This window comes from Papio anubis, chromosome 19, assembly GCF_008728515.1.
Source record: "Papio anubis isolate 15944 chromosome 19, Panubis1.0, whole genome shotgun sequence".
Classification (NCBI taxonomy): domain Eukaryota; kingdom Metazoa; phylum Chordata; class Mammalia; order Primates; family Cercopithecidae; genus Papio; species Papio anubis.
The window spans coordinates 62,471,293-62,543,381 of record NC_044994.1 but is presented as its reverse complement, the minus strand read 5'-3'; positions in this window follow the sequence as shown (position 1 = coordinate 62,543,381).

Below are 72,089 nucleotides of genomic sequence, written 5' to 3'. Positions count from 1 at the left end.
CCTAGGCTAGGCTGCTAAATGAACTCTTGCAGTATCCTTCTCCTCAACACCATAGTTGTACTCTATGTCAACTGGGCTTTATAACATAAAAATCATCTGACCAGAGAAATACGCTAGACTTACATCACACTGTCTTTATGACATAGGACATCCTCTATATATCAGCTTTCACTACCAAGGAACTGCTTTCTCGGTCACTGCAGTTAATATGACCTCCCTGAGGACAAGGGCTTCGTTTGCATGTCTGTCTGTGTTTCCTCACCACATTTTTTAATGTTCAGTTAATAGTATTGAGTAAATTGATGGATAAAGTCTCTGTATACAAATGCAGTGTTGCCAGTCAAATTCAGAAAATCCTCATGTTAAACAACTCAACTTTTTATCTGTTAATAGAACCAACAAGGATTAGTGTTGGAGCCTTTCTCTTCAGACCAATGCTATGTGTCCAGGTCACCAGAAGAAGAGCATTCTGGGAAAGATGCCCCCACGCAAGGCCGCAAGCTTTGAGTCAGAGCCTGGATTTCCTGTGACTTGAACACACAGTATTTCCACTATCATTGTACACACTACCCATAATTTTGATACATGTATTTAATATGTCAATTAGCATTCTCATGTTTTACTGCAAAGACTAGGTTTACATCATCAGAAAGCACAAAAAGGCAGGATCATGTTAGTGGTGTCTAAAAGATTTTATGAAACTTCCTTCTGAAGCACAAATGGTATTTCACTTTAAGAAGCTAATAAATATTTTAGAATGGCATTTCATTTGTTTTACAATGACATTTGGTATTACAATGAAGGAGCTGGAAAAAGAATATAAAAAGGTTCCCTCCACTACTCACTAGATTCCTTATATTTAGAGACCAAACTGATTTATAGCATTCATGAGTCACTGTAAATCATTAGCAATGGCACTAGGAGCTCAACCAGTGGGAGAGGTGAAGTCCATTGAATCCTAAATACACAAATCTACAGTTGACACTAAATGGCTTTCAAATTTATTTCTTTAGCATATTGTATTGAATCATATCTCAACACTATTCATTATCATTCCAGTGGGAGAAATGCCACTTTACATACACATAAGAAATTTATGATATAGAAAAATTATTTTTAGTGAAATCATATTTTTAAGAGTCACTTGCCCTAAGTCCTTGAATGCACAGGATATGCAACCTGAGGTCATTCCCAGAACAACACAAGCCTCACAGAGCACAAGCAAGGAAAAAGGGAGATCAGCAGAATTCCAAGGCAGAAGCTGTACAGGATCTCTAAGGCAGTGGTTCTTGGCTCTGCCTGTCCATTAGAATCACCTGGGTGGATGTCCTGCCTTACATCTGTCATTTAAGGCATTAATATGTATCAGGAGTTAAGTCAGAGCAGTACAAGGGTCAAGGGTGAGTGCAGGGCTAAGGAAAGCAGGTGAGATTAACTAGTCATTTCTCTCTCCTCCTCTTGTCCCACTAAACCTTCAGGGCTAGAGAATCACAATCTAAGGACTGACTGGCTTTGTTTATTTTGCTTGGGGTCCCCATCCTGAATTTCATTAACCCTCTGACCCCCAAAGCTCTTTGGTGCTGACATAAACAGGGGCTTGGTCACAAACCAAAGTAACATGACAAGAGCACAATCACCACAAAAGAAAAGCATCATACTGAAGATGCACATTGCAACAGGCAACAATATTATAATAGGTAAACTGTGAACTTTAAATTAACATAATATGCAAATTAGATGGATGTGAAAGGACATTATCAATATGAAAGGATAAAAATGACAAAGTGAACCAAGCAGAAATATTACGTGTGAGAAATGTAATGATTGAAGTAAGAGACACAAAAGATCAATGTCTTGGGGCTCCACACAAGACTTGTTTTGGCACAGAACACAGGGCTCAAAATATGCTTGTATGGTAGAGCTTATGCTCTTGCTCTTTTGCTATCAACATGAGAAGAATATGTCCCTGGGTAGGCCACTAGCCCCAGGAAGAAAATGAGAGGCACCAGGAACACTGCCATCCAGCTCACCCAGAAACTCATGACTGAAAAATAAATGCTTATTGTTGTATGACACTGAGAGTGATTTTATACACATACCATTATCAAGGCAATATGTGATTATATAAGTAGCAAAATGATACAGCTGAAGAATGAGTTAATAAACTGGAAAACCAGATTTAGGAAATCTCCCAAAAGGAAGAAGTATAAAAAGTTTAAAGAAAATAAAAAGGACATGAAAGTTCAAAGAAAATTAAAAAGACATGAAAAGTAAAAATAATATCTAAATGATAGGAATTCAAGAAAGACACACAAATATACATGAAGGTCAGAAGAAACTTGAAGAAATAATGAAGATAAATTCCCCAATTGGGGGAAGGGGAACAACAAAAGACCTCAGATTGAAAGGGCACCAAGAATGCTAAAGAGATTTTTTTTTAAGTTGAAACTATACACATTATAAAAGAAAAACAAATTCTAAAATCCACAGAAAAGAACAGCTCACATACAAAAGAATGAGACTGATTTCAAATTTTTCCACAGCAATACTACATGCAGTAGGTAACAAAAAAGCATATGAAGTAAATTCATTAACCTGACAAAGATTACCTATTAAAAAATTTTGGACCAAAAAAGAAAATGTTTAAAGCATTTATTTTAAAATCAGGTACAAATCAAGGATACCAACTGTCCTCATTTCTATTCAACTTTGTATTGGTGATCACACCCAGAACAAAGGGACCAGAAAATAAGAGACTAGAGCATTGGGAGGGCAAAATAAAACTCGTTATTTGTTGACAATGTGATCTTCATATGAAAAACCCAAAGGAAAGGCAAGAGAGATTATTAGAAAAAAAAATACTATTAGAAACAATTTAAGAATTTAGCAATATGGTTAGGTATAAGATGAACATGCAGACATCAGATGCATTTGCAGGCACCAGCAGAAAACAACTGGTATACATGGAATACTGTGCAGTTATAAAAAAGAATGAAATCATGTCCTTTGCAGGGACACAGATGGAGATGGAGACCATTATTCTTAGCAAACTAACAGAGGAACAGAAACCCAAATACTGCATATTCTCATGTCTAAGTGGGAGCTAAATGATGAGAACACATGGACACATGGAGGGGAACAACATACACTGGGGCCTTTCAGAGGGTGGAAGGTGGGAGGAGGGAGAGGATCAGGAGAAACAACTAATGGGCACTAGGCTTAATACCTGAGGGATGAAATAATCTGTACAACAAACCCCCATGACACAAGTTAACCTATGTAACAAACCTGCACATGTACTCCTGAACTTAAAATAGAAGTTTAAATAAAGGAAACAACTGATATAATGCAATTAAATAGAGTATTCCATATACAGTATTATCAGAGAATATAAGAATGAATCTAACAAAAAATATGCAAGTAGCCTATGTGGCAAAATAATATAATTTTATGAAGGGGATATTTTTAAAATCCTTAATAGAGAGATATCATAAATCACTAGAATTATAGCATAAAATGATGATTCTCATCAAATTATGTATTATAGTCAAAGCAATTCTAATCAAAATTCTAGATATTGATTTTATCCTAATATATAAACAAACACATGCACATACACAGTCATGTACCTAATAATGATGTTTAGGTCAGTTTTGTACTGCATTTACAATAGGGTCCCATGAGATAATAATAGATCTGAAAAATTCCTATCACCTAGTGATTGTGTAGCCATTATAACATTGTAGAACTATTCTTTTTAAATAAATTTAATGTAGTCTAACTGTACAGTGTTTATAAAGCCTATAAAAGTGTGCAGTAATGTTCTAGGCCTTTAGATTCTCTCACTACACACTCACTGACACCCAGAGCAATTTCTAGTCCTGCATTTATCATAAATGCCCTATACAGGTGTACCATATTTTAATCTTTTATACCATATTTTTAATTGTGCCTTTTCTGTTTAGATGCACAAATACTGTATTAGTCCATTCTCACACTGCTATAAAGAACTACCTGAGACTGGATGATTTATAAAGAAAAAAGATTTAATTTACTCACAGTTCCACATGGCTGGAAAGCCATCAGGAAACTTACCATCATGGTGGAAGGCGAAGGGGAAGTAAGGTGTGTCTGACACAGCAATAGGAGAGAAAGAGAGGAAGTGGGGAGGTGCTATACTTTTAAACCATCAGATCCCATGAGAACTCATTCGCTGTCACGAGAATAGCATGGGAAAGTCCTCCCCCATGATCCAATGACCTCCCACCAGGTCTCTCCCTTGACACCTGCAGAATACAATTCCAGATGAGATTTGTGTGGAGACACAGAGCCAAACCATGTCAAATACATACCATTGTATTACAATTGCCTACCAGTATTCAGTACAGTCACATGCTGTACAGGTGTAGAGCCTAGAAGCAATAAGCTAAGCCATATCGCCTAGGTTTGTAGCAAGCTATGCCACCTAGGTTTGCGTTAAGTGCACTCTAGGATGTTCACCCAACAATGAAATCACCTAAGGACACACTGCTCAGAACATATCTCTCTGTCATTAAGCAGCATATGACTGTGTATGTACGTGTATGTGTATATATATGTGTGTATATACACACACATACCATACACACTCATGTAGAAACTGTCAAGGGCCAACAACAAAAAGCACACTTTCGGGCCAGGCACGGTGGCTCATGCCTGTAATCCCAGCACTTTGGGAGGCCGAGGCGGGCAGATCACAAGGTCAAGAGATCGAGACCATCCTGGCTAACACAGTGAAACCCCGTCTCTACTAAATATACAAAAAATTAGCCGGGCATGGTGACGGGCGCCTGTAGTCCCAGCTACTCAGGAGGCTGAGGCAGGAGGATGGCATGAACCCGGGAGGCGGAGCTTGCAGTGAGCAGAGATTGAGCCACTGCACTCCAGCCTGGGTGACAGAGTGGGACTCCATCTCAAAAAAAAAAAAGTATACTTTTGAAAAACAAATGCAGGGAGTAGTATATGTCCTACAAGTTATCAAGACTTCCTATGAAACTAACAAATAAGGCCATGTAATAGTAATGCAGAAATGCACAAATGTATCAATGAAAAAGGGGAAAACTCATAAACAGTTCCATGGAAATGGGATTTAGAAACATGACACAAGTGACATGTCTGAATGAAAGGATGCCCTACTCAATCAATGCAGCTGGATGAAAGGGGGATTCATAAGAAAAGATCAAATACAATTGTTACTTTAAATCATATTAAAAACTAGAAAATATAATTTCATAGGAAAATATTTCTTAAGACATATAACCAATGAAAAATTTTAATAAATTTGCTTATATTAAAATTGGTCATTTCGTTTAACCAAAGACACTTTTAAAGGTAAAAGTGGGCCGGGCACGGTGGCTCAAGCCTGTAATCCCAGCACTTTGGGAGGCCGAGACGGGCGGATCACGAGGTCAGGAGATCGAGACCATCCTGGCTAACACGGTGAAACCCCAACTCTACTAAAAAAATACAAAAAACTAGCCGGGCGTGGTGGCGGCGCCTGTAGTCCCAGCTACTTGGGAGGCTGAGGCAGGATACTGGCGTGAATCCGGGAGGCAGAGCTTGCAGTGAGCTGAGATCCGGCCACTGCACTCCAGCCTGGGCGACACAGCAAGACTCCGTCTCAAAAAAAAAAAAAGGTAAAAGTGTGGCAAACTGGGATATTATAGTCACAAAATGAACAATAAAAAATTACATATGAATAAATAATTCATATCATAAATAACCCTTATGAATAAATCAGAAGATTTCAAATAACCCAAAAGAAACAAATAAACAAAAGACTTCAACTAAGATTTCACAGAAAAGGAAACACTTACGGCCACTAAGCATAGGAAGGGATGTTTATCACTGGAAATCCAAGAAAAACAAATGAAGACCACAATTAAAATAGTGTGCAATTGGGGAAAATTTAAGAAAACTTACAATTTCAAATATGTGAGGGGATATAATCCCATAGAATTTTTTTTTTTTTTTTTTTTTTTTTTTTTTTGTTGAGACGGAGTCTTGCTCTGTAGCCAGGCAGAAGTGCAGTGGCACGATCTCGGCTCACTGCAACCTCTGCCTCCTTGGTTTAAGCGATTCTCCTGCCTCAGCCTCCTCAGTAGCTGGGAATACAGGCGTGCGCCACCACATCCAGTGAATTTTTGTAGTTTTAGTTGAGACAGGGTTTCACCATGTTGGTCAGGATGGTCTCAATCTCTTGATCTCATGATCTGCTCACCTTGGCCTCCCAAAGTGCTGGGATTACAGGGATGAGCCACCATGCCTGTCCAGGATTTCTTACATATTGCTCCTGGCAACACAAACTGGCAATCACTTTAGAAAACACTTTGATATAACCTACTATTCAGTGACCCAGCCATTCACTCCTACCTTTATACCTGAGAAATTCTTTCACATGGAAAACGGGAGACAGGTACAAGGTTGGTCACAGCAGGATGATGCCAAACAGCAAAACCCAAAAGCAACCTAAATATTCTTCAACTGGGAAAGCAGATGAATAAGTTGTGGAATATTACAGAGTAGCACCAATGATCAGGCCAAAACATGAAACAATATGGTTGAAACTTAGCAATAAACTGTAACATTAAAAAAGTTTCCAAAAATTACATACAACATTCAAACCCTTTTAAATAGACTAAAAATAACTAAAATTTATAAACATAATTTTTAAGAAAATATTTAGCTGTAATAAAAAGGTCAAAAAGAAGACAAAATGATAAATGTAGGATTCAGAATGATGGTTTCTTCGGGCAGGCAAAGGTAGGAAGAAGGGATGAAAGACTATATCGTCATGTATAAAGATCTAACATTTTGAGACATAAGAAGGAAATTTTGTTTTACCATTTTTAAAATAACAAGGCTGGGCACAGTGGCTCATGCCTGTAATCTTAGCACTTTGGGAGGCCAAGGTAGGCGGATCACCTGACGTTGGGAGTTCGAGACCACCCCGACCAACATGGAGAAAACCCGTCTCTACTAAAAATACAAAATTAGCCAGGTATGGTGGTGCATGCCTGTAATCTCAGCTATTCGGGAGGCTGAGGCAGGAGAATCGCTTGAACCCGGAAGATGGAGGTTGCAGCGAGCCGAGATTACACCATTGCACTCCAGCCTGGGCAACAAGAGCGAAACTCCATCTCATAAAATAAATAAAATAAAATAAAATAAAATAAAATACCAAGTATACAAATAAAAGCAAGCCATGTATTGATCAATGATGAAAGGGTGTCCTAAGTCAAGGATTGTGGTTAATTCATTTATTTGTTTCTAATGTCAAATTAGTAGGGCGACAAACTATTTTTAAAAGTCCACTTTGGGAGGATGAGGCGGGCAGATCACGAGGTCAGGAGATTGAGACCATCCTGGCTAAGACGGTGAAACCCCGTCTCTACTAAAAATACAAAAAATTAGCCAGGCGTGGTGGCGGGCGCCTGTAGTCCCAGCTATTCGGGAGGCTGAGGCAGGAGAATGGCATGAACCTAGGAGGCAGAATTTGCAGTGAGCCAGGATCACACCACTGCACTCCAGCCTGGCCGACAGGGCGAGACTCTGTCTCAAACAAACAAACAAACAAAGTCAGAAAGTATGAAGAGAAAGAGAAAAGAGAGATCAATATGGACCACAGTTGTGAGGAGGGGTTTGTCAGAGAAGGTGGAACTTCGGGAGAGGAATGAAGAGGATCTCCCAGCCCAGGTGATCACAGGAGCAAAGACCAGCAACAGTAGAAGGACATGAGGTTTTGGAGAGCCATCATAGACAGACAGATACTAAAGTAAAGATACCACAGTAGTGCAAGTGAGAATGTGAAGACAATTTACAGGGGGATCTTAAAGTCTAAGCAGAAATGAAGCTTATTTAATGGGAGTTTCTGAAGGCTCTTGGGGAAAGGGCAATCGTGATGAAAACACCATTTGGATGATTACAATGGCATCGAGATGGGTGGAAAAAATGATGTGTGCACTTGCAGGAAGGACTGGAATTTAAGAAGTCTTTGGAGTCATCCAGGTAGGAGATGGCACAGACTGGATTAGGTTCTCCATAGTAAAAAGAGGAAAGACAATGTTGGATTTGGAATACACTTTTAAGAATGAATGTGTGAGATTGCTACAGATTGCTACTGATTGTAAGGCTGAAACATTGTGAGCCTAGAAGAATAGTAATAGCATTAACAGCAGTGGGCAAACTGAGAACAGGAATCCACATCATAGGGAATGAGTGAAATAATTAGTTCACTTGCAAAGAAACTGATCTTGAGAAAACTAGGATATTTAATTCCACTAAATCCATACACACAGGATTATTAGGTTAGATAAGTATTACATTTCAACCAGTTGCCAATGTCCCTGATTCTGCCTGAAACCAATCAAAAAAATCTGTTGAGACATGGATGGGATGACCAGTATCAGTTTAGCCTACTGGAGGGTCAATTGTAGAGCATTCTTAACCCAAGCCCACATCTTAGGTGGGAGTTTTTAGATCAGCTAAAAACATGAAATCAAATGTACCAGTTTGATGAATGCACACACATCAAACTGTACAACACATAAGATGAAATAAACATAAGTCTTTATTTCCCATTCATGTACAGCAACTATTAGAGTGTATTATTCATGTCAGACACGCAAGGTCACTGTTAATTCTGTTTCACAACAAGGTGCTTCTCTTAGGAAGTTGTCTATCCATGACAATTCTTATGGGAAAAAAAATGCCCCTTAAAAATTTCAAAGGGGCCGGGCGCGGTGGCTCAAGCCTGTAATCCCAGCACTTTGGGAGGCCGAGATGGGCGGATCACGAGGTCAGGAGATCGAGACCATCCTGGCGAACACAGTGAAACCCCGTCTCTACTAAGAAATACAAAAAATAGCCGGGCGAGATGGCGGGCGCCTGTAGTCCCAGCTACTCGGGAGGCTGAGGCCGGAGAATGGCGTGAACCCGGGAGGCGGAGCTTGCAGTGAGCTGAGATCCGGCCACTGCACTCCAGCCTGGGCTACAGAGCCAGACTCCGTCTCAAAAAAAAAAAAAAATTTCAAAGGAACATCCAAATGCTCCATGATTTTTATGTTGTTCTTATTTGTATTGTTAAGAATTTTTGAGTGATATTTGAAGACAGTTTTCCTAACTTCTCCATTTAGTAAACTGGTTACTATAAACACCATGTCCTTTTAACCTAAACAGATTCAAAGTTTCTCAGAACACAAGGCTATTAACAGAGAATCACCAAGAAAAATAGACATAATGTTCATATTATGCTGCAATGTTTCTAAAATTTAATGTAGTTATACACAACTGTATGATCTAGTATACCTTCTCATTCCCACTTCAAGAACACCCTGAAATCATACCTAATAATAAACTTTAAATAGAACAATGAGCTCATTTGAAAAGCATAGATGCTCTTTGTGTTTGAGGAAATAGCCCAATAAGATCTCTGACAGTCCTTCATTACCACTCAGGTGATTTTACATAAATGTCAATCAAAGCTCTTTCCTTTTCCATCAAATATTGTCACGTCGGCCTAAGCAAGAAAAGGAAGGTCGAGATTTTCAGTGACCTTCTCAGCAGCTGGGCTAGCTTTCATCAGACAGCTCATTAGTGCAAACAGGCTGATTGACAAGGTTACCCCAAACGGAGAAGCAGGAGCCAAACAGATCATTTGCATATTATATTAATGACATTCAGAGTACCATTTGGTGTTCCTAGGGGAATTGAAAGAGAACAAGCTGTAATTTTCACAATCATTAATTGTTTAAAGGAAATTGCAGATTCTTAAAACACTTAGGATGGTTACGGGATTTCAATGTAATGTAGACCAGGAGGAAAGCTCTATAACTGTGGAACAGAAAGCCTGCTATGTAATTATTTTACTTGAGGTTAACTCTGCACAGCACCAAGCACATTCTACTCGACGGAAGACACTGTTTATTAAGGCGTATTGGAGAGCCTCTTGTCCTAATGACGGATAGGAGTTGACAGCAGAGATGTGGATGCATGCCAATAATGACAATTGTTTGTACATTTTATCCCTCAGTGGATCAATGTGAGTGCAAGCTAGAGTGTTAGAATTGAACCTGCCGCATTCCTTGCCTCCAAATTCCTGCAGCTCCCACAGTTAGATCTGCTTAACCTCAGCCTTCAGCCTTGCTCCTACTGTGGATTCTGGGACTAACTTGGGCCCTAGCAGGGGAAATACATGAGTCATCATAGTGTCTTGTCACTTACTATTTAGTCATATTATTAGTCCTGCCTCCATTTCCCCACTAAATCCAGGAACCAGGTTGTATTACTTTCCTAGCACCATCATAATACTAGAAACTGGGTGGCTTAAAACAACAGAAATTTATTCTCTGTGTCATCACATGGCCTTCTCATAAGGACTTCAGTCACTGGATTTAGGACCCATCTAACTCAAATATAATATGACAGCATCTTAGCCAATGTATTATAGGAATAATTTGTGCCACAGGGGCCAGAAGTGCAATTCTTCCATGTATGTAAATGCTGGAGAGCCTAAAAATATTTGCTGACCTGAATGAATAGCCGGGCACACCCAGAATTATGGACATTAACAGATCAGTAAAGCCCAATCAGTGAGATCAGTGGAAAATAGATATTAAAACCAAGGCATTAGCAGGGCTGCTTTCATTTCTGAAGGCTCTGTGGGAAGAATCCACTTCCAATAGGTTGTCTTGTTTCTTTGCATCTTCCTTTCTCGTCTGGTTTCCTTTGATGAATTCGTCCTTGCTTCCCAAATTTCCCAGAAACTAAGGAATAGTATTTGAACCTTAGTACCTGGGACCAAGACCTAGGTGCTGATAACTATCTCTGGTATCCATCACCCTTTTGACGTCTGATGTCAGCGTCTCCGGGCACATGCTACCTCTAGTGCAGTAGAAGCCCCTGGGGGTTTCTGACACTGCTGAGTGTCTGCTGCCTGCACAGGTTTTTTCACGTTCGTTTATGCTGAGCTCATCTGTACCATGATAACTGCCACCCCAACACTATCTAATGGGGAGTCTGGCCAGGTAAGGCAAAATCTCAAAAAAGACTTCATAAAACCTTTTCTACATAAAATTTGTTTTCTAAGGTTTGTCAGACTGTTATGCTTCTCTCATAATCTTTTAAAAAATTTATTTAATTATGAAATATTTCAAGTACACAGTAAAGTTTATTAAACAATCTCCAAATCTCAGTTTTATTTCTTGCACAAACTATATACTTTTCCTGGTTTAGCTGCATGCTCTCTCAGCATTGCCTTTATTCTGGGACCCAGATTGCTAGAGTAGCCAGTCTGGAACATCACTGGCCCTGGATGGTCTTTAACTGACAGTTAAGTGATTGCTTTTGCTCATAATAATTCATGAAACCAAATTAATCCCACAGCCCCCTCAACCACAAGGACCAGAAGTGTAATTCTTCCACATATATAAACGCTGGAGAGCCTAAAAATATTTAGTGACCTGAATGAATAGCCGGGCAAACGCGGAATTATGGACATTAATAAATCAGTGAAGCCCAATCAGTGAGATCAGTGGAAAAATAGATATCACAAACACGTGTTAGCAGGGCTGCTTTCATTTCTGAAGGCTCTTGGGGAAGAATCCAGTTCCAAGCTCATTGGGTTGTTGATAGAATTCAGTTTCTTGTAGTTGTAGGACTGAGGTCCCCCTTTTCTTGCTGTCAGGTAGTGGGGTGGTCTCTGCTCCCAGAGTGAGCGGGTCTACTTCTTCTCATGCTTCAGTCTCCGTCTTCTCCCAGTACCCCACCTTTCTGACTCCAGCCAGAGAAAATCTACAACTTTTAAGGGCTCACGTGCTTAGATTGTGTTCACCAAGATAATTTAGGATAATCACCCTGTTCTGCAAAGTCCCTAGGGCAGGGAGGTAACATATTCACAGGTTTCAGGAATTAGGGCGTGGACATCTTTGGGGGCTATGCTATCTAACACTCTCGTTAGCATTGTATCTCTGCTTTCTGTTAATGTCTTTTCTTAGGTTTCTTATTTTTTCCACCTTTTTTCCCGTTACAGAGACAAATTTTAAATGTTTCAGTATGTACTTGGAAACAATATGCATACTTATATACTCTAATGAATGTCTCCTCACATTTTTACTTCATGGTATATAGAGAAAAAACAAAATTTTGGGGAGTACACTGCAGTAAACTAACGGCATTCAGGGGCATCTAAATGGAGCTTGGCAGAAAAAAAAGTTTGACTATCTTATTATATAGATATTATAGAAAAAGTATTAGGGAAGATATTATAGACTATGTATAGAATTTCCAAATATTTTCAAATATATAAATGAGAATCTTGAGGCCATTTGGTATATTTTGCTTTAATATCAGGTTTAATGTTTGAAATATGTATATGCAATTCCTAAACAAGACCTTTTAGTAATGATCTCTTCCAATTTTTGATAGTCACCTTTGGACAAGAAACTTTGTTCACCACAAGTGGGTGGTAAAAATTATTTTTCTAAAACTTGAAAAACATACAATAGTTAAAATTACATTTAAAGAATTTAATAGCACTTCCATTTCTTTCATTGACAAATATATTGAAATTTCTTGAAATATGAAAGCATTCTGAATCTAACTGAACTTTTTCATGTCAAGCATTTCAAAATAATGATGAAGCTCTCATTTTCAAAATCCACATGCATTATTGGAGGAGTTGGTGGCTAACTCAGATACCACTAATAAAGTCACAAATAGGGGAGAATCTAACATATGTAAAAAGGAGATTTAGAGCTGCTCCAGAAAATGTAACCACTAAAAATCCCCTCCCATTTCACCCTGCACATCTTTACTATACCCAACCATGGAACTAGCTGCACCAAGGGCTGCATGCCATGCTATTCAGGACCCTAAACACCAACTCCTGCAGCAACTCCGGGGTGCCTTGTCAATGATGGAAGGCAGTGCGATCTACTGTTGATGCAAGTCAATGTGTGGTTGTTTGGGTTCTTCCAAGATGTATTCAACCTGATGAGACTCCCCAGGGTCATCATCTATGGAGACCACAGAGACCCCAGGTATAACCCACTCACTACATCACACTCTTCTAAGGAGCCCAGTAAGAGGTTTCTTGTGACTAGACACCATTCTTTCCTTATGGACTTCAGAATTTTCTTCACTGAGAGTACTTGATTAGTAACCACTCTGAAATTTTTCTGGAAAATGTCTCTATTTGCCCTCATTTTGAATCACAGTTGCTCTGGAAATATATTCTAGGTTGACTGCTATTTCCTCTGCGGTCTAATCATTTTCCTTTGTAGGTCATTTGTCTCTTCTCTCTGGCTTAAGATTTTTCTCTTTGTCTTTAATATCCTGCCATATTACTTTGATTCACCTAGCATGAATTAACTTTTAATATATGCTGCTCTGACTCAGGATGCAACTGGTTAATTTTTTTATTGAGGTATACTTTTCATACAGTGAAATGTACAGATCCAAAGGATAGTTTGATGAGTTGTAGCATGTGGAAAATCCACCCTCTAATCCTTATCGAACAATTTATTATCAGAGAATGTTCCTCTGTGCTCCCCTGAAGTCAAACTGACACATTAGAGTCAGTCACCATTGTGAAGTCATTGTTATAGATTAGTGATGCCTGTCCTATAATTTTTTATAAATTGAATCATATAATTTGTTCATTTCTGTGCCTCACTTAATTTGTCCAAAACACTTTGAGAGATTGATCCATGTTTTATGTTTATCAGTAATTCATTTTTTTGTATTGCTGAATGTTCACTCATGAATACATGCCAGAATATTTTGTCCATGTTGATGGACATTTTGGTTGCTTTCATTTTTTGGCTATTATGAATACAACTACTCTGAGCATTTTACTCAGTATTTTTTGTAGATAATAAGTTTTAATTTTCCTTGTATGTATACATAGAAGTAGAATTGCTAGATTGTAGGGTAGAGAAATGTGCAATGTTATAAGAAACTGTCAAACATCAAAAAAGTACCATTTTACACAATTATCTGCAAATTATGAGAGATCATTGTTTTGCATTCTTGTCAATATTTTGTCTTGACAGTCTTAAAAATTTTAGCCATTTCTGGTGAGATTTTGAAGCTATCTCCTCATTCATATTTGCATTTCAATGATGACTAATGATATTCATCATCTTTTAATGTATTTACTATCCTTTCATACAACTTTCTCTGTAAACTATTCAAATTTTTTGATAAGTTTTAATTAGGCTCCTATTTTTAATCTACACAGGTTCTTTGTACATTCTTGACATGATTCCTAGATCGGATACACACTTTATAAATATTTTATCCTAGTCTGTAACTTGCATGTCCATTTTTTAATAATAATTTTTAATAAGACAATTTTGATGAAGTCCAATATACCAACTGTTAAATATATTTTCTTTCCCTTTTTTTGCACCCCAAAGATATAAATATATGATCTATGTCTTCCCCTACAAGATTTGAGATTCACATTTTAAATTTAAATGAGATTCACATTTGAGATTAAAATTAATCTCAAATAATTTTAGTGTATATTATAAAAGTCATCTCTTTTCCATACAGCTTTCTAGTTATTTTAGGAATATTATTGAAAATATTCTTATCTCCACTGGATTCTTTTGGTAACTTTGCAAAAAGTAATTGGTCATACTAGTGTAAGTCTGTTTTTGGACTCTACTCTGTTCTACTGATCTATTTGACTAGCCTCACTGTCTTGAAATTAAGTACTATAATTCTTCTAACTTTGTTCTTTTTCAAGATCATTTTATCTCTGCTAGCTCTTTTGCATTTTCATATATTTTAGAATCAGCTTAACAATTTCTCCTTCAAAAACAAAAGCCTGCTGAGATTTTGACTGGAATTACATTGTATCTGTAGAGTAATTTAAGCAGAACTTACATCCTAGCATTATACGAAGGATTCTGACTCATAAACATGTAACATGTTGAATATCTGTATTTATATTTTAATTTTTTACTGTAATATGTTATGGTTTTTATTGCAAAAGTCAAATACATCCATGAAAAAATTATTCCAGGCCAGGCACTGCAGCTCACACCGTAATCCCAGCACTTTGGGGGACCAAAGTGACAGGGTTGTTTGAGGCCAAGAATTTGAGAGCAGCCTAGGCAAGACAGCTAAACCTCATCTCTACAAAAAAGAAAAAAAAAAAGCTGGGCACGGTGCCACGCACCTATAGTTCTAGCTACTCAGGGTACTGACATGGTAGGATTGCTTGAGCCCGGGAATTCAAGGATGCAGAGAGCTACGATTAAGCCACTACACTCCAGCCTGGACGACAGAGAGAGATGTAATCTCATAAAAAGAAGAATATGATTCCATATGTGCCACAATTTCAATTCAAAAGTTCAGTAATGAGTAAAATGTTCTAGTGTCTTTCTGAATGTAATGGGTGTTAACTACTGATATGGTTTGGCTGTGTCCCCACCCAAATCTCATCTTGAATTATAGCTCCCATGATTCCCATGTGCTGTGAGAGGAACCCAGTAGGTGAATCATGGGGGCAGGTCTTTCCCATGCTGTTCTCATGACAGTGAATAAGTCTCACATGATCTGATGATTTTATAAAGGGAGTTCCCCCTACACATGCTCTCTTTGCCTGCCACTATGTAAGATGTGATTTTGCTCCTCCTTCACTTTCCACCATGATTATGAGGCCTCCCTAGCCATGTGGAACTGTAAGTCCTTTAAACCTCTTTCTTCTATAAATTACCCCGTCTTGGGTATATCTTTATTAGCAGCATGAGAATGGACTAGCACAACTACATCAGGATTAGAAGATAAGAAAACTCTATTTTATGTCCTTTCCCCAGAGGTCAAAATTATTTAAAAGTCATATTCCACTAATGCAGAGGGTATTTTTCCATTTTACATTGATTAAATTTCATTACTGTAGGAGTCAGCTGAACAGTAAGATTCACTAAGCACTCAGTGCAAAGGGACCTGAGGTCCTGAAGGGCTATAACTCACGCCCCTCAGTACCTTGTATCATAAACAGGAAGACAGGGTTGACACACAGAACACACAAATAGCATGAACTAGCACAAAAGGAACATTGTAAATTCGATTTGAAATAATGAGGGACTATGATGTTTCTCTTCTCTCAGAACAGAAGAAAGAATATTGAGAAACATGTGCCCTTTTCACATTAAAATAATTAAGGTAGGTATATTTTAAAACTTACCGAGATGCCTTTTAGAGCTAACAGTTTATGATTATGAAAAATTATCCAAAACAAATTCAAGATTAAATGTTTAGAGATAGGGAAAAAAAGGAAATGGAGAGAAGAGATCTACATCAGTGAGGTCGGATCTTAGGCTCCTATAACTCTGGTTCATGACTCCCCCACAATCCCTCTCTCCTCAATCTTTACAGTGGATATTTGAGAAAACTTTTAGGAGTCTCTATCAATGATTTCCTGTAAATCCATTGCTTAGTGTATTGAAACAAAAACCGTATTTATTTAACTCCACAGCTAAAGAAGACACAATGAAACAATATTAAAAGAAAAGTAAATGAATCTCATGTCTCTCAGGTTATTTTCCCCGACACTGTAGGGCTGCTGGCTATACACACATTCATTTGTTCCCCACATTTAGCCAGAATGTGGAGGATGCATGGAAATAAACAAGTGCAAAGAGCAATCAGAAGGCTTCCAAGTTCTCTGACCACTCATTATTCTGTCTCCCCAGACCCAGGATAGAACTATTTTAGATGCACAGTTGGAGACAAAAACATGAATTAAAATTTTTTTTTTTTTTTTTGTCTCTGGATGGGGAAAATTGTAGATATTAACATGTTTTGTTGAGATTGGAAGCATCTCATGATCTATCATTAAAGAATATAAAAGTCAAAATGTTTAACTTCTTTCTGCCAAGTCATCCCATATGTAAATACTCATTTAAAAAGAGAATTTCACTCAAAATCCAAATGACTTTTTTACAGAAATAGAAAAATCTACCTTTAATATGGACTCTCAAGGGGTGTGGAGTAGTCAAACCAACATCGAAACAGATCAGCCAGGCATGGCCTGTAATCCCAGTACTTTGGGAGGCTGAGGTGAGAGAACTGCTTGAACCCAGGAGTTCAAGACCAGCCTGGGCAACATAAGGAGACCCCATCTGTACAAAAAATTAAAAAATAGCTGAGCATGATAGCACACACTTGTAGTCCTAGCTACTTGGGAGGCTGAGGCAAGAGGATCGCTTGAGCCCATAAGGTCAAGGCTGCAGTTAGCTGTGATTGCACCACTGCACTCCAGCCTGAGCAACAGAATAATACCCTGTCTCAATTAAAAAAAAAAAAAAGAAGAAGAAGAAATGAAAAAAAAATAGCAAGGTTTGAAGTTCCATATGTCATGATTTCAAAACTTATTACAAAAATACTGTAATCACAACAGTGCACTACTGGCATAAGGAGGACAAACAGACCAGTGGAACAGAATAGAGTGCACAGAAATAAACCCTCATATCTACAGTCAAAGGATTTTTAACAAGGCTGCCAAGACCATTCAATGGAAAGAGGACGTTCTTTTCAATAAATAGTGTTGAAAAAACTGTATATCCACATGCAAAAGAATGAAACTGTACTCAATGTATACCATATACTAAAATTAACTCAAAAATTGATCAAAGACCTGAATGCAAGAGCTAAAACTATAAAACTCTTAAAAGAAAACATAGAGGAAAAGCTTCATTACATTGGGTTTGGCAACTTTTTCTTGGATATAACACCAAAAGCAAAGACAACAAAAGAAAACGCAGGTAAATTGAAGTTTATCAAAATTAAAATCTTTCTATGCTCCAAAAGACATTATCAAAAGAATGAACAGAAGACTCAAGGAACAGGATAAAATATTTGCAAATTATATATGTAATATAAGATTAATATCCAGAACATATATAAAGAACTCCTAGTAGCCCAGTACAGTGGCTTGAGGCTGTTAATTCCAACTACTCTTGAGGTTGAGACTGGAAGGTCACTTGAGCCTTGGAGTCTGAGGCTGCAGTGAGCTATGATAGCACCACTGTACTCCAGCCTGGTTGACAAACTGATACCTCGTGTCTAAAATAGAAAAAAGAAAGAACTCTGACAGCTCAACAACAATAACAACAACAAAAAAACTGCTTTAAAAAAATAGTCAAAGAACATGAATAGACATTTCTCCGAAGAAGACATACAAATGGCTGATAAGCATATGAAAAGACAACATCGCTAATCATTAGAGAAGTACAAATAAAACCACAATGAAATACCATATCACACCCATTAAGATGGCTGTTATCAAAAAAAATAAAATAAAATAACAAGTATTAGTAAAGATGTGGAGAAATTTAAACCCTTGTGTATTGCTAGTCGGGTAGAATGGTGCAACCACTGTGGAAAATAGCATGGCAGTACTATATGGAATTAACATACGATATGGCAATTATACTTCTGGGTAAATATCCAAAAGAATTGAAAGCAAGGACTCAGATATTTATACAGCTAGTTCATAGCAGCATTCACAAAAGTCAAAAGATAGAAGCAAATCAGGTGTCTGCTGGGACACAGGGAGGGGAATATCACACACTGGGGCCTGTCAGGGGTTGGGAGCAAGTCGAGGGAGAGCATTAGGACAAATACCTAATGCATGCCGGGCCTAAAACCTAGATGATGGGTTGACAGGTGCAGCAAACCACCATGGCACATGTATACCTATGTAATAAACCTGCACGTACTGCACATATATCCCAGAACTTAAAGTAAAATTTTTTAAAAAGAGAAAAAAATGTAGCATATCCATACAGTGAAATATTACTCCGTTTTTGAAAGAAAGGAAATTCTGATATATGCCATAACATGGAAGAACTTAGAAGACATTATACTAAGTGAAATAAGCCAATCACAAAAGGGTAAATATTCTAGGATTCTTCTTAAATGCGTTACCTAAAGTAGTTAAATTCATGGGGATAGAAAGTAGACTGGTAGTTATTTACCAGGGGCTGGGGTAGAAGAGAATGGGGAGTTATCATTTAATGGATACAGGGTTTCTGTTTGGAAAGACAGGTTCTGGAGATGGATAGTGATAATGGCTGCACAACAATGTGAATGTATTTATTGCTACTAGACTATACATTTAAAAATGGTTAAAATGGTAAGTTTTATGTACATGTTAGCATAATAAATATATATCACAAAAATAAAAGATTTTTGCTGCGATATACTAACCTCCTAAAGGCCAAGTATAAAATGTTCAGATTTATAAGTATGTGAAACTTGGGTATTCAAACACTCAATTATCATAAGTTGAGATATTTATTTTCAAGTTTGACAGAATAGAGCTACCTGACATCGTACACTGACTCTCACATTTGCATTTTCCTGAATACCATTAAATTATTTTATTGAAGAAAGAAATTTTTTCTTATCTCTAAATTGCATTCTACTAATTTTGTTTTCCATATGATTGCCCATCATTTTTCAGATAAAAAACTGTATGGATAAGGTGACAAACATTTTTGAAAAGTTATAATTAAGTTACTTTTGTCACCTATATCATAACAGTTATAGCATTATTGTCAATATTCTGATGTAAACACATATTTTCAAAAAGATGTTAGAAAACTACCTGTCATTTTTTCACTGTGCCTATATACAGTGTAGACTATAACCTATTCAGCCAAAAACACTTTCTAAGCAGAAAATCTGATCATATTTTGTGACAAAAGAACTGGGTGTATGAAAAACTTATGACATTTTTCACAATTGCAGGATCTTCAGCTGCAGATATTTTCTCAAAATGTCAGTAATAATAAAAATCTACATTTGTCAAGCAGTTACTACTTCTCAAGGGGCGATGCATGCTTATGAAATTTCAAAAGTTCTATTAAATTAGCATCTCCAAAAATCTTGAAATTCCCATTTCTGTGCTCATATCTTTGAAACTAATATGCCTAAATTCTTCTTGTTACAGTGTGTATTAGTCCATTTTCATGCTGCTGATAAAGACATATCCAAGACTGCGAAGAAAAAGAGGTTTAATTGGACTTAAAGTTCCACATGAATGGGGAGGCCTCAGAATCATGGCGGAAGGCAAAAGGTGCTTCTTACATGGCACTGGCAAGAGAAAATGAGGATGATGCAGAAGTGGAAACCCCTGATAAAACCATCAGCTCTCACGAGACTTACTCACTACCATGAGAACAGTAAGGAGGAAACTGCCCCCATAATTCAAATAATCTCCCACCGGGTCCCTCCCACAACACGGGGCAACTATGGGAGTACAATTCAAGATGAGATTTGGGTGGGGACACAAAGCTAAGCCGTATCATTCCACTCTTGGCCCCTCCAAATCTCATGTCCTCATATTTCAAAATCAATCAAGCCTTCCTCACAGTCCTCCAAAGTCTTAACTCATTTCAGTATTAAACCAAAAGTTCACAGTCCAGAGTCTCATCTGAGACAAGGCACGTTCCTTCTGCCTATGAGCCTGTAAAATTAAAAGCAGGCTAATTACTTCCTAGGTACAACGGGGGTACAGGTATTGGGTAAATACAGTCACTCCAAATGTGAGAAATTGGGCAAAACAAAGAAGTTACAGGGCCCATGCAAGTCCAAAATCTAGCAGGACAGTCAAATTTTAAAGCCCCAAAATATTCTCCTTTGAATCCATGTCTCACATCCAGGTCACACTGATGCACGAGGTAGGTTCCCATAGTCTTGGGCAGCTCTGCCCCTGTGGCTTCTGCAGGGTATAGCAGCCCTCCTGACTGCTTTCATGGGCTGGTGTTGAGTGTCTGTGGCTTTTCCAGGCACATGGTGCAAGCTGTCAGTGGATCTACCATTCTGGCATCAGGAGGATGGTGGCCTCTTCTCACAGCTCCTCTAGGCAGCGCTCCACTAGGCAGCACCCCACTAGGGACTCCATGTGGGGGCTCTGACCACACATTTCCCCTTCCACACTGCCCAGAGGTTCTCCATGAGGGCCCTGCCTCTGCAGCAAACTTTTGCCTGGGCATCCAAACATTTCCATTCATCTTCTGAAATCTAGGCGGAGCTTCCCAAATCTTAATTCTTGACTTCTGCACACCCGCAGGCTCAACATCATGTGGAAGCTGCCAAAGTTTGGGGCTTGCACCCTCTAAAACCATGGGCTGACCTGTACCTTAGCCCCTTTTAGCAACAGCTGGAGCAGCTGGGACTAAGGGCACCAAGTCCCTAGGCTAAACACAACATGGGGACCTTAGGCCCAGCCCATGAAACCATTTTTTTTCTCCCAGGCTTCTGGGTCTGTGATGGGAGAGGCTGCCATGAAGACCTATAACATGCCCTGGAGACATTTTTCCCATTGTCTTAGGAATTAATATTCAGCTCCTTGTTACTTATGCAAATTTCTGCAGCCAGCTTGAATTTCTCCTCAAAAAAAATGGGTTTTTCTCTTCTACAGCATCGTCAGGGTGCAAATTTTCAAAACTTTTATGTTCTGTTTCCCTTTTAAATCAGAATGCTTTAACAGCACCCAAGTCACCTCTTGAATGCTTTGCTGCTTAGAAATTTCTTCCACCTGACTGGGCGGTGGCTTATGCCTGTAATCCCACCACTTTGGGAGGCTGAGTTGGGTGGATCACCTGAGGTCAGGAGTTCAAGACCAGCCTGACCAACATGGTGAAACCCCATCTCTACTAAAAATACAAAAATTAGCCAGGCATGGTGGCAGGTTCCTGTAGTACCAGCTATTCAGGAGGCTGAGGAAGGAGAATTGCTTAAACCCAGGAGGTGGAGGTTGCAGTGAGCCTAGATCGCGCCACTGCACTCCAGCCTGGCAACCGAGCAAGACATCGTCTCAAAAAATAAAAATAAGAAGAAATTTCTTCCACTAGATTCCCTAAATCATCTCTCTCAAGTTCGAAGTTCCACAAATCTCTAGGACAGGGACAAAATGCCACCAGTCTCTGTGCTGAAACATAATAGGAGTCACCTTTGCTCCAGTTCCCAAGTTTCTCATCCCCATCTGAGACCATCTCAGCCTGGACCTTATTGTTCATATCATTATCAGCATTTTTGTCAAAGCCATTCAACAAATCTCTAGGAGGTTCCAAACTTTCCCGCATTTTTCCTGTCTTCTTCTGAGCCCTTTAAACTGTTCCAACCTCTGCCTACTACACAGTTCCAAAGTTGCTTCCACATTTTGGGGTATTTTTTCAGCAACGTCCCACTCTACCGGTACCAATTTACTGTGTTAGTCCATTTTCACACTGCTGATAAAGACATACCCAAGATGGGGAAGAAAAAGAGGTTTAATCAGACTTATAGTTTCACATGGCTGGGGAGGCCTCAGAATCATGCCAGAAGGCAAAAGGCTTTTTTTTTTTTGAGGTGGAGTCTTGCTCTTTCTCCCAGGCTGGAGTGCTATGACGTGATCTTAGCAAACTGCAAACTCCAAAAAGGCACTTCTTACATGGTGGTGGCAAGAGAGAATGAGGACAATGCAGAAGCAGATCTCATGAGATCTCATGAGACTTATTCACGACAACGATAACAATATGGGGGAAACTGTCCCCATGATTCAAATTAACGCCCACCGGATTCCTCCCACAACATGTGGGAATTATGGGAGTACATTTCAAGATGAGATTTGGGTGGAGAAACAGAGCCAAACCATATCACAGTGTTAACAACTTCACTGGATGAACATTTAAACTTTATGCATATTTGATATGTTGATTCTCCTTTGGTAATTCTAAAATATTTTAAAATTGATGATTTTAATAATTTTATTCAGCAAATATGAGTAAATGTTTATTATAACCAAGATGCTATGTTAAATGCAAATTGTACAAAGAATAATCACATAATCAATTGTGTATTCATTAGAGGTGCTTTTCTTTTACAAATCCATAAAATTAAAGGGAAACTAATATAATTAAACAATTCTTGCTGTATGGAAAGTGAAATATAATAGTAATTGAGAGATCTTGTCGTCAGTTTCAGCACTATACACCATTAAAACTGTTTTAGCAAAAAAGGTAAATTAATTGTTTTTTGTTTTGCCCTCTTTTATTTTCACTGACCACTCGCTGATGAGTATGCTGAAGAACTGAAAAATAACCCAAAGATTAGCAGCCAGGAGCTTAAAAAACAAAACAAAATAACAAATCTCAACAAGGAATTTTAAGGTAGAATGAAGAATATCTCTAAACCTGTTCATTGAGACACTTTTATAAGCATCAAGGCACACTATAACATGTTTTTATTAATACCATAGAAGCTTTAGAAGAGCAAATGTTTCTGACAGAGCAATACTTTAACTTGAAAAGACAAGCTCGCCTTTATGAACAGAAATGTTTCTTTCACACTGCTACAAATGCACAAAATTTAGTTAGTGGTTTCTGGAAAACATCGTTAACTCTTTAGCACATATTCCTTTTCCACAAGTTTAACTCCTCCCATAAAGGATCTAAACAGCAATAGTCATCTTTGAAGCACACAACCCTTTTGACTTCAAAGGCCACATGAGGCAATGTGGTTGCCATTAGTGTACATATCAAACAGTGCTGGAATATGAGCTTTAAGTAAAACAAGACATTCTAGCCCTGAAGTTCTACTTTTCACTCACCTTAAACATCCTTAATGTTTACAAATCTGATAGAGTCAAACACAGTCAATGAAGTTTTCCTTTGCTTACAAATACTATGCTTCACTCATAAATGAGTTTAGTGCATGTTCATTGATTTATAATATCCTCTTTGTCGCCACACCAGAATCATCTCACATATTTGAATCTGCTAATGCTTTATAAATCCCTATATAGTACGTAGAAACTAAATAATTGTTTAAACAACAGTAATCAGAATTTATAGCTATTTTGGCAAGGGGCAAAGGGTTTGAGAATACAATAAAACGTGTTCCCGAGGAAAAAATTAGTAAATTTCTTTTCTGTCAGATATTACCTCTTAGATGTAAGTTCAGGTTCAGTCAAATAAGATATCTCATAAAGATAACAAAAAGATTATCTTTGTAGGTATTTTCTGTATTAACATCATTTTCTGCTGTTATGAGTTCTTTGTATCTTCATATTAAATGATTTTTAGAGAGCCAATTTTGCCTATCGCTAACAAATTATTTTCTGGCTTAAACCCATCCATTCATTTTATTTTATCTCACCTTGTGGGTGAGGAACCAGAGCCAGGCTAGGTTCTCAGGCTCCACAGGGCACTGACAGCTGAGGTCCCTTTGTGGTACTCAGTTGGCAGGGAGGCTAGTCCCGAGGATCCCAGGCACCTTCACTCACACGTATGGACCTTGGACAGGATAGTTAGGAGTCTGAGAATAGCTGGGATGGTCAATCAAAGGACCTACAGGTGGTCTCTCCAGCATGGCAGTGTCAGAATATTTGTCCTTATATGGTGGCTCAGGATTCCAAAAAACTGTCCCAAAAAATAGCAGGTAGAAGAATTATCTTGGTTTTATTAGTACTGTAGGAGCTTAATACTCCAGTGTTTATACTATGTTCACTACTGTGAGTTTCTTCTAATCAAAAAAAAGCAGAGAACATAAAAAATTAAAAATTTTAGTATGCATTTGCTAACTTACAGAATGTGCATTTTTAATAATAAAATAGGCATATTTGTTGGCATGCCTTGATACTCTCATGATTAGTGTATCAATAATATCAAACATAGAAATCATTTTACTAATAAAGAAATAGGAATGTGTTTTCAGGTTCAATAAATTATCATCAATTTGTCAGGCAGCATTGTCCCATTTAATGAACTGAAACCTGAGGCCTATTAAAATTAAGTAACTTTCTCCAGGTCACCCAGCTGTTAGATGTCACAGCTACGACAAGCCTCCCTTGTGGCTGAGTACATACATTGCATCTGTGCAATTGAATTACATCAATATTTTAATACAGAATCCTACAGTGACGTTCAGTGCCATTTATCCTCATTCTCTGTGAAACTTCAACATTCAATATTTAGAAGTTCTTGTGATCGTGTATGCACAGTGCCTCTTAAAAGTCTAAAGCATTTATATTCAAAACGTCACCCCTGAGCCCTAAGGATATAATAATTTGTATTTATGCCCTATACAACTTGGAGATAATTACATAGCAGTTGGGCTGTTTTTTCTAACTACCATGCTAATGTTCGGTAACTGCACTTTTGACAATCCACTGGTATCTAATTAGGAAAAAACATCTTAGTAGATGCAAACATCATGCCCATTTGACAGACTGGAGTTAGGCTATTTAAGAAGAGGGAAGAATAAATGAACACTCAGGTAACTGTGTTGGTGTTGGTTTTAATATGCCACCTAAGCACAATAATCTAATTTTTAAATCTACAAAATGTTTTATTATTTAATGAGAATCACATATTTGTTAAATGTTAAAATAATGGCCTTTAAAAGGCATATTTCCAATATCACCAGTATGCACAATTTTTTAACACTGTTGGTGCATGAGGTTACTGTAAGACTCAGAGGATTTAAATTATAAATTATACATATCCCTGGACTATATCTAATAAAGAAAAGCAAATAGATGTAAAATGTATAAATTGCATAAAAGTTACAGTAATACCTGTATTTAAATAAATAGAAATAAACAATCTATTGGAATAAGCTTTTCACTGGCATGAATCAAAGAATTTCTAAAGTTGGTCCTTGAATTGACCAATAAGAAATAGGCAATAAATTTGCTTGCTACTTCTTTAATTAATAAATAAAATCTCCCAAAGTTCATAAGCTATTTTGAAAACTAACAAGACCATATTTCTCTTTTAAGAAGGTTTTTGGTGACAAAATTTCAGCAAAAATTTTTGTTTCTAAACTATTTACTATAGAAAAATGTAAAACAAATACAAATATAAAGAAAATGGTATTATATACCCCTTTTTACTCATCACCCGCACTCAGTATTTTATCAAAATTTTTATCACCCAGCTTCAACATTTTTCATAGCCAATATTCTATCCATACTCTCACCAACTCCTACACTTTACTGTTTTAACACAAATCTCAGATATCATATTTCACCTGTAAATGGGAGAAGAATTTACAATTTTAAATTGTGATAGGTTAGAATACTTCATAAATTTAATAAAGACTGAATTGACATTTCAATCATTTTGAGAAATTGGTATTTTGAGCAAATTTGAAATAAAAATAATTATCATACTAGGGCAATTGCTATTTTCAAGAAGTTAGGGGGTATCACTTGTAATAAACAAATAATGCTTAAGACAAAACCATTGCTATTAATTCACTTGTGACTCAATATTGATGTAGCTTAAGCTACTAGGTATATTTTTTATTGTTTACACCACACCTGATTTCAAAATACTGAAAGTCTTGTATATATTTAAAATAACGTGATTTAATTTTTTAAATGTGTACACTAATTCAAACTAGTCCCTCTCCGGTAGTCAAAAACACTTATTTTATACTAATTACAAGTTAAATCTTTAACTGACAAAATATAGAAATGTATCATAAGTCTCTTTTATAAGTAAATTCATTCTTCCAACAACTATTTATCTGGCACTTATATGGCAAGCTGTTCCATATATTAAAGATAAAATAGCAAACAATAGTTCTCATCCTCATAAAGATTATGGTCTAATAGGAAAACAGAAAATTGAGAAATAGAATTATAAATGTATCATAGAACACGATGCAGCCATAAATGCTATGAAGAAAAAGCCAGGTAAGGTGATACTTGGTGACTTGGGGGAGAAGCAATTTCATTCCTAAAGAAAATCCCTATGTGTAGTCACTTGAATGAAGTAAGGACTAAGTCTTACAATGATGTGTTAGCCCATTATCACACAGCCATAAAGAACTACCTGAGACTGGGTAATCTATGAAGAAAAGACGTTTAATTGACTCACAGTTCCAGAGGCTGTACAAGAGGAAACATGGCTGGGAGGCCAGGAAACGTACAATCATGGTGGAAGGGTAAATGGGAAGCAAGCACATCTTCATATGGCAGCAGGAGAAAGAGAAAAAGAGTAAAGAGGAAAGTGCTACACACTTTTAAACAACCAGATCTTGTGAGAACTCACTATCACAAGAACAGCAAGGGGGGGAATCTGTCCCCATGATCCAATTACCTCCCACCAGACCCTTCTCCCCAAAGTTGGGAATTACAATTCAACAAGAGATTTGGTTGGGGACACAGAGCCAAACCATATTAAATGGTAAGGAAGAATAGCAAGGGAAACAGCTCTGATGGGGAAATAGGAGTAATGTCTTAAAGGAACTGAAAAAAGCAGCTCACAAGGAAAAAGGAAGGTATAAAGCTGCAGGAAATGAGGTCTACCAGATAGGACCTGTAATCATATAAGATCTGACAAGCTGAGAAAAGAACTATGGGTTTTATAACACACTGTTGAAAAAAATTTGAGCAAGGAAGGGAAATAATCTAATTTTTAGGTTTTAAAGAGTACTCTGGCTTTTGCAGGACAATTAACTGTAGAGCTACCAATATTGAAGAAGGAAGATAAGTTAAAACGTAATTGAGGGGGTAGGACTTCCAGCACTATAGTACAATATAGGCTCAAAACTCTTCCTCCACCCACAGACACACATAGCTACACATGGATCAGTTCCCTCTGAAAACTCCAGATACTACTTGAGAGCCTCCTGTACACCGGGTGACTGAGAAAATTCCCACTTTGAAATGAGTAGGAAAGGCTGAGACATATAAAGCACATCCCTGCCACACCACACAACTAGTGGGGAATTCTCATCTCCCAATTTCTTCCCTAGAAGCAAACAATTTGAACCACACATCTAGTGCCCCACCTTTTACAGTTGATACCCAAGGGACTAACTCCCAATCTGCCCATCTCTGGAAGCTGATGGGACCTGGCATTCACTAGACCTCCAGGACCACAGAGAACAAAAAGGCAGTTTTAAACAGCCATGTGAGCACTTCCTATGCCTCTTCCCCTTGACTGAGTGCAGTGCTGGAAGCTAATGGGGCATGCAATCACTAGTTCTCTTAGAGGTTGTACAGTCACATGGGAAAATCCCATGACTTCTCCACTGAGCCCACTCCAGTGAAAAAATCAGTCCTCCAACTTCTCCCTAGAGGGGGCTGGATTTCTCATCTAGCCCCCTCACAACTTTTCTGGTTGCTACCTGAGGGACTGGCCTCTAAACCCATGTGTATTTGAGAGCTAAGAGAGCCCAGCATTCACAAGCTCTCTGGGGATGACAGACAGCAAAGCAACAGTTTGAAAGTGCATGCCATCTGAAAAAGTGTACAGGCACTTGTCACTGTCCCCCACCTCGCCAGCTCAGTACAGAGTGAGCAGACAATAAATTCCACCTCCTAGTTTACCTTGAGAAGAAAAAGAATTGGACCACATATCTACCACCTTAATTTTCCTGGCTGTTATTCAAAGAACTGGATCCTATCTCACCTGTCTCAAAGCACTGAGGGTACTTGGGAATACTATCATGGCTGCCACTAAAAACAAAGACAGAATTTTTAAATAAGCACAAACACTTGAGAGACACCCAGAATCTCTGGAAAGGCAGATAGGCGAAGATCATCTTTGATATGAGGTCAGTCTGTGAGAGAAGTGGCTATTTTATCTAACAAAAACCAACACAGAGGGTCATGAAAAGTGAAAAAATTTGGTAAATGTATGTTCATTAAAATAACTACATAAATCTACAGAAACCAACCCAAATGAACTGGAAATATGTGTTCCAACTGATTATAAATAATCATTATATAGATGCTAACGAAGGTCAAGAGAGCAATATCTGAATGAAGCAATCATTTTAACAAAGGGATAGACAATAAAAAAAGTACCAAACAGAAAACTGAAAGATACAATATTTGGATTAACTGAATATAACTGAAGGATACAATAATTGGATTAAAAAATTCAATTAGAGAGGTTCAACAGATGACTAGATAGGCAGAACAAAGAATCAGTAAATTTAAAGATAGATCATTGGAAGCTGTCCAGTCAGAGGGGCAAAAAAAAAAAAAAAAAGTTTAAAAGAATAAAAACACCATAAAGAAATTATGGGGCACCAGCAAACAAATGAATATATACATTATGAGAGCTCTAGGAAAAGGAGAGACAAATTAGTAAAAAAAATTCAAACAAATAATGGCTGAAAACTTCCCAAACATGGGAATAGAGATTAACATCTTGATCCTAAAAGTCCAAAGAATACTAAATAAGATGAATACAAAGTTACCCAGACCATGATACATTATAATAAGTTAAAAGTTAAGGACAAGGAGAGAATTTTTAAAGCAGCAAGAAAGAAACAACTTGCTACCAACAAGGGAACCTCCATGAGATTACATCAGATTTCTCATCAGAAACTCTGCAGGTCAGAAGGGAATGGGATAATGTACTCAAAGTGCTAAAATAAAAAGACTGCCAACCAAGAATACTGTACCTCATAAACCTTTCCATTACAAATTGAGAGATTTTCTCAGACTTTCTCAGACAAACAACGCATTGGGATGTCAATCATCTCCACTATCTCTCCTGCACAAAGAATACTAAAGGAAATTCATCAACTTGAAATGAAAGGATGCTAAAAAGCAACACAAGAGCATAAAAATATAAAACTCATTGGAAGGGTAAACATACAGAAAAAAACAGAATACTGTATTACTACAATGTTAGCACAATAAATCATGTTTAATTCAAGTACAAAAGTTAAAACACAAAAGTGTTAAAAGTAACTATGACTAATTCTTGTTAATGAACATACAGAAGTAAATTTAAACATCAATACCATAAAACATGGGAAAAGGAGAGGTAAACAGAGTTTTGTATGCAACTAAAATTGTTACCAGCTTAAAACAGACTATTATAACTAATAGCTATGAAGTGTTTTATGTAAGCTCAGTGGTAACCACAAAGAAAATATCACCAAAAAAATAGGGAGAGTCTGAGAAAGGGAGAAAGGAAACAAACCCTATCAGTGCAAAAATATAACAAAATGCAAAGGAAGACAAAACAAGGGAGAAAAAGAGAAAAAAAACATGAGAAAGAAAACAGTTAACAAAAATGGCAATAGTAACTTCTTCCCTATTAATAATTACTTTAAATGTAAATAAGTCAAGTTCACCAATCAAAATATACAGAGTGACTTAAGAGATTTCAAAATCACAATCCAACTACGTACTGATTACAGGAAACCCAAGGACGTACATAGGCTGAATGTGAAGAAACTGAAAAAGATATTTTGGCCGGATGCGGTGGCTCACGCCTGTAATCCCAGCACTTTGGGAGGCCAAGATGGGCGGATCACGAGGTCAGGAGATCGAGACCATACTGGCTAACAATGTGAAACCCCGTCTCTACTAAAAATACAAAAAATTAGCTGGGCGTGGCAGCAGGCGCCTGTAGTCCCAGCTACTCGGGAGGCTGAGGTAGGAGAATGGTATGAACCCAGGAGGTGGAGCTTGCAGTGAGCCGAAATCACACTACTGCACTCCAGCCTCGGCGACAGAGTGAGACTCTGTCTCAAAAAAAAAAAAGAAATAGAAAAAAGAAAAAAAAAAAAGATACATCATGCAAATGGCAGCTAAAAGAATGTGGAAATAGCTATATTTGTATCATAAAAAGTAGAATTTAAGTCAAAAACTCTCTCTAGAGACAAAAAGTTTAAGTATCTAATGTGAAAGGGGTTAAATCAAGCAGAAAATATAACAATTGCAAAAGTATGTATTCAGTAAACATCAGAGCACCAACAATATAAAGCAAATACTAAATGCTCAAAAAAGAAAAAATGACAGAAATACAATAGTAGGAGATTTCAATATCCTGCTTTCAATACTGAATAGAATATCCAGAGAGAAAATCAATAAAGAAACAGTGGACTTGAACAATATTACATACCAAATAGACCTAACAGACATATGCAAAATTTCCTGCCCAAAAGCAGATAAACACAGATTCTTCTCAAGCACACACATAATATTCTCCAGGACACATCACATATTAAGTCACAATTCAAGTCTTACTAAGGAAGTTGACAGGAAGATTGATATTTTGTGAAGTATCTTTTTCTATCGAAATGTGAATGAAATTATTAGTCAATAGCAGCAAGAAAATTAGAAAATTTACAAATTCCTAGAAACTAAAAACTCATGAACAATCAGGTCAAAGAGAGGATTAAAGATAATTTTTTAAATATTTTAGGATAAACAAACATGAAAACACAGCATATTCAAACTTAGACAATGCAGACAACAAAAAAAAAGGCTTCCAAATCAGAAAGGAAGAAGTAAAATTGTCCCTGTTTGCAGATGACATGATATACAAAATTTTACAGCACCAAAAAAACTGTTATAACTGATAAAAAAAATTCAGTAAAGTTTCAGGACACAAAATCAACATATAAAAATCGGTTATATTTCTATACACTAATATTGAACTATCAAAGAAAGAAGAAGAAAACAATCTCATTTACAATATCACTAAAAAGAAGACGGGAATAAACTAAAGTAAGGTGGTAAAAGATCTGTACACTAAAACCTACAAAATATTTAAAAAATTTAAGACAAAAATGAAGGGAAAAATATCTCATGTTCATGAATTGTAAGAATATTGTTAAAATCTCCATACTACCCAATACTATCTACAGATTCAATGCAAATCCCTATCACATTTTTTTTTTTTTTTTTTTTTGAGACAGAGTTTTGCTCTTGTCCCCGGGGCTGGACTTGGCTCACTACAACCTCCACCTCCTGGGTTCAAGAAATTCTCCTGCCTTAACCTCCTGAGTAGCTGGGATTACAGGCGCCCACCACCTCGTCCAGCTAATTTTTGTATTTTTAGTAGAGATGGGTTTTTACCATGTTGGCCAGGCTGGTCTCAAACTCCTGATCTCAGGCAATCTGCCCACCTTGGCCTCTCAAAGTGCTGGGATTACAGATGTGAGCCACCACACCTGGACCCTATTATAATTTTTATAGAAATAGAAGAAAAATCCTGAAAATTATATGGAACCACAAAAGACTACAAATATCTAAAGCAATCTCAAACAAGAAGAAGAAAGCTGAGACCATCACACTTCCTAATTTTAAATTATGTTACAACACTACAGGAATCAAAACAATATGGCACTGGCCCCAAAACAGACAAACAGACCAAAAGAGCAGAATGGACAGTCCATAAGTAAATCCAAGAGTATTTAATAAACCAATCTTTGATAAAGGCACTATAAATAATGAGAAAAGGATAGTCTATTCAATAAATAGTGCTGGGGAAGCTGGATATCCACAGGTGAGAAAGAGGGAGAAGGAAAGGAAAGGAAGAGAGAAAGAGAAAAAGAAAAGAAAATTATTGGTCCTTAATTCATACCATATATAAAAATATAAAATGAATTAAATACTTTAATGTAAGACCTGAAACTATAAAACTCCTAGAAGAAAGTATAGGTAAAAAGCTCCATGACAATGATTTTGGCAATAATCTTTTTGAAATGACACCAAAAGCATGGGCAACAACATCAAAAAAAAAGAAGTGGTATAAATTTCATGTGATCATAGCATATGATCCTTTTCATGTACTATTGAATTCAGTTTGCTTATGTTCTGTTGAGTGCTTTTGCATCTGTATTCATCAGGAATATTGGCCTGTAGTTTTCGTTTCTGTTTTTCCTGTAGTGTCCTTGTCTGGCTTTGGTACCGAAATAATGCTGACCTCAAAAAACAAGTTTGAAAGTGTTCTCTCCTCTTTAATTTTTTAGAAGAGTTTGGAAATGACTGGTATTAATTCATCTTTAAATGTTTGGTAGACTTCACCAGCAAAGGCATCAGGTCTGGGATTTTTCTCCATTCCTTTAATTTCAGCCTACATGTGCCTTGGAGTTGATGTGAGTCTCTCGATTCTTTAATTCATTTCGCCACTCCACACCTTTTGAATACAGTATTTATTCTATTTGTATCTAAAGTGATTATTGATAGGTAAGGACTTACTATTGCCATTTTTTTCATTGTTTCCTGACTGCTTTGTAAATTCTGTTCTTTTTTATTCTTTTTGCTGCCTTCTTTTGTGATTTAATGATTTTTTAGTGGCATGTTATGATATCTTTATCTTTCCTATACATACTAGAGGTTTTTGCTTTGTGGTTTCTATGAGGTTATATAAAACATCTTATAGGTATAAAGGTCTATTTCAAGGTTATAACAACCTAACTTCAATTGCACACAAAACCTTTATACTTTTAGTCCCTCCTCCACATTTTATGTTTTTGATATCAGAGTTTACATCTTTCTAAATAGTGTATCAATTCATAAATTTTAACTGATTTACATATCACCATTACAGCATTAGAGTATTCTAAAGTTGTGTGCTTATCTTTACCTCTGAGTTTTATACTTTCATGTTTTCATGTCATAAGTTAGTGTCCTTTAATTTCAATGTGAAGAACCTCCTTTAGCATTTCTTCCAAGGCAGTTCTAGTGGTGAACTCTCTCAGCCTTTTTTTTTTTTTTTTTTTTTTTTTTTGAGAAAGTCCTGATTACTCCTTCCTTTCTGAAGGATAGCTTTGCCAAGTATTCCTGGATGGCAGTTTTTTGCTTTCAGCACTTTGAATATATCATCTTTTCTTCTGGTCTGCAAAGTTTCCACTGAGGAATTCACTGAGAGCCTCATGAAAGTTCCCTTGTATGTGTCAAGCCTCTTTTCTCTTGCTGCTTTCAAAATTCTTTGTCACTGATTTTTGACAGTTTGATATAATGTGTGTCAGTAATATCTTCTTTGGGAATAATTTGTTTGGGAAATTTTGAGCTTCATGTATCTGATAGCCATATATATTCTCAGATTTGGGAAGTTTTCAGCCATTTATTTTTTTAAATAAGCTTTCTGCCCCTTTCACTCTCTTCTTTGGCATGTCCACAATGTGATTGTTAGTTTTTTTGATGGAGTTCCATAAATTCCATAAGCTTTCTCCATTCTTTTTCATTTTCTTTTTTCTACATTGACTGGATAATTTTTTAAGTTCCGGGGTACAGGTGCAGATGTGCAGGTTTGTTACATAGGTAAACGTGTGGCATGGTGGTTTGCTGCACCTATCATCAACCCATCACCTAGGTTTTAAGCCCAGCATGCATTAGCTCTTTTCCCTAATGCTCTCCCCCGTCACCCTCCTCTGGCAGGCTCTAGTGTGTGTTGTTCCTCCATTCCCTGTGTCCACATGTTCTCATTGTTCAGTTCCCACTTATGAGTGAGAACATGCGGTGTTTGGTTTTCTGTTCCTGCATTAGCTTGCTGAGGATAATGGCTTTCAACTTCATCCATGTTCCCTGACAGGATAATTTCAAATGACCTGTCTTCAAGTTCACAGACTTTTTCTTCTGTGCAATCAAGTCTGCTGTTGATTCTATCACATTTTTCATTTTTTTTCATTGTATCCTTCAGGTACAAAATTTCTATATGATTCTTTATGATTTCTGTCTCATATAGAACTTCTCATTTTGTTCATGTACTGTTTCTTCTGATTTTATTCACTTGTCTGTTTTCTCTTGTAGCTTGCTGAGCTTCCTTAAAATGATTATTTTGAATTCTTAGGCAATTCATAAATCTGCATATCCTTGGATTTGTATACTAGATCATTATTGTATTCTTTGGTGGTGTCATGTTTCTTTGATTTTTCATGTTCTTTAAAGTCTTGTGCTGCTCTCTTTGCATCTCAAGAGGCAGTCACCTTCTCTCGTGTTTACTGACTGGTTTTGGAAAGTGAATACTTTCACCAGTCAGCTCAGTTAGGAATTCTTAAACTCTCTTAAACCTTTTCTATGAATGTACACAATCCACACCTCTTGCTCCCTCTTCGAGAGAAATCTTGTCTTCTCCAAACCCCACAAAACCAGGTCAGATGATGTGAGTCTCCCGTTTTCCCTAAGGTTGTATTCTCTAATGCTCAAGTTTGTGTGCCTTCTCCCAATCCTACAGGGTTGAAGCAGCTATCTTTGTGAGACACTTGAACTCTCAGTCCTCAAAGGTACACTCAGGGACTGGTGGGGACAGAGTGAGGTGGCCAAAGAATTTGGGTTGCCCATGGTCCAGTTGGGGTTTTCTGCAGGCAAGGGTGTCCCAAGTAGCTCATCAACTGACCTCTGATGGAGTCCATAGACGAGTTAGCAGGGTTCACATCCTATCTTTTCTGTACCCATTCTCTCTCAACTACTCAGCCATGTCAATCATGTCAGTAATCTGAACAAGGTAAGAAAGAAGTGGGCAAGTAGGCCTGTTGGACAGAATCTCACATAGCTCAGGGAGCTATGTGCTCACTCACTGCAGTCTCACTGTTCTCCATGGGAAAAACTGTGGGCCTTACTTGTCACTGAGCTGTGCCACCTTAAGGGAGAGGTGACGTGGGTAAAGTGAAATTGTTCTTTCTACCCTTTTGGTCCAACAGTGTGCTGAAACTTTTCCACTAGTCTCCTGAACTCCCACAAAGTACTCTCATCTATGGGTAGTTATCAAAATCAATGCTTCTGCAGGGAATGTTGGTAGAAATCTCCTATTCTGCCCTGTTGTTGTCATCCATGAATATATGAGCATACACACAGAAGCAGTTACACTCATTCCGTTAGTCTTTTTTTTTTTTGCCTTGTTTTAAAGAAATACCCAAGACTGGGTAATTTATAAAGAAAAGAGGTTTAATTGGCTCATATTTCTGGAGGCTTTACAGGAAGCATAGTGCTAGGCATCTGTTCAGCTTCTGGTGAGGCTTCAGGAAGCTTACAATCATAGCAGAAGGCAAAGGGGAAACCAACACCTCACATGGCAAGAGTGGGAACGAGAGAGAGGGGAAAGATGCTACACACTCTTAAACAGCCAGATCGCATGAAAACTCACTATCAAAAGGACGGCACCAAGAGGATGGTACCAAACCATTCATGAGAAATACGTTCCCATGATTAAATCACCTCCCACTAGGCCCCACCTCCAACATGGGGGATTATCATTCTACATGAGATTTAGAGGGGACAACATGCAAACTATATTACTCATGAACTTAAAGAAATAGGCTATATGCATGTCTGGCTGGTCTGTCTACTGCCATGATTCTCAGTTAACAAATCATAAGCACTAAAAATAATTCTCTTCTCCTGAGCAGCCACTTCTCTTCCTGGTCTGAGTACCATGCTTCAGGTTTGGGGCATATGACTTACCCAGTGATACTTAAAAAATAAAAAAAATAAAAAAAAAAAGTGGTTCTCAAAGCCGAGTCCCCAGACAAAATGCAGCAGTAGCATCACATGGGTACTTCTTAGAAAAAATGATTTCTCGGACTGTACCCTAGACTAACTGGATCAGAAACTCTGGGGTTGGGGTCCAGTAATCTGTATATTAACCGACCCTCCAGGTATTCTACTGCATGCTGAAGTTTTAAATTCACTAAAGTATGAGGGAAAAGTTTTACCAGAACCTTCTAAAACTATCTCTAACCCCATGGCTTCTAAGAAACCACACCCCCCAAATTCACAGGCTTGCTATCAGCAGCAGCCCCTGTGTAAGTACTTGTCAGCACCAATCCACCTCCCCTTGTGACAGGCTTCAAAGGCAATAGTAAAACTTCAATTAAAAATTACCCTTTCTAGTCTATACCCTTTGCAGTGACCATATTCATGCTGGTAAACACTGTTTTTATATTAAAAGGCAAACTTTCTCATTTTTATGAAAACTCAGTTATACTTCAGCAAAGAGCTATTTGACAATGGTTTATTTTTTAAAATTTGTTAGCAAGCCAATTCCTATTAATATACTTCATGTGCCATAAACATAAAATATGTATGTGTTTCTGAAGATGAATATTATAATTATCTAGGTATAAACTATCACTAATAAGAGCAGGTCATTTTTTTTTCTGGCCACTGCTATTGGAAAAGGAAACATCGATACTGGCTCTTTGGGGAAGACACGGGAAAGTAATGAGACTCTTTCTATGACTTGGGGCAGGAAGTTTGCATCTTGTTTTTCTAGGACTTCAGAAAATAAATTCTTCTGGAGACTTCAAAGTCTGTATGAATAGGTGAGTGTAGTATATATCTGAAAGATAAGCTTATCCTATCAAGATGGTATTTAATTTTTATTCTGGCTATCATCTGGATTGATCAAATTTTGAATGTAAAGAATTGCCTTTTTCTCATTTTAAATGTTAAAACTCATCGCAGTGGGAAGTATTATAAACTCTGTTTAATGTGCTTCCTTTACAACTTAAGCATCATTTTTGTCATATTAAAATCCATTTCTTTTTAGTAAGATAAAATTAAAAAGAACTCCAGCCGAATATAATTAAAAACTTGGACTATATATCTTCCAGGAACCACGTGATTTCTGCCCTATGGGGAGTCCTATATTCTTCCCTACTGTGGATAAGTTCATAAGTGCAGTTGAAAGGATCCATGCTGATTATAATTACATTCTAAATTAGCCAATATTAGCACTGTGCCAAATAATTCACATAGCATGGTTTCCATGTGGGACAATCAATTACACTTCCGATGAATCCATGCAAAAATCTATAGGTTTTACTTAGTATCACAGTTTTTGTAATTTAACATATTATTACAACAGAGCCTTCAAAAGGTCAGGTAGAACAACGGAGAGTAATTTCCAGTTCGTAAATGTTCCTTTACTGTCACAAGAGGGTGACTATATCCATGTGCTTGATAGAATCAAAATTCTAACTTATTTTGACATTCACCTTACAGCACACTTAAAGTAGAGAGCAGTTTTATCCAAAAACCCATTGAAAATTAATACAATTTTAGCATGAAGATCTGTGCCTCTTTTTGAATTTTTCTGTGTTAACTACCTCATTGGGAGATTGCAGAGCTATAGAAAAAACACCACAGAGAGACTATACCAGGTAATTGAGTACCTGCCTAGCGGCCTAGTAGAGAGAGTTTTGTATTTTTTCAAACTTGAGAACTTAGTAGTTTTTGCTGCCCCCAGGAGTTCTACCTATTGCAATGGCAAAATTAGCTCATTCCAGAAAATTCTGTAGTTTTTCTTCTCCATACCAATGCATTAAAGACCTGAAGAAATACCATTATTTTTCTTTTTTTTTATTTTTCTTTTTTTTTATTTATTTATTTTTGAGACAGAGTCTCACTATGTCACCAGGCTGGAGTGCAGTGGTGCAATCTCGGCTCACTGCAACCTCTGTCTCCTGGGTTCAAGCCATTCTCCTGTCTCAGGCTCCCAAGTAGCTAGGATTACAGGCACGTGCCACCATCCAAGCTAATTTTTTTTTTTTTAAGTAGAGAGGGAGTTTCACCATGTTGGCCAGGGTGATCTAGATCTCTTGACCTTGTGATCTGCCCACCCCGGTCTCCCAAAGTGCTAGGATTACAGGCATGAGCCACTGCACCCAGCCAATTTATCTTTTAATATGTACAGCATATTTTAAGGTATCAAACTAATAGGTTAAATTTAGTTCCTAAATTTCTCAATTCAGCAAAACAGAAAAGCAAAAATTTTTTCAAGCATATTGAATCTTGTGATACATTAACATGTAATAGTAACATTGACAAGTTTTCTCCAAGATTTCAAAATTCACAATCACCAGAATCATCATATTATTGAGTGATCTGAAAAGATACCCCCACTGAAACTATATATCCACAACAAAGATGACACAAAACAATAAAAATGATTAAGAAAATTAATTGGACTGTGCAAGCTGATTCTTGTTTAGGGCAGGGTGTCCTAAATATCACTTTAAATGTTAAATGTAAATGTACATTGAAATTGCATACACACAGATATCTTATTCTCATGCTTTAATATTTAATCATCAAAGGCCCCTCCTTGGAATTAAGGCATCATCTGGGAAAGCTTCTGTTAAACACTTACTTCCGTGGGGTTAAGAGAATAAGTATTATCTCCTAACACATTAAGCTGGTGTTTTCTTTTGTAATGGCTGAGAACCAGATTCACAAATAAAAAGATACGTGTAAAAGATGTAGACATGGGGGAAGAAGAAAGAATGATCAAGACCATCAGGCCCAATTTGAGAGAGATAAGCTCAAAGGGATACTTCATCAGAAGGTGTGAATAGCACAAAGGCAGAGGGCACTGTCAGAGAAAAGAGAAGAAGGCAATTTCCCTTCAAAGGCAATGTACTGTAGAGGATGAGAGCATGGGTGCCAGGGCCAGAATGCCCCAGATCAAATCTCACCTCCTCCACTTAATAGACAAAGGAACAAGAGCAAAGCTCTTAACCCCTCTGTGCCCGTTTCCTTCTTCTGTAAAATGGGAATCATAGCAGCCCTCCGCAAACACACACTGGGTTGTTGGAGGGGATCAAATTTTTAAAGCCTTAGGTCAATACTTGACGTGTGATAGCAACCACAGAAGTGTTTGCTCTTATTATTACCTGAAGTTGTTCCTGTCTTAAAATCAAAGATACATTTTCTAAACCTACTATACAGGCGAGAAGGAAAGAGCCCATTGCTGTATTTGGTTTTATCGCTGCTGCCATTTTTTTGAGTGTTTGGGTAGCAGCAGCACCTTGGTTACGTTAACTCCAGCACGCTGGTGAAAGAAGTGAGCCACACGGAAAGCTGGTTGGGTGGAGTTTACCTGAGTAGCTTAGGTAAATAGTTCCACTCTCTGCTATTCTCTAGAAGCATTCCTACTGTACCGTAGGAAAAAAGTAGCCAAAGGCAGCTTGAGAAAGTTGATGTGCCTCCCTCAGCACCAAGATGCTAGCAGGGAGTAATTTGGGTACAAAGTGGCATTAATCCAGCTCATTAATTGCTCAGAATTACTAACTAAGCTCTCTTCAACTGCTGCTTTGTCTCCTTTGTGCTGCGTTTTTATGGTGGTTGCCTTTTCAGGAATTTATATTTTGAATTTAAAAAGTCTAAAATGCTTAAGAAATATTTCAGTAAGTTCTAGAGACCTGGGCAACATTGTGCCTTGTAGTTAACAATAGAGCATTGTGCACTCAAAAACCAGCTGAGAGAGCAGATCTCATATTAAGCCTTCTTACCACAATAAAATAAAAATTCAAAAATTAAAATATTTCAAGAAAATGCAATGTTTGTAAGTTGTAAATATATACTAATAAATATATAAAACAAATATATAATAAATATGAAGGTCTTTCCCCTTTGTTCTACCTAAAGAGTTTAGAATTCTGTCTTTTAAGGACAAATGAGGATATCCTTATCAAACTAACACAGGAACAGAAAGCCTAATACTGCATGTTCTCACTTCTAAGTGGGAGTTAAACGATGAGAACATATGGACCACAGAGAGGAACAACACACGCTGGGGCCTAGCGGAGGGTGGAAGGTGGGAGGAGGGAGAAGATAAGAAAAATAACTAATGGATACTCGGCTTAACACCCGGGTGATGAAATAATCTGTACGACAAATCCCCATGACACCCATTTACCTGTGTAACAAACCTGTACATCCTGCACATGTACCCCTGACCTTAAAATTTAAAAGAAGAACAAATGCAGAAGAAATGAGTTATCCATAGCTGTGAAACACAAATGGAAAACGTGTACCATATACAAAATATACAATTGGGGAAAGTAGATCGTTTTTTATAATGTGTAATTCACTGAATCCATTTATTGATATTTACTCAATGTTTATTGAGTGTCTTTCGTGTGTTGGATGCTGTCACAGGCGCTGGTGATACAGCCATGAACAGAACAGACAGACCCCTGCCGGCACAGGCTCATATTCTACGGAGTGTATCTACCTGGGTGTCGGGGATAAAGGGCTGGAGGTTGGAACCCAAGAAACAAAATAAGGGAAATGCCTAATGTAATAGATGATAATGATATCTACATAGTTAATATTGAACATGCATGGGGAAAGGGGAGAACCAAGAGTTTTATGTAGTAGGAGGAAGTGGCAATTTTCAATAGGAGAAAATGAAGTAGGCCACGGCAAGAGAAAGTGACATTTGAGCAGCCTGGAGAAGATGGCAGAGAAAGCCATGGAGCTATCCAGGAGGCGATCAGTCCAGGCTGAGGGCGCTGCAAATGCACGCATCCTGAAACGGTGCAGGCCTGGGGTCAGGGAGGTGATGTCCCTAAAGCAGAGCAAAGAAGGGGTTGAGTATCAAGGGATGAGGTCACAGAATATTGGGGAGGCTTGTGATGTAGGGCCAAAAATGCCACTGTATAGATATCACCTTCACTCTGAAGGAGGTGAGAAGCCAGCAAAGAGAAGAGAGAAAGAGAGTTGCTGGACTATTGTTCCAGGGTGAAGGGAATGAGACCAGGGTGCAGCGGCAGAGATAGAAGCAGAGAGAGTACAGACACAGGTAAAGAATGGAAGGCAAAGTGCATGGTACCACTGCTGGCGGGTGGATAAATGTGATGATGGGAAATGGAGGAAATTCTCTTCTGACTGCATTTACTTTCTTAATAAAATATAAGCACAGTCACCAATAAAAACATATATGCATAAAAATACCCAATAATTTACACATTTACACAGATTTTCTAGTAACTTCTGTATTTCTTGAAGAAAACTTGAAAGCTAAAGTTCAACATCAGAAATACAGTCTAATAAAGTTAACCCATCCAAAAATCCAATTATGATACTGAAAAAGCTAATAGTAAGGCAGCCTCCGCTGTAGAGGACGGACAGATGAAGAGCATTCTGGGAAATTTGCAAACAGTGACAAGCATATGTGATGAGGATGGCATACACTTACATCTCATCTAGTACAATGGTGCCATGTGTTCAGTCATCTCATTACTACTTCTAAGGTCTCGACTATGAAGCAGAACATAGGATACTGGCTTTAGCTACACAAGATAAAAACAGTGGAGTTTATATGCAGTAATTTTTATCAATAAAAATGACTACATTCTAATTGTTTAATCCGGTTCCTCTTCTCTTCACACGGACTAACTTTAGAGAAAATACGATGGAAACTATTCGCACCATGAGAAGTCCACCATGGCCTGTTGCCTTGTGGTCCCCAGCCTTCTGTGAAAGCGTAATGCACACTCCCACAACTCCACTGCAGAGAGGCGTATCCTCCATGTACACGCAGACAAATTCTCCCAGCTCCCTTCTGCAACACAGCACTTACTGGGGCTTAGTTCTTTCAGGGAGAGACATTTCCAATCCTCATATCAGTTTCATCGGTATGAATATGGTTTTGTTGCCTCCCTCATTTATTTCTTATTTCTTGCAAATAAGATAGAAAGGTAAAGCCTGATTTTTTTCCCAAATCCCTAAATATTAGTCATATGAGTCTTTAAAATTAGCCTGCAGAGTCATTTTCTTGTCACCCTGTAATTAGGATTCACTTACCATCTTCCAAATGTACTCAGACACTGTTTCCCCACTCCTGTGTTGTCAAATTGCTCGTGTAGCCCTCCACAGGAGCTACACTAACGAGTCTTTTTTAAAGCAACTTTATATGGAGCAGGAGTGTCCCTATGTAATACCAGGGATCTCCAAATATAATTACCTACTATCATTGTTTTATTGCTGCTGCAATAAACTATATGAGCTTTCACTTGTGATCTATACAAGTTGTGAACTATACAAGTTTACACTGCATGAGCTAACATAACTCTTGTATGTTTGCCTCAGAACTGACCAAGCCATTGCAAGAGAAAATATGCAAATGGCAATTAATTCATTAAATTAGTTCTTAAAATTTACTTGCCACATATTTGTGATTTTTATATCAGTGTTGTACTTTTTTAAGTAACTTTGTATTTTAATACATATTTCATTAACTTCCCCATCTCTGCCACCATTATATATAATTAAACTGTAAAATATCTGGTCATCATCGCTTCATTTATGGCTGTCCAGTTCTCATCCTCAAAAGATAAAATTATTAAAGAGTTTTCTGCCGAGACTCTACAAAAATGGGATTTGAAAATAGATAATTAGATATCCAAATGAGTCGTGGTGATTATTTCAATTTTTCTTTAGTCATTAATGAAACTCAAAATAATCACATTTCTGGCTTTGTCCATATGATCAGAAACATTTCCAGGCAAATAGCAAATGTCTTAAACATTATTTGGGTCTAGTAAGGACAGAACTTTGGAATTTTTAAGGTCAGAATCAATGAACACATGAAGACAGAATAGAGTCAAAAGCTTGTTTCGGCAGTTTCGATCTGTCGGTCTTTTAGAAATGACATATTTTAGAACACCAAACACACATTTGTGCTAGCAGAGATTTTTAATTAGCTTCCGGCTTAACAGCAATAATGGAAGGAGCAGGGCTTGGGTCACCACTTAGTGTGTTTGGCTCCTTTGAAAACGGACTTTTGTTCTCTTTTGAGCCATGGCATCGACTGCCCTGCATCTCTCCGTAGGAGTTTTGCAGAGGGACAAATCAGCTGTGGCACAAACAGTTTCTAATTAACAGTGACAGGATATTGATGGGGGTAACAATTGCTTGATAAAGGCCAAAGGAAAGTTTCAGGGCCATGAACTTTCCATGATATTCAGAAGTGATTATTCTCTCCAGATTTTAGCTTGATCATTACCTTTCTGTCACAAATATTGGAAAATCCCTTTTTAAAAAAATGTTACTGTTGGAGCTCAGTTGGAGGAAATGAATGAAAGGTCACTGATCAATGATCATTCTTACGATGAATCAGCTCTTCTACTTCTAGCTAAATTTTATAAAATGCATTAATTACAAAGTTGCGAAACAATCAGTAACTGGACAGCTTCCCCCACCACCCCACAAAGTTAGTGTCTTGTTCTGAATTCTTCTGCCTCGATTTTTTCCTGTTCTTTGACACTACTCTTTATTTTTATCTTTACATTTTTTATTATGAAAACTTTCTGCTGGGCACGGTGGCTCACGCCTGTAATCCCAGCACTTTGGGAGGCCGAGGTGGGCGGATCATGAGGTCAGGAGATCAAGACCATCCTGGCCAACATGGTGAAACCCCATCTCTACTAAAAATACAATTAGCTGGGTATGGTGGCACATGCCTGTAACCCCAGCTACTCAGGAGGCTGAGCCAGGAGAATGGCTTGAACCTAGGAGGCAAAGATTGCAGTTAGCTGAGATTGTGCCACTGCTTGGATCTGGGAGACAGAGACTGCAGTGAGCCAAGATCACACCACTATACTCCAGCCTGGTGACAGAGCGAGACTCCATCTCAAGAAAAAAAAAACAAACAAACATACAGGTGTAGACAGAAGAGCATTTAATATAATGAATAGCCATATGCCCATCACTGATCTCCAAAGGATTTTTTTTCCTCACCTTCTAAGTTTCAGCATACATGTGAAGGATGTACAGGTTTGTTCCTTAGGTAAATGTGTGCCACGGTGGTTTGCTGCACAGATCAACCCATCATCTAGGTATTAAGTCCAGCATCCATTAGCTAGTCTTCTTGATGTTCTGACTCCCCCCATCTGCTCCACAGGCCCGAGTGTGTGTTTTTTTCCCCTATGTGTCCATGTGTTTTCATCAATCAGCTCCCACTTATAAGTGAGAACATGTGATGTTTGGTTTTCTGTTCCTGCATTAGTTTGCTGAGTATAATGGCTCTCAGCTCCATCCATGTCCCTGCAAAGGACATGATCTCATTCTTTTTCATAGCTGCATAGTATTCCATGGTATATGTGTACCACATTTTCTTTATCCAGTCTGTCATCGATGGGCATTTGGGTTGATTCCAAGTCTTTGTTATTGGGAATCATGCTGCAATGAACATACATGTGCATGTATCTTTATAATATAATTATTTCTATTCCTATTTGTATACACACAGTAATGGGATTGCTGGGTGGAAGTATTTCTGCCTCTAAATATTTGAGGAATTGCCACTTTGTCTTCCACAATGGTTGAACTAATTTCCATTCCCACCAACAGTGTAAAAGCAATCCTATTTCTCCATAACCTCACCAGTATCTGTTGTTTCTCGACTTTTTAATAATCGTTATTCTGAATGGCATGAGATGGTAGCTTATTGTGGTTTTGATTTGCATTTCTCCAATGATCAGTGATGTTAAGCTTTTTTTCATATGTTTTTGGCACCATTAATGTCTTCTTTTGAGAAGTATCTGACAATACTCTTTAAACAGTGTGATGCTGATAATGAAAATAATAGCTAAACAATTTCCTAGCCCCCCAAGTAGCTAGATTGCTTAAGGTCCCTTGAAGCCAGCTAATTCAATGAGTCCCCAAGCCATTTCCCAAACCCCAGAGGGAGTGTCAGTTTGAGTTCCTAAATTCCCTCTATTGAATATTACAAATCCATACAGGAAATATTTGATTCCTGCTTTTGTAGAAAATTTTTGTCAGGAGAATGAATATACTTAAGAATTCATTCCCAATTTTACAAAGAAAGATCAGTCCATCATAAGTTGTTCTAAAAGTAACCTTTACTCGAGAAATACAGCTTAGAATAGTAGCTGGGCAACTGTGCTTCATCAAGCACTCAGGTTCTGAATTGACTACAACCACCTCCTCAAGGAGGAGGCATGGAAAAAGGAAATCCGTGTTGTTAAACTTCAGAAACCTCCCTGCCTTGCTTTACCCAAAGAACTTCACAGGTGCCAGTCAAAGTATTTAGCAATTGGTTCCATAGGTGTCCTCTATATAATGGTGTGAGCCCATGGGTACTTATTCAGCCTACCATCAGCCTTACTTTAACCCACTTGTACTGATTTTCTGTACTGGGCATGAGGTTCCAAGTAAAGTTAGTAAAAACTGTTCACTGATAAAAAGAAACAGTTTTGTGCAATTCCTACCTATGAGTGAGAACATGCGGTGTTTGGTTTTCTGTACTTGTGATAGTTTGCTGAGAATGATGGTTTCCAGCTTCATCCATGTCCCTACAAAGGACATGAACTCATCCTTTTTCATGGCCGCATAGTATTCCATGGTGTATATGTGCCACATTTTCTTAATCCAGTCTAACATTGATGGACATTTGGGTTGATTCCAAGTCTTTGCTATCGTGAATAGTGCCGCAGTAAACATACGTGTGCATGTGTCTTTATAGCAGCATGATTTATAATCCTTTGGGTATATACCCAGTAATGGGATTGCTGGGTCAAGTGGTTGGGGTGGGGGGGGAGGGGGGAAGGATGGCATTAAGAGAAATACCTACTGTAAATGATGAGCTAATGGGTGCAGCACACCAACATGGTACATGTATACATATGTAACAAATCTGCACGTTGTGCACACGTACCCTAGAACTTAAAGTATAATTTAAAAAAAAAAGGAAAAAAAGGAAAGTTTTAGAACTATGTGTATATAAGATGAAAGGTATCCATTTTGACCTGCCACAAATGAGCTGTTCAGCACCCAGTGAGAAGTTATAAATGGCACACAGTACATAATGAATTTCTTCCATTCATTAATAAAACCTCAGCAGAAGGCACTTTACCAACTAGTTCAACTATCCCTATGATACTTGAATATCCTCCATACCATCCCAGCTAAGAAACAACTAAACTTAGCGATGATTTCAGAGGTGGAGGCATCCCGGGGATAAGGAATAGCAAAGGAAAACATAGAAGCAGACCTGGAATGTTTGAAAAATAGCAAAAAGGCCAGGTTACCAGAGTGGAGTGTTGGGATAGAAGGAATAGAAGATATGATTGGAGGCAATGGTTGGAGCAAGAGTTGGGCGAGCCAATATGTAAGGCTATGTAAGTCACAGGAAGGAGTAGAATTGTTATTCTGAATGAGATGGAAGGAGGCTTGGAGCAAATGAGTAACATAAGCTGACAACTTTTAAAAGGATCAGCTGGCTGCTGTGTTGAGGACAGACTGACGACAGGACAAGGTCAGAGCAGGAAACCTGTGCTATTTCAATAATCCAGGCAAGGTCTGATGGAGGACTAGACCCACAGCATTAGCAGAGGAGATAGTGAGCAGTAGTTAGATTCATAAGTTTCTTTAGTACAGGCAATAGAATTTTCTGATGGACAAAATGTAGTCCTTGAAGGAAAAAGAAAAGTAAAGGATGAATCCAAAGGTTTGTCTCAAACAACTGGGAACGTTGCCATTTACTGAGCTGAGGGAGATTAAGGAAGGAACAGGCTTACTGCGGTTATATCAAGAGTTCCATTTTGAACAAATTTAGTTTCAGATATCAAAAATAGAATGCAGGCCAGGTACAGTGGCCTCCACCCAGGGCTTTGGAAGGCTGAGATGGGAAGATCACCTGAGGTCAGGAATTCAAGATCAGCTTGGGCGATATAGCAAGGCCCTGTCTCTACAAATAAATAAATAAATAAATAAGAACAAATTTTTTAAAAATTGAGTAGAATATGCAATCTGGCACTCAGGGGAGATGTCAGGTTTGAAATTTCAATTTAGAGTCACTGACATACAGACAGTATTTAAAGCCAGGAGACTAATGAGATTAGCTTGAGAATAGCACCTCAGAAAAGAAGTACAAAGACTGAAGCCTGAGAACTCCACCAGTTAGAAGCGAGAGAAATGAGGGAAAATAAGCAAAGGAGACTGAGAAAGAATGGCCCAAAAGTCAGGAGGTAAACCAGTGTTTGATGCCAAATGAAGACCATGTTTCAGGGAGTAAGGACTGATCATCTGTGAAAAATGCCACCCTAGCTAAAGATCTGAGAATCTAGCGTGGGATATAACAATGCAGAGGTCATGGGGGAGTTCACCACAGCAACAGCGGGGGCAGCACTGACAACCTGACAGAGGGGGAAGGAAAAAATGGAGAGACTAAATATAGATGACCTTTTCAAGATTTGCTCTAAAGGAAGTTTATCTCATTTTATAATGACAAGATTTGCAAATATGTGGTATGAGACTCATTTGGCTGTTGAGGAAACAGAAGCTCTGAACAATTAAATTAACATTCTAAGGTCATGGAGCCAGTCTTCAGAGGTGATAGAAAAGCAAAGCCTTCCACCATATCATACATATCCAGTTTTAGCATCTCCCTTTCCATTAAATCAAAACTGTGCTTGCATAACTATCCCAAAACATCTATAACCAATAATGTGAACTTCAATCTCATTCCTCTCTTCTTCGTCTTGTACTTGTGTTGTTTCGAACTTTTTTTTTTTTTTTAGATGGAGTCTCGCTCTATTGTCCAGGCTGAAGTGCAGTTGCATGATCTCAGCTCACTGCAACCTCCACTTCCCTTGTTCAAGTGATTTCTCCTGCCTCAGCCTCCTGAGTAGCTGAGATTACAGGGACGCACCACCACGCCCGGCTAATTTTTGTATTTTCAGTAAAGATGGGGTTTCACCATGTTGGCTAGGCTAGTCTCAAACTCCTGACCTCAGGTGATCCGCCCACCTCGGCTTCCCAAAGTGCTGGGATTACATGCGTGAGTCACCACGTCCGGCCAGAACTTTACTTTTGTGCTAATCAATTTTCATTCAGTTACAGCCATTGCATTATTCTTGCTTGTAAACTTTTGGAATCCTGATTCTGTTGTTATACATTTGCTACTTGTTCCCTATTCTGTGTAATCTAAGTAAGAGAAATAGATGTAATTGTTGTTTTTTATAACAATTCAATTATTTACATTTCATCTCAATTTTTCTTAATCAATACATAAATATCCAGAGCTTTTCCATCTGACTAACCTAAAATTCTTACATTATTATTTAAGTCTCATTCTTACCTGCATAATACTTAAGAATGCTGGGTCTTTCCACATATCATGAAATATTATTTTGCTTAAAAAATTTTAAGTGTAGGTATTACCATCTATCATCCTTCCAACTTTAAAAAAGGAAAAGAAGATTTGCTTTTCTTCGTATTTGAAGAAATATATAATTTTTGAGTTGCGTTACCTCCTCATAGTCACACAACAAAACATACCTCCAGGAATCTGAATTAATCCACTTGGGGTTGGTGGGAAAGAGTATGCCAAGAACAAAGATTTGGTATTGAGTAATATTGAACTGTTTGTTCTACCCATAATTAGAAATGGAAATCTTTGTTTTCTGAAACTCTTTCAGATAAATAATAGTAAAAATCTTCCTCAGCATGAGCTGTATTCACCCCCTGCCCTCTAACCCATACATTCATTTACAACAGCAGAAGTATATGCATGGAGTTTATCTAAAATATTTGTAGCAGGATTTTGACATGCTCATGACTCCTCCAATTTTCTACCAAAATGATTCAATTATTCAAACATTAAGAGAAAAACATGCAACTTAAGAGACAGCCTGAGAAACTTGATAGCCTGGCTGCTAGAGACGGAGTCCCCTTGCAGGCATCACCTTCTGCGCACAGCCCTGATGAAGTTTCAGATCTCCACCAGGCAGACTGACAGAGAAAGCTATGCCCTTGCCACAGGATCACAGTTTACACTAACCAAAGAGCCCAGAGAGTCTACAGGCCCCTCTGCACACTTTAACTAAAGACTCTCAGCCCATCAGCCTTTTGAGAAACAGAGTATCTCCTATCTTCTCAACATCTGAGAGACACAAGCAGGACCTGAGGAGTTGCTTAGGATAACTGACATTTACTTACCTCTCCTGACAATGCTGGTATGTCTGTGTGTATGTGGACAGGGTGAACAATGAAAAAAGATGTGTAACCAATAAAAGTGTTTGGAAAATGACACTACTTTCAGCAATCAGGAGTGTGTGAGTAGTTCTGAAGTAGATTTAATGGAAGAAAAATAAATTCATTTCATAGAGAAAAAGAAAATAAATTATTTTATTAAAAAAAAGCAAGACAGATCTCTTACTCAAGCAACTCATTATATATAAGAAGATACTGCATTGAATGTCAAACAAGACTGCCACAATAGAGAAGCAATTTGTAAATTTTTTTAAAAAAGAACTTGGGACAAAACAGAATTTCAGAAAGAAAAATTCAATAGAGTCAGTAGAAAAATGAAATGGACACTGAGGAAACTTAATTAACAATATAAACTTGAAGACTGTTATATAACACAGAATACATAAAAATGAAAAAATTTGATTAAAATATAAGAGGCGTTAAGCTTTGACACAGATATAATATCCAAATAGTTTTATACGAAACTAATATAGAAAATAACTCCATAACTTGCACGTATTAAAGAAGCAATTACCAAAGAAATAAGATACCCCTCAGTGAAAGAAAGACATGATGTTCCAGATTCAAACGTTTTACCAAGTGTAGAGAAAAAAAATAGTAAGGAAGAGGTGAGAAAAAAAAAAAGTAGATCAACACCTGGACCAATCCTAATAAAATGGTCTAATAACAAAGACAAAGAGAGGATCAAGCATTCAATGGTAGGAATAGACATTAACAAAGAAAAGATTCATAAAAGTTTTCACATGAAACTCTACAAACCAGTGGTACCATCTTTCCAGTCTTTTCTGAAATCCTATACTCAACCATGGTTTCAGTCCTCCAAGAAGACCAAAGATAACACTAGTTTAACTTGTAGTGAATCTTATAATATACCACACACTTAGCATTAAGAAAAAAAAAAAAAAAACCTGAGTAAATGTAACACTACTTACATATATACATAATGCAATTTCAGCAAGAATCTCAATGTAAATGGGGAGAAGAAGACAAAAACTTTTTTTTTTTTTTTTTTTTGAGACACAGTCTCACTCTGTCACTAGGCTGGAATGCAGTGGCACGGTCTTGGCTCACTGCAACGTCTGCCTCCCAGGTTCAAGCGACTCCCCTACCTCAGCCTCCCAAATAGCTGGGACTACAGGCGCGCGTCACCATGCACCCAGCTAATTTTTATATTTTTAGTACAGATGGGGTTTCACCATGTTGGCAAGGATGGTCTCGATCTCTTAACCTCATGATCTGCCCGCCTTGGCCTCCCCCAAAGTGCTGGGATTACAGGCCTGAGCCACCACGCCCAGCCAACAAACACATTTTACAAACCATTAATAACCACCTGAGGCCGGGCTCGGTGGCTCACGCCTATAATCCCAGCAAATTTGGAGGCTGAGGTGGGTGGATCATGAGGTCAGGAGTTCGAGACCAGTCTGGCCAACATTGTGAAACCCCATCTCTACTAAAAATACAAAAAATTAGCAGGGTGTGGTGGTGTGTGCCTGTAGTTCTAGCTACCAGGGAGGCTGAGGCAGGAGAATGGCATGAACCTGGGAGGCGGAGGTTGCAGTGGGCCAAGATAGTGACATTGCACTCCAGCCTGGGCAACAGAGCAAGACTCCATCTCAAAATAATAATAATAATAACCACCACCTGAAAAAATAAGTATGTGAGATAGTAGAAAAATTAAACAGAAGAATACATGGGAATTAACCTTGTAGATAATAAAACAAATGATAATTTGATATACATAGAGCTAAACAAATAGGTTAGTGGATGAGAAAAGAAATTATAGAAATACATGCAAGCATATCAAGAAATTAGTATATGATAAATTAGGTAATTCAAAATGGTAGGGAAATGACTGATTATACAATAAATGCAACTGGAACAATTAGGTACTCACTGTGAAGGGAAAAAACTTAAAATCTGTACCTCACTCCACATATTTAAAAAATGCCAAAAAATTTTAAACTCTAAATATTTAATCTATAAAATAAATAAATGAATAAACAGAAAATAGATTAATAACATTAACACAATGAACAACTAAATTTTCCTCTTGGGTAGGCTCAAATTCTTAGAAGTAGGCAGAAAATATGTAATCATCATCAAAGGGCAGTTCCAAGATGGCTGAATAGGAACAGCTCCAGGCTCCAGCTCCCAGCATGAGCGACACAGAAGACAGGTGATTTCTGCATTTCCTACTGAGGTACTGGGGGTTCATCTCACTGGAGCGTGTCAGACAGTGGGTGCAGGACAGTGGGTGCAGTCCACCGAGCGAGAGCTGAAGCAGGGCGAGGCATCGCCTCACTTGGGAAGTGCAAGGGGGAAGGGAATTCCCTTTCCCAGCTAAGGGAAACCCTGACACACAACAACTGGAAAATCGGGTCACTCCCACCCTAATATTGCGCTTTACCAAGGGTCTTAGCAAATGGCACACCAGGAGATTATATCCCGTACCTGGCTCGGAGGGTTCTACGCCCATGGAGCCTCCCTCATTGCTAGCACAGCAGTCTTCAAAATTAAATAATACTCATCAAAATTAAACAATAGTGTTGTCAGTCCCACACAAAATCCAAACAGCATATTTTTAGAGTGATTGACACATTGATTCTAAAATACATCTAGGAGATAAGATGTGCAAAGCTAGCCAAACACTGTAGCTGAGGAAGTAGGGTGGGAACTTGTTTTTAATTATCAAAGCATGACATAAAGCTTTAAAATAATTTTAATTCTAATTTCAGGGCAGAATTTAGAAAATAGATCAACGCAACATACTAGAAAACTAGGAAAAGACCAAGGTTTAATATAAATTTAGTGTATGATAAAAGTAGCATTTCATTTTGCCTCAACAGGGTAATAATTCAACAAATGATGGTAAGACCATTCACTATCCATTGGGGAAAATGTAAGTTAGATGACAACTTTACGTCAAACACAAAAATTTATTCCAAATAGTTTGTAAAGCTAACCCATAAAAATGGCATGAGAAAATAGATAACACGTTCAATATCTTGTGTTATAAAAATAATTTTTAATCAGTGCACAAAGTATAAAGCCATAAAGAGCAAAAAAAATATTTTGATTGCATACATTTTAAAACTTAGGTATAACAAGGGTACCACAAGCAAAGTTAAGTAACAAGCAAAAGCATAAGTATTTATAATATATATAACACAAAAAAATTCAGAATAGCAAAAGAGCTACTATGAATTACCAAAGGAAATAAACAATGAAATAATAAAGAATATTTATAGGTAAATCAAAAAATGAAAATACAAATGATTAATAAAAATTTAAAAAGCTGCTCAACCTTACTAGTAGTCAGAGAAAATCCAAACAGAAAACAATACAATGCAGATTGCAAAGAATTTTAAAAATTCATTATAGCAAGTATCAACAGTAGCATGCAGCAGTATAAATGCATATATACCATCTTTGGAAGTAAAAAATAATACTCTATTTGGAGCCAGGTAGCTTTATAATAGCTATCGAATTTTGAATGTGCAAACCTTTCTGACTTAAAAATCTCACATCTAAGAATCTAGCTATAGTAGCGTGATTTATAATCCTTTGGGTGTATACCCAGTAATGGGATGGCTGGGTCGAATGGTATTTCTAGTTCTAGATCCTTGAGGAATCGCCACACTGTTTATTGCGGCACTATTCACAATAGCAAAGACTTGGAGCCAACCCAAATGTCCATCAGTGACAGACTGGATTAAGAAAATGTGGCACATATACACCATGGAATACTATGCAGACATAAAAAAGGATGAGTTCATGTCCTCTCTAGGGACATGGATAAAACTGGAAACCATCATTCTCAGCAAACTATCGCAAGGACAGAAAACCAAACACTGCATGTTCTCACTCACAGGTGGGAATTGAACAATGAGAACACTTGGACACAGGGTGGGGAACATCACACACTGGGGCCTGTCGGGGGGTGGGGCTCAGGGGAGACATAGTATTAGGAGGAATACCTAATGTAAATGATGAGTTAACAGGTGCAGCACACCAACATGGCACATGTATACATATGTAACAAACCTGTATGTTGTACACATGTACCCTAGAACTTTAAAAAAAAAAAAAAATCTAGCTAACAGAACTTACTGGCATAAGTAAACCACAATGTATCTAGAATATCTTTAAAATTACATATAAACAGATAAAGATATCTAAGCATCTATTAGTAGGGGAGCAATTAAATGGAGACATCTGTGCAAAAGAGTGAAACCTTAAAAAATTAATTTACATGTGTATGTTCCAATTTACAAAGATGGCCTTTAAAAGTCACGTTAAAGTGTAAGTTATAGTACAAAATACATAGCACAATCCAGGTTTGTTCTAAAGGAAAGAAATAAAACAATCTATATGTATCAAAAATAGGCAAATAGTTATTTGTGCAAATATATATTCTATACATGAACACTGAGGACTATAATTAATATAGATTTTAGAAATATGAAATGACTGAGGGGAACTGTTAACAGTGGTTATGTATGATCAATGTCATTGTGAGAGCAAAAACATTACATGAACTGTCATGTTTGTACATGTGCTGTTGAAATATTTAAATTATGTTTTAAAATAAAACACGAGTTCCTGACCTACTTTTCTTTTTTTTTTTTTTTTTTTTTTTTGAGACGGAGTCTCGCTGTGTCGCCCAGGCTGGAGTGCAGTGGCGCGATCTCGGCTCACTGCAAGCTCCGCCTCCCGGGTTCACGCCATTCTCCCGCCTCAGCCTCCGAGTAGCTGGGACTACAGGCGCCCGCCACCACGCCCGGCTAGTTTTTTGTATTTTTAGTAGAGACGGGGTTCACCATGTTAGCCAGGATGGTCTCGATCTCCTGACCTCGTGATCCACCCGCCTCGGCCTCCCAAAGTGCTGGGATTACAGGCTTGAGCCACCGCGCCCGGCCCTCCTGACCTACTTTTCAACAAGCTTTATGGTGAAGATAAAAATGGGTGAAATATTTCTCTGCAACATTGTCTCAAGTGCTATAAAATTTGGAGGATTGTTATTATGCCTTTAGCATGAATAATATATTTATGAAATCCTTTAAAAAAAAAGAAACTAAATGCTACATAAATAGACATTGTAATCAGATCAGATGATCATTTCTGCTCACTCTGTTGAAGTGGTGTTAGCAAGTAGGATTTACAAGAACTAATAACCCAGTGTCATTACATAGTTCTTTGGCTTTCATCCATATATTTTCAGCCAATGAAACAATGATAGTTTGTTGAATACTGCAAAAACTCTTATACTTTTCAAAGTAAATTCTCAATTCCTTTTTCACTACTTACTGAACTCTTTTAAAAAGATTTTCATTTCATGTTACATTTCATTTCTAAATTTATCACTCCAAAAAGCGCCATCTACTAATTTCATTTTTAACTACACCTCAGATTTCTTGGAAATTCATGCAAACTTATAAAAACTAATATATAACAACATAATATATTTTATAACACATACACATAATATAAAAATTATATACATATATTCCCACATACACATACATATACCTCCACACAAACACAGAAGATACTCAATCTTTGTGCTTACTGCCGTTCAGAAGAAACCAATATGCTTTAGTAATATGCTCTTGAAATTGGTTTTATCAAAAACATAAAATAAAATGTAAGAAATCAATACTAAAACAGATTGCATAACTCGATGGCATAGTGCATCTTGTCATATGTATTTATACATTCAGAGAATAACCAGTTATCCTGTTGGAACTCCTATTAGTGCTTAGACCCTACAGTAGAGTCTTTTAAGTCATTTTACATTGTTATACTTTGACAAGATAAAATATTAGAGAAACAGCTACAAGTACTATAGCAATCATATTATAATTTTGAAATTGTCGTATATGATTTTACGCTTTTTAAGGCAATAATAAAAACAAGAAGCCATTTTTGTAATGCAATTTTCTGCTTGCCTGACAATTATTATCAAGAAAATAGCACCTCAGCTGGGAACTGCTCTGATATTTCTAATAATTTTGTAAGTTCTAGTTTTATTAATTGATCATTTTTTCCTATCATTTTTCTAATTTCTTAAAGAAGTTTCATAACTAATTTCTTAAGGAAGTTTCATAACGAATTTCTTAAATTTCTTAAATGAGATCCTAGAAATTAAATAGGAAAGTCAAGTTAATGAAACATTTTTTAAAACAATAATTATTTTTACTCATCTGCTATAAATATATATTTCCTATACTCAGAGAACTTATTTTTAAGGTCTTTATAATGTTATGGTTCTAGTAATCTTATTATTAATAGGATTCCAGAGGAGAAACAAACTAATAAGGATTTTTAGTGCTTCAACCTCTAGAAGGCTTCTTTAAATATGAAAGATCCTCATTTTTTTGTATGGTTTAACAGTGAGAGCGGAAGGTACTAGATGGCAAACCAAGGTCATCTTCCTCCTAGATTTATATGGCAGCCAAGAAACAACCAAAATAACTTTTCCACAGGAATAGAAATGTACAACTGGTATTTGTGGTCTAGAATTGCCTTAGGAAAGCAATGTTCTACTTTGCTCAAAGACTGAAAGTGAAGCATTTTTAACCCCCTGCCAATTCTACCACTCAGATACCCTATTAAACTGAACTATAATGAATAGTATTTAAAATATCATCCAAATGTGTCCAGATATCCAAGGAGTCTCAAATAATTTAAATATTGAGATGGATTATAACCAGCCTACAGGGAAACTTATCAAGACTAAAAGAAATAGGCACTTATCAAAAGGTCAGGGTTCCAGATGTCTGACAGAGTAGAATAACCAACCACTGCTACAGCTTCTAAGTTCTGTAATGATTGAGGGTGGAGTAGGGGGAGATGAACATAAGTCTAAAAATTTGGATATTTGAAGTCAACCTTTTTGGCTTTATTTAATCCAATTCTCTGGATTTACTTTCCCTTGGGTACTAGAACTAGCTATATTCTAGGAAGGAGACTTAATCCTTGCAAGTCTCACTCTGGAAAAACTATTAGATGTGTCAGTATCATCACCGGCTGTATTAGTCCATTCCCATATTGCTTTGAAGCCATACACAGTGCTGGATAATTTATAAAGAAAAGAGGTTTAATTGACTCACAGTTCTGCCTGGCTAGGGAGGCCTCAGGAAACTAACAATCATGGCAAAAGGCAAAAGAGAAGTAAAGGCACATCTTATGTGACAGCAGGCGAGAGAACCAACAAAGAGGGAAGAGCCCTTTATAAAACCATCAGATCTTGTTAGAAGTCACTCACTATCACGAGAACAGCATGGGGGAAATTGCCCCTGTGATCCAATCACCTCCCACCACATCCCCCCTACCACATGGGGATTATGGAGATTACAATTCAAGATGAGATTTGGGTGGGGACACAAACCCAAACCATATCACTGGCTTTTCGTGTAACATTTCTGTGAGTCATTCAATTTACATCTGAGGAACTAAAGTCTCTCACTATAAAATAAGAGATTATCCACAGCACAGTTTGAAGTAGGAAAGATTCTAGACCATGCCTGAACCAAGTCATTGTATCGAAGCAGACATCAGTAGAACTTTAAGCAGGTGAGAATTCTCATAAATAATCACCAGGTAAGGCACAAGAAGGAAATTACTGGGGATACTCTGCAGACACAAGTCCCAGGAAGGCAAGAAGCATATTACTGTTTAACAGTTTGTGGGAATTCCAATCACTGGGAGAGCTCAACCTAGGAACTCATTTTTCTTTCATTGAGCCCTCAAAGTCAAGCAAACTTGCAAGGAGAACTTTAAGGAATTATCAAGTCGTACAAAGGGCTAAATGTTTATGCCCTAGGTACACTACAACCTGAATCACCATAAGTAAAAACTTCCCAAACTGGCTTTCTGTTTTTATTCTAGACAGACTAGTAGAACAGATATACCCTTTGATACCTCTCTCTGATTTCTCTGAAAGACCAGAGCTGGCAATCAGTTAACGAAGGGGATATCTTTTTGCTAGGTTTTCTTGAAGCAAGAGGGCAGTTGTTGTTGTACTATTTTAGTAACCAAGGTAAAAGTTCTTTAAATGGGCCTATCCAAATAGAGGTATGCCTAAAAATCCCTATCAGGAATGACTCTAGTCCAAGCCACATTTTGTTTGCCTTGTATAACTCCAGGAGGTAGAGGAAAGCCACACTGCAAAATGAAACTCTTTAAGATGCGCTAAAATAAATGCAGACCAAACCAAAGAAGGCATATGAGAGACCACCGAATGTAGAAATACTGCTACAAAACTTGCACAAACCATCTGGTGCCAGTCTTCTATATTGAGTCAATTCTTGTACTTCATGGTGTTTATGTACTAGAAAGTCACCACGAACACTTAAACTAGCAAATACTGAATTATTGCTCAAGAGGAAAAACAGGGTTAGGCTCCTTGAGCCTAAGGTATTTATCAAGAAATCCAGGATTCCCTGATCATTTTCCAAATTCAATTCAAAGTCCTTATGAGATGGATTTACCTTACTGTTAAATTTAGATCTTGCTTATTTGTACTTCCTGCCATTCCACATGCTGATACAGTTTTCCCAAAAATCTAATGTTTTTATGTCATAAAACATAGCTTAACATGATTTTGCACAGAAATGGAATCACCCTCAAATTCAAAGAATGACACTGTGCTAGAGCCAGGCTCACGGCTCACGCCTGTAATCCCAGCACTTTGGGAGACCAAGGCGGGCAGATCACAAGGTCAGGAGATCCAGATCATCCTGGCTAACACAGTGAAACCCCATCTCTACTAAAAATACAAAAAATTAGCCGGGCATGGTAGTGGGCACCTGTAGTCCCAGCTACTCAGGAGGCTGAGGCAGGAGAATGGCGTGAATCTGGGAGGTGGAGCTTGCAGTGAGTGGAGATCACACCACTGCACTCCAGCCTGGGCAATAGAGTGAGACTCCGTCTCAAAAAATAGTAATAATAATGTAATTTTTACACCTGCTCTCACATAAGTGGGAGCTAAACATTGAGAACATTTGGACACAATGGAATGAACGACAGACACTGGGGCCTACTTGGTGGAGAGTGACAGGAGGGTGAGAAGTGAAAAGCCTGCCTATAGTGTACTATGCTCATTACCTGGGTGACAAAATAATCTGTACACCAAAACCCCTGTGACATGCAATTTACCTGTATAGCAAACCTGCACAAGTACCCCAGAACTTAAAAGTTTTTTAAATGTAATTTTTTAAGAAAAGATAAAACTGTTTAAAATTAGTTTAATTAAAAAAGTATCAAAAGAGAAACTGAAAGGTTAGAAATGAATGAAAAAATGTGAAAGCTAAGCATAAAACATGAAGAAAATCAAATATGGATGATTCAAATACCTTTAAAATAAGAAAGATCTAAAATGTTTAGAAAATTCAAGAATGTAAAAACAAGCTATTGATTAGTTCATGGTTATAGGTCAAAGAAAGATGTAGAGCTCATAATAGAGTGGCTGATAACAATGTATCATGCAGTCTCGGTAGCCATAAGAGATGAATTATCCAGATTTGATCTTTACACGTTGTATGCATGTATCTGGATATCAAATCTGGATAATTGAGATATCCATCACTTCAAACATTTTTTTTTTGTTCTCTACATTGGGAATATTCCAATTCATCTCTTATGGCTACTTGAACTACATGATACGTTATCATCAACTATAATCACCCTATTGTACTACTGAACTCTGCATCTTATTCCCTCTAGCTAACTGTATTTTATAACCATGAACTAATCTCTCTTCATCCCCTGTTACCCTACCCTTCCCAGCTTCTGGTAATCACCAGTCAACTCTCTTCCTCCATGAGATCCACATTTTTAGCGCCTACATATGAGTGAGAATGTGCAGTATTTGTCTTTCTGTGTCTGGTTTATTTCACTTAACATAATGACCTCCAGTTCTATGTTGACGAAAATGACGGGATTTCATTATTTTTATAGCTGGATAATATGCCACTGTGTACATATGCCAATTTCCTTTATCCATCTGTTGATAGACATTTAAACTGATTCCAAATCTTGGCTCTTGTGAATAGTACTACAGTAAACATGGAAGTACAAATGTCTTTTTGATAAACTGATTTCCTTTCTTCTGGGTATATACCCAGTAGTGGGGTTGCTGGATCATATGGTATTTCTATTTTGTTTTTTGGAGGAACCCTCATACTGTTTTCCACAGTGGTTGTACTAATTTACATTCCCACGAAGAGTATACAAGTGTACAAGTGCTCTTCCTCCTCTGCATCCTCATCAGCATCCATTATTTTTTTATCTGTTTGATGAAAGTCATTTTAACAAAGGTGAGATGGTTTCTCATTGTGGTTTTGATTTGCACTTCCCTGATGACTAGTGACGTTGAGCATTTTTTTATATACCCACTGGCAATCGGTATGTCTTTCAAGAAATGTCTACTCAGATCTTTTGCCCATTTTTAATCTTTTAATGAAATGAAATAAAGGGATATGGCTGAAGAATGGAAAAAATTCATGCCCATAAAAACACATAAGTTGGATGTGTGCTCACAGAATTCATTTGAGTTCAGACCACCTCCTTCTTCAGCATAGAATCCTTGCAGAAGACTCCTAGAGCAGAATACATCTCCCTCTCTCACCCTGGGCACACAATGCAGCCACTACACACTCCTGTGCACTAAGAGAGCACATCCCACAGGAAAACCTTGGGCCAAGCAGTAAGCAAACACACAAGTTGCTCCTGCACAGTACAGAGAACACCAAACGAAATTATCCATGGAAATGAACAACACTAACAAGCCAGCACTGTGAAATTTTCACATGAAACTACTGAGGACTTGAGATGTTCATGGTGATTATTCAAACTCTCATGAGTTTTCACACATGATCGTATTTTTTAAAGTTTGTACCGAACAGCATCACATTATTAAAGTAAGAAAAGTATTTTGTTTCCATAACATTTATCAGGAGAATTCCAGATGAAATCAATTTCTATTAAATGAAATCACTGCTCCATAGCACCTCAAATTCAGAGAACTTTTAAGGTCTTTGTACACACACAGACACACACACCACTAAGCAAACCTACCCTGTGAACAAGAAAATAAATATATCAGGCCATAGAGTGGATAAAGCGAAGCCCAAAACTCAAGAAGCAAATTGTGCATGTAACAAAACAGATAGTATTTCTCTTTTTAGTCCTTTCCATACACAACCGAAATATTTCCACCTATTCATGAATAAAATACAAATACATTCAAGATTAAAGCATAATAATATGGGACATATTACTCAACTACCTCCATGCATTTGAATTTAAGATTTAATAATATTCTTTGTTCATTAGGACACAATGGCATTGGCTAAAAAAATGACTTTCTCCATGACTGTATGGTTCTTTGTAATTAGCCTATGTAGGAAACTTAAGAAACAGCTAACGTGGTTATCTTTTTTCCCCATTGAGCAGATACACAGGAGAAACAAATACAGATGACCATCATAAATGTAAGGCCCTTACCATACTCAAAAAGAGATTTAACCCTTCAGCAATTACTCTCCATTTTGAATGCTTATTGACTTACTTCTTCAATTATTCCCAAAGGAAAGCTCTCTTTGGTCTGAAATTTTACGATTTCCATTTTCCGACTGTCCTTTCTCTTATATATGCATTAGTATGAGAGGTGGTACATTGAAGTGGAACGCATGTGTGATTTGCAGTGATACCCAACCTTGGAGAACTCCTCTGTCTGTCACTGTGCAACACTGGCTGAGTCATCTAACCTCTCAGTTTCAGGTTCTACTCATATATGGTAATAATATCATAGATCTCACAGCATTATTTTTTTCAAACATTTAATGTACATGAAATCCATGTGTTTTTATATTTTGAATATTATACTGCCAAATGGATGGGAGAAAAATTATATTTTATTGTTTTATGGAATGTATTGAATACAACATGGTTGTGTAATCTTCTAGTTCAATATTTTTATAGTAAAAAGATACATATACAATGACAACTACAGACAGCAGCTGCAACTATAATACACAATTAAGATTTTAGTGGCTGGAGGTTACTCAGGTGGTTCAGAGGCTGGTAAGGACATCCACAGAGGGGAAAAGTGGGATGTACCAGTTCTGTGATTTTAAACAAGCAAGCTGCTTTCGTCATTTGTCCTTGATATTATATCCTTTCTTACCTAAAAATAAAATTGTTGGAGTGAAGTCAGCGCTGTTATAACAAGCTGATAATTCCCTGCCTTTATATTTTTCAAAGCTTCATTCAAGAGCCTTTAGAAAAACACCCTTGATTTTCCATTAAAATTCAATTTGTTGATTTAGGTATTTCAAAATGGAACTTCAGAGATCATTTTAAGAAATCAAAAGCTCTATTTTTTGAGACATGATTCTTTGAAAAGTCTGATCCATTGGGTACATACTGGTTTTCAAATTTGATTGCTGGTTCCTTTAAAAACTATAAATTCCCTAAGATAAAAAGTATTCCTGCATGGGTTCACTTTGAAGACAGATCTTTTCAATATCATATTCTTAAAATGGCAAATTCATCTTTTAACTGATCTAAAGAATTCAAAGGAAGTTAACATATGCTTTTTTTCAAGATCATAAATGTTTCTTTTTCACACAACGATCAGAAGAAAATCCTGATTGCCAAAAATACTTTTAAAATTCTACTATATATGTAGAGATTGTAGGGAAAGAAAAGGTCAAAGTCATGAAATTTTTGACAAGATAAAATAGATGAAAGAATACACTGTAGATTCATAGTAGTTGTGGCCACCACATAAACATTAAGTGCCCAAATTAAATGTCATCAAACTCATGGGTCACTTTTTACTGTAGAGAGTTGTATTTCTTTTGTAGGATTCATAAAAGAAAGTCAACACCCAAAAGGTTCCTTGGTCTGAATGATTCTTCAGAGGAAAATGCCTAAGAAGAGGTGCACATTTTCAAGAAAGATAACCAAATCTATAGATAAGGCAGAGTCATCAGATGTATTTGTAGAAGTGGATTTCTAAGCCCCAAAAGGCAAATTCTTTTCTAACAAGAGTTATTGTTACAAAAAATGGGTTCCCTAGGTGTAAACTCATTTGTTCCTGATTCAAACGAACAAACACTAAAAACAACACGTAAAGGCAATTGGGATAATCTGAACACTCGATGCTTGGTGACATTAAGGAATCATTGTCATATTAGGAAATCATTGCTAAATTTTAAGCATAATGATGGTACAGTGGTTTTATTTTTTTTAAGAAGATGGTTTCCTTTAGAGATACGCACTGAAATATTTATAAAAGAAATGCTATCACGTCTGGGATTTGCCTCAAAGTAGTTCCCCAGGTGAGGAACGCTGCTAATTATTGAAGCCGAATGACTGGATATGGGAGTTTACCATGACACGATCTCTAATTTTATAGATGTCTGGAACTTTTATTAATAAAAATGTTTAGACATATTTTCCCTTCTCTAACATTTTTATCTGTGACAAATATTTTTTAATTTGAAAACCTTAAATGCATTCAATGACATTAATCCTTTAAGCTCTATACAAAGATAATCACTAATACATCATTCTTCACATGGCAGCTTACCATTCCCAGTAGGTAATTGCAAGAAAGCATTCACATTGCTCTCACCTTTAAAAATTAGCATAATATTGTCATGCCATCTACAATAAAAACACTTGCAAGTATACAGTATAGTATACCATACTATGTATGCCACGCTATACTTCAAATACTATAAATCACAACAAATGGAATTTAAAATATTTGCATATAAAAATGGATATAGTCTATGATCTCTAAAAGTATCTAATCATATTCTTGTATAAAGAAATGCAAGGAGACAAATGCCTTGGGACAAAATTCCATCCAAACCTCATTAACCATAAACTCTCACCCTTGAACTTCACTTTACTTTTTCATTTCATCAACTACTAAGGTACAGCTTTTAAAGGAAACAACGGTATTACCAAGAACTTTCTACAAGGGTCTTATTTTCTGCTCAACTTTGATGCTCCCTTTGGCAACTGACTCCATTTATTTTCCTATAAACACTAAAAAAAAAAAAAAAAAATGAAAACAGGACTAGGAGAGCTGTCGCTTCACTCCTGGGAAGGGTCTTTTACAAAAACTGGTCAGTGGGCAATGTGATGAAAACATGAGCATATTGAACAGAGCAAGCTGGAGCCACATGGTGGATAGAAAAGTTGTTTCAGTCATTTTTAGGCTGTCTCAGTTCTTTTTTCCTCACAGTCAATTTCTGATCTGCATCTAGCCACCTGCTGCTGATCCTGTGTTTCTGTTTTCCTTCATAACTATTAGCTTCTTATATTGGGGGTAACTATATTTAAAATTAAAGCTTGCCAGGCATGATGGCTCATGACTATAATCCTAGCACTTTTGGAGGCTGAGGCAGGCAGATCGCTTGAGCCCATGAATTCGAGACCAGCCTGGGCAACATGGTGAAATCCTGTCTCTACGAAAACTGCAAAAATTAGCGGGGAATGCTGGCAGGCACCTGTAGTCCAAGCTATTCAGGAGGCTGAAGTAGGAGGATCACCTGAGCCCGGGAGGTCATGGTCGCAGTGAGCAGTGATTGTGCCATTGTACTCCAGCCTGGGTGACAGAGTGAGGCCCTGTCTCAATCAATCAATCAAATTAAAGCTTGATGTTAAGCAATAAAGAAAGTAAAAGGTGATAAGGAAAATCAAGGGAGTAACTGAAATTTAATATAGTCTATATGGTACCCATCTACATAAAAACTTTGAAATCATAAATACCATCAAGTCATTTCAAGACATGCAATTTTCTTCATATTTTTCTCTAATTTAATTAAGGGCCCTCTAATTTATACACTTGAATTCTGCCAGTGGGGAAAATCCTAGTGGGTACCATTGCACAGTGAAATATTAAATGAAAACCAAATAAGAGGCCAAAGTTGAACTGAAAATCACAATATTTCATTATCATTTTTAATCATTATATGGTATAATTATACTTCCTCTAGACAGATTAACTCATTATGCAACTCTCACATTTATGAATGGGAGAAGTAAATTCATCCTTCATTTAGCTCATCACCTGCTCCATTTTGCATGCAGTGTAGCCTACAGAATTGTATGTGTTATTTTCATTTCTCCCCATGCTGCAAGCAACTGCAGGAAACAAACTGTTGGGATTCATCATGTAATCAATATCTTGTACATTAAAACCTCAGCATCTCTCTATGTAGCCATGGAACATTTAATCACTGTCACCAGCCCTGTGTAATTCTAGAGTGTACAGTGCACTCCTCAATAAATATTTTATCCTTCTTTTTAGAGGTTTATTTCTATTATCTCTAAAATACCTGGGAAGTAGTCTTTTTATTGTTCTTTCCTTTTACAAAGCCTGGTAGTAGCCAATAGTAGTGTTTATCTTCTACCTTAGAATGAATTTGATTTTGTGATTCTTGGTTTAACATATCAATATGAGAACAGTTTTATTTTGCCCCTATACCTGCCTCCAAAGTGCCCCACAGTGGTTTCGTCTTGCAAAAATTGTTTGAATAATGTTTGAATTATTAACAGCTCCTCAGAGGAGGTCCCGTAATGGTTTTGTTGTTTAAGAATGTCTTGTCACATTCATTTTTAAAGGTATAGTAATGAATGTGGAAAGAATGGATCCAGTCTTTTCACAGATGTTTTACTAAATGCCCGTCAAACTTCAGCAAATAAACCTTAAACCACAGAAAGCAAAAGTAAGATTAAGTCTAACTTGCCCTTTGATTTTAAAGAATGCAATAGTAACCAAAACAAAGAACTTTTTTTTCACTAAAAATTTACTTGCTAAGACCTTGTGAATGAGGTAGCATGTGGTTAAGAATTACTGCTGTAATTCAAAGCAGCTCCTATCTATCTGTGATTCATTTTGAATTTTTTTACAGAAGAAATCCAACATTGTTGGATTTTGATTTTTAAAAATCCACGTATTTTATCTGACAGTTATTTGAAGGTAAATAAACTAAAATGATGATGTCCACTGGCTTCTGTTCTCTTTTTATGCACCCCATTTGCCTTGCACTAAATAGTGGGAGGAAACACAAAGCATCTGACTCATTAAGCTGGAAACATATTGTCCATACAGCAGGATGGGATGGTAATTTACTATACCCAGCCAGGGAAGACACACTTTACAACACAGATTTGCAGCTTTTAACCTGGAAGCTTCACAGCAAAGGCAATTCGGCTTTACTTTGTTTCCCTTAGAATCCCAAAGAAAGCAATATCTACTTTGTTACAAAACAGAGCAGGCAATATTTTATATTGCCATAGTCAATTATGTGAGACTGTGTAACCTTTTCCAGTTATTACAGTCTTCAAATCTTTCTGTGCTAATGTTGCCAACAATACAAAAGCAGCTTCAAAGCATCTTTGCAGTGTTCGAAAGAGAAGACAGCTGGCGCTGCTTAGAAACTAAGCTGAGATGACCAGATTTCTAATTTATAAAACTGGAGCAGCACACGTCAGGGGAACGGCGGCGGCGGTTTTGTGAAGGTACGTCTCCAGCTATTTCCTTTGTCAGATAAAGATTTGTTTACTGAAACAATAAGAAAAATTTCTAAAAGATTTTGCAGCGACAAGGTTAAAGAAAACTTTAGTTAAAAAGAAGTCTACAAGATTAAATATTCAAATTCAAAGCAATATGGTGCTCCAATGTACAGATCTGAGAGAATTCTATCAGGACAGATAGAGAAGCCTGTGAATTCATCAGTCTCGTCTTCAAAACCCATCAGACCTTAGAGATAACAAAACATTCACCACAGGAAAGAAATGATACAAATGTAAAAATCACGGACTTCCAATTGTTAGTAACTACTTACAACTCTTGGGTTACTCCGATAATTAGGCTGCATCTGATGTATCTTATGAACTACCATGTAACTCCCTATAGCACCGGAATATCAACCTCTGAGAGGAGGAGATGGATAATTTAGGCTGAAGTGTGGAAACCACGGGCATGAACCTGGGGATGGAGGTGGGCAATTGCGCTAGGGGCAATTGAGAACATACAACAATTCACCTTTGTGAGATGGAGTCTTGCTCTGTCACCAAAGATTGGAGTGCAGTGGCGCGATCTCGGCTCACTGCAAGCTCCGCCTCTACGGTTCAGGCCATTCTCCTGCTTCAGCCTCCAAGTAGCTGGGACTACAGGCGCCCGCCACCATGCCGGGCTAATTTCTTGCAGTTGTAGTAGAGTCAGGGTTTCACCGTGTTAGCCAGGACAGTCTCGATCTCCTTGTGTCCAGAATTGGTGGGTTCTTGGTCTCACTGACTTCAAGAATGAAGCTGCGGACCCTCACCCTGAGTGTTACAGTTCTTAAAGATGTGTGTCCGGAGTTTGTTCCTTCAGACATTCAGATGTGTCTGGAGCTTCTTCCTTCTGGTAGGTTTGTGGTCTAGCTGTCAGGACTGAAGCTGCAGACCTTCGCAGTGAGTGTTCCAGCTCTTAAAGGCAGCGCGTCTGGAGTTGTTCCTTCTTCCCAGTGGGTTCGTGGTCTCGCTGGCTTCAGGAGTGAAGCTGCAGACCTTCCTGGTGACTGTTACAGCTCATAAGTGCAGCGTGGACCCAAAGAGTGAGCAAAACCCATATTTATTGCAAATACTGAAAGAACAAAGCTTCCACAGTGGCGAAGGGGCCCTCAGCAGGTTGCCACTGCTGGCTCGGGCAACCTGCTTTTATTCCCTTATCTGGCCCCACCTACATCCTGCTGATTGGTCCATTTTACAAAGAGCTGATTGGTCCATTTTTACAGAGTGCTGATTGGTGCATTTACAATCCTTGAGCTAGACAGAATCACAGAGTGCTAGTTAGCTAGATACAGAGTACCAATTGGTGTGTTTACAAACCTTGAGCTAGACACAGAGTACTGATTGGTGCATTTACAATCCTTGAGCTAGACACAGAGTGCTGATTGGTGCACATATGATCCTCTGGGCTAGATACAAAAGTTCTTTAAGTCCTCATCCAGTTCCGGAGCCCAGCTGGCTTCACCCAGTGGATCCTGCACCAGGGCTGCAGGCAGAGCTGCCCACCAGTCCAGAGCCACACCTGCACTCCTCAGCCCTTGGGCTGTGGATGGGACCGGGCGCCACGGAGCAGGGGAGGGCACCCGTTGGGGAGGCTCAGGCCGCACAGGAGCCTACTGCAGGGGGAGGAGCTCAGACATGGCAGGCTGCAGGTCCTGAGCCCTGCCCCGCAGGGAGGCAGCTAGGGCCCAAGGCAGCTAGGGCTCCCCCGCTGGCACTGCTGGGGGAGCCGGGCAACCTCCGCAGCTGCTGGTCCAGGTACTAAGCCCCTCACTGCCCTGGGCCGGGGGTGCTGGCTGGCTGCTCAGTGTGTGGGGCCCGTGGAGCCCGTGCCTGCACCCGCCGGTGCAGCCCGCAGTCCCGGTACCCGCCAGCGCCTCTCCCTTCCACGCCTCCCGGCAAGCAGAGGGAGGAGGCTCCGGCCTCAGCCAGCCCAGAGAGGGGCTCCCACGCTGCCGTGGCGGGCTGAAGGGCTCCTCAAGCGGGGCCAGAGTGGACGCCGAGGCTGGAGGCTGAGGCAGCGCTGAGAGTGAGGGCTGCTAGCACATTGTCACCTCTCATCCTGACCTCGTGATCCGCCCACCTAGGCCTCCCAGAGTGCTGGGATTACAGGTGTGAGCCACACATGCCCAGCCAATTCACCCTCTTTTCTAGATTGACTCATTAACTTTTCATTATGTGTATAGACTATTTTTTTAACTTTTAAATTCAGGGGTACAAGTGCAGGTTTGTTACATAGGTAGACTTGTATGATAGAAGTTTATCATACGTATTATTTCTTCACCCAGGCATTAAGCCTAGTACCCATTAGTCATTTTTCCTGGTCCTCTCTCTCCTCCTTCCCTCCACCCTCCAATAGACCCTAGTGTGTGTTGTTCCCCTCCATGTGTCCATGTGCTCTCATCATTTAACTCCCACTTATAAGAATATGTGGTATTTTTCTTTTCCTGCATTAGTTTGCTAAGAATAAGCCTCCAGCTCCATCTATGTTCCCAAAAAAAGACATGATCTTGTTCTTTTTCTATGGCTGCACAGTATCCCATGGTGTATATGTACCACATTTTCCTGATCCAGTCTATCACTGATGGGCATTTAGGTTGATTCCATGTCTTATAGTGCTGCAATGAACATGTATGTGCATGTGTCTTTATAATAGAATTTATTTATATTCCTTTGGGTATATACTCAGTAAGGGGATTGCTGGATCAAATGGTAGTTCATCTTTAGGTCTTTGAGGAATTGCCATGCTGCTTTCTACAATGGTTGAACTAATTTACACTCCCACCAACAGTGTATAAGTGTTCCTTTTTCTCTGCAGCCTCACCAGCATCTGTTATTTTTTAACTTTTTAATAGCCATTCTGACTGTTGTGAGATGGTATCTCATTGCGGTTTTGATTTGCATTTCTCTAATGATCACAGATTCCTATTTTCAAACACAGTGCCATGTAATATTGTCTTTGATTTTCACAACTTGGGAGAATATTAAGTAGATGCCAACATTCTTTGAGATTTGCCCATCTCAAAGAGGAAATTTTGCTTCAAGTAAGTTGTATGACTTGTCTGACGTCACAGCAAAAAAACAGAATTGGGCCCAGAATTTTCATCCTCTAACCCTTAAGCCAATGCTCTTAACATCTTGCAAGTAAATTTGGGGAAGAACAAATATTAGCATTACCAATCTACAATCCTATAGGGCATCATATTTCACATTTTCCCAGGGGAAAGCAGAGGAAAATGGTGCTGAATTGTGTATGAATTAGATAGAGTGGAGCTTTCATAGCATGATTTTGAGCTGTTTAAGCTATATTGCTTTGTTCTTGCAGATACATTACTAACAACTTATATAACAATTCCCTAGGTCTTTAGAAAAAAGAAAAATGCAAAATATTCATCATGAACCACATTAAAAGCTATGTTAAATGGAAATGCCTAACGCGGCTGTGTTTAAGCTCTGCGATGTATTAATGTTCAAAGGCCTAATTGAGGAAATAAATCTCAAACATAAGACAGATTCACAATGGGGGACCAAAACAGATAAACTTTTAGTCCTCACTATTAAGGTTTTTGCAAAATATAATGAAATAACCAAGAAGAAATCATGGCCTGAGAGTCAGAGACTTTCATTTACACAGCAAGGGAGATACTTTTCTGGGTTTTTCTCTTTTTATATTATTATACTTTGAAGTTCTAGGGTACATGTGCACAATGTGCAGGTTTGTTACATATGTATACATGTGCAATGTTGGTGTGCTGCACCCATTAACTCGTCATTTGCATTAGGTATTCCTCCAAATGCTATCCCTCCCCCCTCCCCCGTCACCCCCCGCCATGACAGACCCCAGTGTGTTATGTTCCTCACCCTGTGTCCAAGTGTTCTCATTGTTCAATTCCCACCTATGAGTGAGAACATGAGGTGTTTTTCTGTCCTTGCGATAGTTTGTTCAGAATGATCGTTTCTCCAGCTTCATCCATGTCCCTACAAAAGACATGAACTCATCCTTTTTTATGACTGCATAGTATTCCATGGTATATATGTGCCACATTTTCTTAATCTAGTCTATCACTGATGGACATTTGGGTTGGTTCCAAGCCTTTGCTATTGTGAATAGTGCCACAATAAACATACATGTGCATGTGTCTTTATAGCAACATGATTTATAATCCTTTGGGTATATGCCCAGCAATGGGATGACTGGCTCAAATGATATTTCCAGTTCTGGATCCTTGAGGAATTGCCACACTGTCTTCCACAATGGTTGAACTAGTTTACAGTCCCACCAACAGTGTAAAAGTGTTCCTATTTCTCCACATCCTCTCTAGCACCTGTTGTTTCCTGACTTTTTAATGATCACCATTCTAACTGGTGTGAGATGGTATCTCATTGTGGTTTTGATTTGCATTTCTCTGATGGCCAGTGATGAGCATTTTTTCATGGAGACCTTTAAGAGGCTCCTCACACTTGGTTGTTTTTTTTTTTTTTTTTTTTTTTTTTTTTTTGCACAAAGCTGGTGGATGAGGCCTTGGCTAACACATCAAAGCTTCTCTGATGGATTGTTCTTTTGACAATACGACTATCGTTCCGTGAATGCCAAACAACAGAAATATAAATGTTACATTGAAACTGGTTGTAGTTTCACCTACAAGTTGCCAGCATCACCTAGAAACAAAGATGGCTCTTAACTTGGTAACAAGTGAATATCTTAGAGTTCCCTTTGTTCTTTTGCCTTACATTTTTGTGGTCTTCAATGAAATGGTGAAAGTAAACATTGATCCCAACTTCTATGGTATGTAATATGAGATAATTCATTTATAATAATATATCAATAAATGGAAACACAATAGCAATTCTACACAATAGCAATTCTCCTTGAGTAAGAGAACAACTGCTAGCAAGCCCCATTAATATGAAAATCATCACATCTTATAATCCAATCTACAAAAAAAGTTCACCTGGAATATTAGTCAGGGTTCTCTAGAGGGACAGAACTAATAGGATAGATATATATACAAAGGGGAGTTTATTAAGGAGTATTAACTCACACGATCACAAGGTCCTACAATAGGCCCTCTGCAAGCTGAGGAGCAAGGAAGCCAATCCGAGACCCAAAGCTGAAAAACTTGGAGTCCAATGTTCAAGGGCAGGAAGCATCCAGCACAGGAGAAAGATGTAGGCTGGGAGGCTAAGCCAGTTGAGCCTTTTCACATTTTTCTGCCTGCTTTATATTCTAGCAGCTGATTAGACGGTGCCCACCCAGATTAAGTGTGGGTCGGCCTTTCCCAGCCCACTGACTCTAATCTTAATCTCCTTTGGCAACACCCTCACAGACACTCTCCGGATCAATACTTTGCATCTTTCCATCCAATCTACACTCAGTATTAACCATCATACCTGTCTATGAACTCTGATCATCCAGGTTGGTTCTGCTCATCTGCTCACCTGCCTGGTCAGTACACTCTTCTTCCTTCTTCATAGTCCATGGATGTCCCCCTGAATTTGAGTTCTTAATTCCACGTGGAAATATTTTAAGACCACTTGGGATTCATCAGTTTACATTAGAATTTGGTGACATAAATGTCTGAGGATCTACATAGTATCCATGAGTTCAGCACAATTATAACTGGTGTGCTATTGTCATTCTATAGGATGTGAACGTTTGTACTTCCTCCACACATGAACTTAGATACTTTTTTGGACGTTGGTGGTAACAAACTGAATCAAGGAACTAGCTAGAATGAGATCAGAGAGAACTGTCGGATTGATTGATTTTGAGATGGAGTTTCGCTCTTGTCGCCCAGGCTGGAGTGCAATGGGGCAATCTTGGCTCACTGCAATCTCCACCCCCCGGGTTCAAGTGATTCTCCTACCTCAGCCTCCCGAGTAGCTGGGATTACAAGCACGTGACACCATACCCAGCTAATTTTTGTATATTTAGTAGAGACGGGGTTTCACCGTG